Source organism: Pleurodeles waltl, chromosome 5, assembly GCF_031143425.1.
Source record: "Pleurodeles waltl isolate 20211129_DDA chromosome 5, aPleWal1.hap1.20221129, whole genome shotgun sequence".
Classification (NCBI taxonomy): domain Eukaryota; kingdom Metazoa; phylum Chordata; class Amphibia; order Caudata; family Salamandridae; genus Pleurodeles; species Pleurodeles waltl.
This window is the reverse complement of record NC_090444.1, coordinates 288,823,214-288,895,302: the sequence shown is the minus strand read 5'-3', so window position 1 is coordinate 288,895,302 and position 72,089 is coordinate 288,823,214. Positions and strand designations below refer to the sequence as shown.

Sequence of the window (72,089 nt, the reverse complement as noted above, 5' to 3'; positions counted from 1 at the left end):
GGTTTCACTGCAGCTGCTGCTGCTGCCAACCCCTAAGACAGGCAGCTGCCCTCCTGGGGTCCAGCCAGGCCTGGCCCAGGATGGCAGAACAAAGAACTTCCTCTGAGAGAGGGTGTGACACCCTCTCCCTTTGGAAAATGGTGTGAAGGCAGGGGAGGAGTAGCCTCCCCCAGCCTCTGGAAATGCTTTGTTGGGCACAGATGTGCCCAATTCTGCATAAGCCAGTCTACACCGGTTCAGGGACCCCTTAGCCCCTGCTCTGGCGCGAAACTGGACAAAGGAAAGGGGAGTGACCACTCCCCTGACCTGCACCTCCCCTGGGAGGTGTCCAGAGCTCCTCCAGTGTGCTCCAGACCTCTGCCATCTTGGAAACAGAGGTGCTGCTGGCACACTGGACTGCTCTGAGTGGCCAGTGCCACCAGGTGACGTCAGAGACTCCTGCTGATAGGCTCCTTCAGGTGTTAGTAGCCTTTCCTCTCTCCTAGGTAGCCAAACCCTCTTTTCTGGCTATTTAGGGTCTCTGTCTCTGGGGAAACTTTAGATAACGACTGCATGAGCTCAGCCGAGTTCCTCTGCATCTCCCTCTTCACCTTCTGATAAGGAATCGACCGCTGACCGCGCTGGAAGCCTGCAAACCTGCAACATAGTAGCAAAGACGACTACTGCAACTCTGTAACGCTGATCCTGCCGCCTTCTCGACTGTTTTCCTGCTTGTGCATGCTGTGGGGGTAGTCTGCCTCCTCTCTGCACCAGAAGCTCCGAAGAAATCTCCTGTGGGTCGACGGAATTTTCCCCCTGCAACCGCAGGCACCAAAAAGCTGCATTACCGGTCCCTTGGGTCTCCTCTCAACACGACGAGCGAGGTCCCTCGAATCCAGCGACGCTGTCCAAGTGACCCCCACAGTCCAGTGACTCTTCAGCCCAAGTTTGGTGGAGGTAAGTCCTTGCCTCACCTCGCTGGGCTGCATTGCTGGGAACCGCGACTTTGCAGCTACTCCGGCCCCTGTGCACTTCCGGCGGAAATCCTTCGTGCACAGCCAAGCCTGGGTCCACGGCACTCTAACCTGCATTGCACGACTTTCTAAGTTGGTCTCCGGCGACGTGGGACTCCTTTGTGCAACTTCGGCGAGCACCGTTTCACGCATCCTCGTAGTGCCTGTTTCTGGCACTTCTCCGGGTGCTACCTGCTTCAGTGAGGGCTCTTTGTCTTGCTCGACGTCCCCTCTCTCTGCAGGTCCAATTTGCGACCTCCTGGTCCCTCCTGGGCCCCAGCAGCGTCCAAAAACGCCAAACGCACGATTTGCGTGTAGCAAGGCTTGTTGGCGTCCTTCCGGCGGGAAAACACTTCTGCACGACTCTCCAAGGCGAGAGGGATCCGTCCACCAAAGGGGAAGTCTCTAGCCCTTTTCGTTCCTGCAGAAACCTCAGCTTCTTCTGTCCAGTCGAAGCTTCTTTGCACCCGCAGCTGGCATTTCCTGGGCATCTGCCCATCTCCGACTTGCTTGTGACTTTTGGACTTGGTCCCCTTGTTCCACAGGTACCCTAGATTGGAAATCCACAGTTGTTGCATTGCTGGTTTGTGTCTTTCCTGCATTATTCCTCTAACACGACTACTTTGTCCTTAGGGGAACTTTAGTGCACTTTGCACTCACTTTTCAGGGTCTTGGGGAGGGTTATTTTTCTAACTCTCACTATTTTCTAATAGTCCCAGCGACCCTCTACAAGGTCACATAGGTTTGGGGTCCATTCGTGGTTCGCATTCCACTTTTGGAGTATATGGTTTGTGTTGCCCCTATCCCTATGTTTCCCCATTGCATCCTATTGTAACTATACATTGTTTGCACTGTTTTCTAAGACTATACTGCATATGTTTGCTATTGTGTATATATATCTTGTGTATATTTCCTATCCTCTCACTGAGGGTACACTCTAAGATACTTTGGCATATTGTCATAAAAATAAAGTACCTTTATTTTTAGTATAACTGTGTATTGTGTTTTCTTATGATATTGTGCATATGACACTAAGTGGTACTGTAGTAGCTTCACACGTCTCCTAGTTCAGCCTAAGCTGCTCTGCTAAGCTACCATTATCTATCAGCCTAAGCTGCTAGACACCCTATACACTAATAAGGGATAACTGGGCCTGGTGCAAGGTGCAAGTACCCCTTGGTACTCACTACAAGCCAGTCCAGCCTCCTACATTGGTTGTGCAGTGGTGGGATAAGTGCTTGAGACTACTTACCACTCTTGTCATTGTACTTTTCATAAGAGAAAAATATACAAAACAAGGTCAGTGTATATACACATAGCCAAAAAGTTTTGCATTTCCTCTTTTCACTCTTTTCTAAGTGCTGAAAAGTACTTCTAAAACTTTCAAAAAGTTCTTAAAAGTTTAAAAAGTTTTTTTCTGTCTTTCCAAAAAGTTCTGAAAACTTTTTTCTCTTTTTCTATCACTTTAACTCTCTCTAAAAAATGTCCGGCACAGGCAAAAATGTTGAACTGTCCAAACTTGCATATGATCACCTTAGCTGGAAAGGAGCAAGGAGTCTCTGCATAGAGAGAGGTTTGAGTGTAGGGAAGAATCCTTCCTTAGAACTGTTAATTAATATGCTTAGAGTACAGGATAAGGCCATAAGTGCCCAATCTGGTGAAAAAGTAGCTAATGGTTCTCAATCTGATCCAGGGACTCCCCCAGGAAAAGGTTCAGGAAAGAAACTTCTCAGCCTGCCCATTACTAGACAGTCTAGCATAGTTGGTACAGAGGTTGAATCACACCATACTGATGGTGTGCTCTCACATTATACTGGTAGCCAAGCTGTTAGGGTGCCCTCTGTAAGGGACAGGTCTCCTTCTGTTCATTCCCATCATACCTCTGTATCTAGAAATGTCCCTCCCACCCACCCTGATGACAGATTGTTAGAAAGGGAGCTCAATAGATTGAGAGTGGAACAAACCAGACTGAAGCTCAAGAAGCAACAGCTGGATTTGGATAGACAGTCTTTAGAATTAGAGAAGGAAAGACAGAAGTTGGGTTTAGATACCCATGGTGGCAGCAGCAGTATTCCCCATAGTCATCCTGCAAAAGAGCATGATTCCAGGAATTTGCACAAGATAGTTCCCCCTTATAAGGAGGGGGATGACATTAACAAGTGGTTTGCTGCACTTGAGAGGGCCTGTGCTGTACAGGATGTCCCTCAAAAGCAGTGGGCTGCTATCCTATGGCTATCATTTAGTGGAAAAGGTAGGGATAGGCTCCTTACTGTAAAAGAAAATGATGCTAATAATTTCCAAGTTCTTAAGAATGCACTCCTGGATGGTTATGGCTTAACCACTGAACAGTACAGGATAAAGTTCAGAGAGACCAAAAAGGAGTCTTCACAAGACTGGGTTGATTTCATTGACCAGGCAGTGAAGGCCTTGGAGGGGTGGTTACATGGCAGTAAAGTTACTGATTATGACAGCCTGTATAACTTAATCCTGAGAGAGCATATTCTTAATAATTGTGTGTCTGATTTGTTGCACCAGTACTTGGTGGACTCTGATCTGACCTCTCCCCAAGAATTGGGAAAGAAGGCAGACAAATGGGTCAGAACAAGAGTGAACAGAAAAGTTCATACAGGGGGTGACAAAGATGGCAACAAAAAGAAGGATGGTAAGTCTTCTGACAAGGGTGGGGACAAATCTAAAAATGAGTCTTCATCAGGCCCACAAAAACACTCTGGTGGGGGTGGTGGGTCCAAATCCTCCTTTAATCAGAACAAGGAAAAGAAACCATGGTGCTATTTATGTAAAATAAAAGGCCATTGGACAACAGATCCCAGTTGTCCAAAGAAAGGCACCACAGCTCCTACCACTACAACCCCTACTGCTACACCTAGTGTCCCTACTAACAGCAGTGGTGGTGGGAGCAAACCTACTAATAGCCAATCCAAGGGAGTAGCTGGGCTCACTTTTGGTAATTTAGTTGGGGTTGGTCTGATTAGGGAGACCACAGAGGCTACTTTAGTCTCTGAAGGGGCTATTGATTTAGCCACTTTGGTTGTTTGCCCCCATAACTTGGAGAAGTACAAGCAACTAACCCTAATAAATGGTGTTGAGGTCCAGGCCTACAGGGACACAGGTGCCAGTGTCACAATGGTGATTGAGAAACTGGTGCACCCTGAACAACACATACTTGGACACCAGTACCAAGTAACCGATGCTCAGAACATAACACAAAGCCACCCCATGGCTGTTGTAAATCTCAACTGGGGGGGGGGGGTAACTGGTCCAAAGAAAGTTGTGGTAGCTTCAGATTTACCTGTAGACTGTCTATTAGGGAATGATTTGGAGACATCAGCTTGGTCAGATGTGGAGTTGGAGGCCCATGCAGCAATGCTGGGCATCCCAGGGCATATTTTTGCTTTGACAAGGGCTCAGGCCAAAAAGCAAAAAGGACAGGGAAGCTTGGATCCTGGAACAATGGACCAAGTGCTCCCTAAAGCTAGGGCTAGTAGAAGCAAACCACTTCCTACTATCCCTCCCTCTACAGTGGATTCTACTTCTGAGGAAGAAGAATTCCCTCCCTGTGCAGAACCTACACCAGAGGAGCTGGAAGCAGACACTGCTGAGCTTTTGGGTGAAGGGGGGCCTGCCAGAGAGGAGCTGAGTGTGGCACAGCAAACCTGTCCCACATTAGAGGGTCTCAGACAGCAAGCTGTCAAACAGGCTAATGGGGATGTCAGTGACTCTCACAGAGTTTACTGGGAGGACAACCTCTTGTACACTGAGCATAGGGATCCTAAACCTGGAGCTGCCAGGAGATTAGTGATTCCTCAGGAGTACAGAAAGTTCCTCCTAACACTGGCACATGACATTCCCCTAGCTGGGCACCTGGGTCAAATGAAAACTTGGGACAGATTGGTTCCATTGTTTCATTGGCCTAGGTTGTCTGAGGACACAAAGGAATTTTGTAAGTCCTGTGAAACCTGTCAAGCCAGTGGCAAGACAGGTGGCACTCCAAAGGCACCCCTTATCCCACTGCCTGTGGTTGGGGTTCCCTTTGAAAGGGTAGGGGTTGACATAGTTGGCCCCCTTGACCCTCCTACTGCTTCAGGCAATAGGTTTATCTTAGTGGTAGTGGACCATGCCACAAGATATCCTGAGGCTATTCCTTTAAGGACCACTAAAGCTCCTGCAGTGGCAAAGGCCCTCCTGGGAATATTTTCCAGGGTGGGCTTCCCAAAGGAAGTAGTATCAGACAGAGGAAGCAATTGCATGTCTGCATACTTAAAGGCCATGTGGAAGGAGTGTGGTGTAACTTACAAGTTCACAACACCCTATCATCCACAAACAAATGGACTGGTGGAGAGATTTAATAAAACTCTCAAAGGCATGATTATGGGACTCCCTGAAAAACTCCGCAGGAGATGGGATATCCTTCTACCATGCCTCCTTTTTGCCTACAGGGAGGTACCCCAGAAAGGAGTGGGCTTCAGCCCCTTTGAACTTCTTTTTGGACACCCTGTTAGGGGTCCACTCACACTTGTAAAGGAGGGTTGGGAACAACCTTTAAAAGCTCCTAAGCAGGATATTGTGGATTATGTACTTGGCCTCAGATCAAGGATGGCTGAGTACATGAAAAAGGCCAGTAAAAACCTTCAGGCCAGCCAAGAGCTCCAGAAGCAATGGCATGATCAGAAGGCTGTTTTGGTTCAGTACCAACCAGGGCAGAAAGTGTGGGTCTTGGAGCCTGTGGCCCCAAGAGCACTCCAAGATAAATGGAGTGGACCCCACACAATTGTTGAAAAGAAGGGTGAAGTCACCTACTTGGTTGACTTAGGCACTGCCAGGAGTCCCCTTAGGGTGCTCCATGTCAACCGCCTGAAACCCTACTATGACAGGGCTGATCTCACCCTGCTCATGGCAACAGATGAGGGACAGGAAGAAGACAGTGATCCTCTACCTGATCTCTTCTCTTCCACAGAACAAGATGCTCTTGTGGAAGGTGTAGTTTTGGCTGATTGTCTTACTGCTGAGCAGAAAGATAATTGCATAAATCTCCTAGGACAATTTTCAGAACTCTTCTCTACTGTGCCAGGCACCACTTCTTGGTGTGAGCACACTATAGATACTGGAGACAGTTTACCTGTCAAAAGTAAGATCTATAGGCAGCCTGACCATGTCAGGGACTGCATAAAGCAAGAAGTTCAGAAAATGTTGGAACTAGGAGTGGTTGAGCACTCTGACAGTCCATGGGCTTCTCCTGTGGTACTGGTACCAAAACCCAATTCTAAAGATGGAAAGAAGGAAATGAGGTTTTGTGTAGACTATAGAGGTCTCAACTTGGTAACCAAAACTGATGCTCACCCTATACCCAGGGCAGATGAGCTTATAGATACACTGGCATCTGCCAAGTATCTAAGCACTTTTGATTTGACTGCAGGGTATTGGCAGATCAAATTGTCAGAAGATGCGAAACCTAAGACTGCATTTTCTACCATTGGAGGACATTACCAGTTTACTGTAATGCCTTTTGGTTTGAAAAATGCACCTGCCACTTTTCAGAGGTTGGTGAACACAGTCCTGCAAGGGCTGGAAGCTTTCAGTGCAGCATATTTGGATGATATAGCTGTCTTTAGCTCCAGCTGGGATGATCACCTGGTCCACCTTTTGAAAGTTTTGGAGGCCCTGCAAAAGGCAGGCCTCACTATCAAGGCTTCAAAGTGCCAGATGGGGCAGGGTAAGGTGGTTTATCTGGGACACCTTGTTGGTGGGGAACAGATTGCACCACTTCAGGGGAAAATCCAAACTATTATTGATTGGGTTCCCCCTACCACTCAGACTCAGGTGAGAGCCTTCCTAGGCCTCACTGGGTATTACAGGAGGTTCATTAAGAACTATGGCTCCATTGCAGCCCCTCTTAATGACCTCACATCCAAGAAAATGCCTAAAAAGGTATTATGGACAGCAAACTGTCAGAAAGCTTTTGAGGAGCTGAAGCAGGCCATGTGCTCTGCGCCTGTCCTGAAAAGCCCTTGTTACTCTAAAAAATTCTATGTCCAAACTGATGCATCTGAATTAGGAGTAGGGGCAGTCCTATCACAACTTAATTCTGAGGGCCAGGATCAACCAGTTGCTTTTATTAGTAGAAGGTTGACCCCTAGAGAAAAGCGTTGGTCTGCCATTGAGAGGGAGGCCTTTGCTGTGGTCTGGGCTCTGAAGAAGTTGAGGCCATACCTGTTTGGCACTCACTTCATTGTTCAGACAGACCACAAACCTCTACTTTGGCTAAAACAAATGAAAGGTGAAAATCCTAAATTGTTGAGGTGGTCCATATCCCTACAGGGAATGGACTATACAGTGGAACATAGACCTGGGAGTAGCCACTCCAATGCAGATGGACTCTCCAGATATTTCCACTTAGACAATGAAGACTCATCAGGTAATGGCTAGTCTTATTGTCCTTCGTTTGGGGGGGGGTTGTGTAGGAAAGTACCATCTTGCCTGGCATGTTACCCCCATTTTTCACTGTATATATGTTGTTTTAGTTGTATGTGTCACTGGGACCCTGGTAACCCAGGGCCCCAGTGCTCATAAGTGTGCCTGAATGTGTTACCTGTGTAGTGACTAACTGTCTCACTGAGGCTCTGCTAATCAGAACCTCAGTGGTTATGCTCTCTCATTTCTTTCCAAATTGTCACTGACAGGCTAGTGACCATTTTTACCAATTTACATTGGCTTACTGGAACACCCTTATAATTCCCTAGTATATGGTACTGAGGTACCCAGGGTATTGGGGTTCCAGGAGATCCCTATGGGCTGCAGCATTTCTTTTGCCACCCATAGGGAGCTCTGACAATTCTTACACAGGCCTGCCACTGCAGCCTGAGTGAAATAACGTCCACGTTATTTCACAGCCATTTTACACTGCACTTAAGTAACTTATAAGTCACCTATATGTCTAACCTTTACCTGGTAAAGGTTAGGTGCAAAGTTACTTAGTGTGAGGGCACCCTGGCACTAGCCACGGTGCCCCCACATTGTTCAGAGCCAATTCACTGAACTTTGTGAGTGCGGGGACACCATTACACGCGTGCACTACATATAGGTCACTACCTATATGTAGCTTCACCATGGTAACTCCGAATATGGCCATGTAACATGTCTATGATCATGGAATTGCCCCCTCTATGCCATCCTGGCATTGTTGGTACAATTCCATGATCCCAGTGGTCTGTAACACAGACCCTGGTACTGCCAGACTGCCCTTCCTGGGGATTCACTGCAGCTGCTGCCAACCCCTAAGACAGGCAGCTGCCCTCCTGGGGTCCAGCCAGGCCTGGCCCAGGATGGCAGAACAAAGAACTTCCTCTGAGAGAGGGTGTGACACCCTCTCCCTTTGGAAAATGGTGTGAAGGCAGGGGAGGAGTAGCCTCCCCCAGCCTCTGGAAATGCTTTGTTGGGCACAGATGTGCCCAATTCTGCATAAGCCAGTCTACACCGGTTCAGGGACCCCTTAGCCCCTGCTCTGGCGCGAAACTGGACAAAGGAAAGGGGAGTGACCACTCCCCTGACCTGCACCTCCCCTGGGAGGTGTCCAGAGCTCCTCCAGTGTGCTCCAGACCTCTGCCATCTTGGAAACAGAGGTGCTGCTGGCACACTGGACTGCTCTGAGTGGCCAGTGCCACCAGGTGACGTCAGAGACTCCTGCTGATAGGCTCCTTCAGGTGTTAGTAGCCTTTCCTCTCTCCTAGGTAGCCAAACCCTCTTTTCTGGCTATTTAGGGTCTCTGTCTCTGGGGAAACTTTAGATAACGAATGCATGAGCTCAGCCGAGTTCCTCTGCATCTCCCTCTTCACCTTCTGATAAGGAATCGACCGCTGACCGCGCTGGAAGCCTGCAAACCTGCAACATAGTAGCAAAGACGACTACTGCAACTCTGTAACGCTGATCCTGCCGCCTTCTCGACTGTTTTCCTGCTTGTGCATGCTGTGGGGGTAGTCTGCCTCCTCTCTGCACCAGAAGCTCCGAAGAAATCTCCCGTGGGTCGACGGAATCTTCCCCCTGCAACCGCAGGCACCAAAAAGCTGCATTACCGGTCCCTTGGGTCTCCTCTCAACACGACGAGCGAGGTCCCTCGAATCCAGCGACGCTGTCCAAGAGACCCCCACAGTCCAGTGACTCTTCAGCCCAAGTTTGGTGGAGGTAAGTCCTTGCCTCACCTCGCTGGGCTGCATTGCTGGGAACCGCGACTTTGCAGCTACTCCGGCCCCTGTGCACTTCCGGCGGAAATCCTTCGTGCACAGCCAAGCCTGGGTCCACGGCACTCTAACCTGCATTGCACGACTTTCTAAGTTGGTCTCCGGCGACGTGGGACTCCTTTGTGCAACTTCGGCGAGCACCGTTTCACGCATCCTCGTAGTGCCTGTTTCTGGCACTTCTCCGGGTGCCTGCTTCAGTGAGGGCTCTTTGTCTTGCTCGACGTCCCCTCTCTCTGCAGGTCCAATTTGCAACCTCCTGGTCCCTCCTGGGCCCCAGCAGCGTCCAAAAACGCCAAACGCACGATTTGCGTGTAGCAAGGCTTGTTGGCGTCCTTCCGGCGGGAAAACACTTCTGCACGACTCTCCAAGGCGAGAGGGATCCGTCCACCAAAGGGGAAGTCTCTAGCCCTTTTCGTTCCTGCAGAAACCTCAGCTTCTTCTGTCCAGTCGAAGCTTCTTTGCACCCGCAGCTGGCATTTCCTGGGCATCTGCTCATCTCCGACTTGCTTGTGACTTTTGGACTTGGTCCCCTTGTTCCACAGGTACCCTAGATTGGAAATCCACAGTTGTTGCATTGCTGGTTTGTGTCTTTCCTGCATTATTCCTCTAACACGACTACTTTGTCCTTAGGGGAACTTTAGTGCACTTTGCACTCACTTTTCAGGGTCTTGGGGAGGGTTATTTTTCTAACTCTCACTATTTTCTAATAGTCCCAGCGACCCTCTACAAGGTCACATAGGTTTGGGGTCCATTCGTGGTTCGCATTCCACTTTTGGAGTATATGGTTTGTGTTGCCCCTATCCCTATGTTTCCCCATTGCATCCTATTGTAACTATACATTGTTTGCACTGTTTTCTAAGACTATACTGCATATTTTTGCTATTGTGTATATATATCTTGTGTATATTTCCTATCCTCTCACTGAGGGTACACTCTAAGATACTTTGGCATATTGTCATAAAAATAAAGTACCTTTATTTTTAGTATAACTGTGTACTGTGTTTTCTTATGATATTGTGCATATGACACTAAGTGGTACTGTAGTAGCTTCACACGTCTCCTAGTTCAGCCTAAGCTGCTCTGCTAAGCTACCATTATCTATCAGCCTAAGCTGCTAGACACCCTATACACTAATAAGGGATAACTGGGCCTGGTGCAAGGTGCAAGTACCCCTTGGTACTCACTACAAGCCAGTCCAGCCTCCTACACCTGCTAACCAGGCTCCAGCACCAGTGTTCTTTCCCTAACCTGTACTTTTGTTTCCACAATTGGCACACCCTGGTATCCAGGTAAGTCCCTTGTAACTGGTACCCCTGGTACCAAGGGCCCTGATGCCAGGGAAGGTCTCCAAGGGCTGCAGCATATCTTATGCCACCCTGGGGACCCCTCACTCAGCACAGACACACTGCTTGCCAGCTTGTGTGTGCTAGTGGGGATAAAACGACAAAGTCGGCATGAGCACTATGCCCCTACAGTGTCTAAGCAAAACCTTAGACATTGTAAGTGCAGGGTAGCCATAAGAGTATATGGTCTGGGAGTCTGTCATGCACGAACTCCTCAGCACCATAATGGCTACACTGAAAACTGTGAAGTTTGGTATCAAACTTCTCAGCACAATAAATGCACACTGATGCCAGTGTACATTTTATTGTAACATACACCCCAGAGGGCACCTTAGAGGTGCCCCCTGAAACCTTAACCGACTATCCGTGTAGGCTGACTAGTTTTAGCAGCCTGCCACACACCAGACATGTTGCTGGCCACATGGGGAGAGTGACTTTGTCACTCTGTGGCTAGTAACAAAGCCTGTACTGGGTGGAGGTGCTTCACACCTCCCCCTGCAGGAACTGTAACACCTGGCGGTGAGCCTCAAAGGCTCACCCCCTTTGTTACAGCACCCCAGGGCACTCCAGCTAGTGGAGTTGCCCGCCCCCTCCGGCCACGGACCCACTTTTGGCGGCAAGGCCGGAGGAGATAATGAGAAAAACAAGGAGGAGTCACTGGCCAGTCAGGACAGCCCCTAAGGTGTCCTGAGCTGAGGTGACTAACTTTTAGAAATCCTCCATCTTGCACATGGAGGATTCCCCCAATAGGATTAGGGATGTGCCCCCCTCCCCTCAGGGAGGAGGCACAAAGAGGGTGTAGCCACCGTCAGGGCTAGTAGCCATTGGCTACTAACCCCCCAGACCTAAACACGCCCTTAAATTTAGTATTTAAGGGCTCCCCAGAACCTAGGAACTCAGATTCCTGCAACCTAAGACGAAGAAGGACTGCTGAGCTGAAAAACCTGCAGAGAAGACGGAGACACCAACTGCTTTGGCCCCAGCTCTACCGGCCTGTTTCCCCACTTCTAAAGACAATGCTCCAGCGACGCGTTCCACAGGGTCCAGCAACCTCTGAAGCCTCAGAGGACTACCCTGCATCTAGAAGGACCAAGAACTCCTGAGGACAGCGGCTCTGTTCCACAAAGACTGCAACTTTGCAACAAAGAAGCAACTTTGAAACAACACACGTTTCCCGCCGGAAGCGTGAGACTTTACACTCTGCACCCGACACCCCCGGCTCGACTTGTGGAGAACAAACACCACAGGGAGGACTCCCCGGCGACTACGAGACCATGAGTAGCCAGAGCTGACCCCCCTGAGCCCCCACAGCGATGCCTGCAGAGGGAATCCCGAGGCTCCTCCTGACCGCGACTGCCTGCTTCAAAGACCCGACACCTGGTAAAGACACTGCACCCGCAGCCCCCAGGACCTGAAGGATCCGACCTCCAGTGCAGGAGCGACCCCCAGGTGGCCCTCTCCATTGCCCAGGTGGTGGCTACCCCGAGGAGCCCCCCCCTTGCCTGCCTGCATCGCTGAAGAGACCCCTTGGTCTCCCATTGAAACCCATTGCGAACCAGACGCTTGTTTGCACACTGCACCCGGCCACCCCCGTGCCGCTGAGGGTGTACTTTCTGTGCTGACTTGTGTGTCCCCCGGTGCCCTACAAAACCCCCCTGGTCTGCCCTCCGAAGACGCGGGTACTTACCTGCTGGCAGACTGGAACCGGGGCACCCCCTTCTCCATTGAAGCCTATGCGTTTTGGGCACCACTTTGACCTCTGCACCTGACCGGCCCTGAGCTGCTGGTGTGGTAACTTTGGGGTTGCCCTGAACCCCCAACGGTGGGCTACCTTGGACCCAACTTTGAACCCTGTAGGTGGTTTACTTACCTGCAAAAACTAACAAACACTTACCTGCCCCAGGAACTGTTGAAAATTGCACTAAGTGTCTAGTTTTAAAATAGCTATTTGCCATTTGTGTGAAAACTGTATATGCTATTTTGCTAATTCAAAGTTCCTAAGTGAAATACCTTTCATTTAAAGTATTATCTCTGAGTGTGTGTTCCTCATTTATTGCCTGTGTGTGTACAACAAATGCTTAACACTACCCTCTGATAAGCCTACTGCTCGACCACACTACCACAAAATAGAGCATTAGAATTATCTCTTTTTGCCACTATCTTACCTCTAAGGGGAGCCCTTGGACTCGGTGCATACTATCATTCTGCTTCCTGCAATGATTTTTTCTTGATTTCTCGCTGTATTGAGAGGTTAGGATCCAATATTTGGGCCAATTATTTTTCTGACCACTCTGTGGTCTCGGTCATGTTTATGGTCAAGGCACCAAGGAATTAGGGCCAACCTGTCTACTGGGGCAACGGGAATGCCAAAATTAAAAAATGTTCACAGATGAAGTTATTCTTTATTTAAAACCTAACACTGTGAATGTTCAGAGAGCTTTGGATGAGTTTGAACAGTTTCAAGAAATTTGAGGTTATAAAATTAATTCACAAAAAAATGAACTGCTTCTTTTTAATACCCCCATTAGTAGTCTTCCTTTTTCCCTCCAGCAACAAGCTCAGTCTCAGGCCCCCATCCTTTAACTTGGGATGTAAGTGACTAACAACTTCACTCAATTGTTTCAATTAAACTATGCCCCTATACTTCATAATATAAAGGGCCTTTTCGATAGATGGACACTCCTCTCATTGATGTTAATAGGCAGGGTGGCTCTTATCAAAATGTCTATTCTCCCACTATTACTTTTTTTATTTTCTAATATTCCCATTAAAATTATTAAGAGGTATTTTGGTGATTTGGATAGTATGTTTCGACTGTTTGTGTGAATCGTAAAACACCCAGGGTGAAGTATTCATTACTTCAGCTCGAGACTGCAAAGGGTGACTTGGCCCTCCCTAATACAAAGACGTACTATGACACAGCTCTTTTAGATATCCTGGCCAGATCATTGGACAAGAAAGCAGCTTTTAAATTATTCTTCTTAGATAAAATGATGCAGGGCACTGGCAATCAGCTTCCAGTTTTCATCAAGATTCTGAAATGCCCCTCAAAAAAACTAGATGTAAGTTCATACAGGGTTCTACCAGGCTACACACTCTAGAGTCTTTATGAGGCCAGGTATGTGGGTCTGTTACTTTCTCCTCTCCAGATTAGATAATGGTCCCATTCTGGATTTAAGAAATTAGAACAGTTTTTTACTCCACAGTAAATGTATCCCCTGGCAAGAGATTAGTGCACGGTGTGGTGAACTGTGCAAGCGCTTCTTTCTAAGTTATCAACAGAGCGCTCATTTTTTGAGGGCCCATTACTTGGACTTTGATTGAGAAATACAACATGTGCTGCAGGCTCTTTTTAGGTCTAGTCTTCTAGGTACTGGGAATTGATGCCAAAGCCTGTCTGCGCCTGTCCGCATCTGGACCACACCCAAGGTCACGGACTCTGGTCCCCGCACCATCCACTGGTACAACACCGGCACCCTGCACGCCCTCAACACCGGAGGTTCCACCGCTTGCCACTGCACCTCACCTAAGGACACATACAGCCCATTCTTTTGCCACAAATGCACCTTCACCTGTCCATGCACACTAAACCCCCCACAGCTGGACCATCTGGACACCTCAGATGCATACTACTCAACACTCGCTCCCTCATCAAGCACGGAAAGGAAGTTTGGGATCTCAACTACATCAACCCGACGTTGCCTTCTTCATGGAGACCTGGATCACCACCTCCTCAGCACTGGACATCCCCACTGCCATCCCTGATGGCTACAAAATCATATATCAAGACTGCGTCAATTGACCAGGAGAAGGCGTCCCCATCATTCACAAAAACTCACCCTCCTTCATGACCAGCATCAATGTCCAGTCCCCCGTTGCTGAACACCTGCACTTTCGGATCCAGACAAATCCAAACACCACCCCTGTGGCACCCTCATCTACAGCCCCACAGACCCCACCTGCCTTTCAGCAAAGCTCTGGCTGAATTCATCACTCTGCATGCCCTCCTCTCACCAGACTACATACTCCTCTGCGACCTCAACTTCCACTTGACACCACAGCAACCCGAACACCTCAACCCTCATGGAAAACCTCGCCACCCTTGGGCTCAAGCAACTAGTCAACCTCCCCATGCACTCAGCAGGACACACCCTCAACCCTGTCATCACCGCCGGAAACCACATCTCCTTCTCACACCTCTGAACTCCACTGGACTGATCACCACTGTATCCACTTCTTAACCAAAACAGTCGAACGTCACCATGCCCCCGCCCCCATCGCAGGAACTGGACCAAGGTTACCGAAGCCCAGCTCACCTCTACTCTCCACCACCCGCCACCACCAGACACCACAGAGGCCAATGCCTCGGCCCACAACCTCCACCAATGGATCACTAACTGTGCCAACATCCTGGCCCCCTTAAGGAAACTCACCAGTAATCAGCACCAAAGGAGACCCAGCTGGTTCTCCTTCATCATCCAAGAATCCAAGAGCACATGCAGACGGCTCGAGAGAAAGTGGAAAAGCAGTAAATGCCCAACAGATCACAAAGCGTTCAAAGACGATGTCACATCACACCACCGGCTCATCAGATCAGCTAGAAAATCAGCCATTCAGGAGCAAATCAACACCAACGCACACAACAGCAAAGACCTTTTCACCATAGTCAAGGAAGTCACAAAACCTGGCACGAACACCAAAGACATCCCCCTCTCCCAAGACCTCTGCGACAACCTTGCCACCTTCTTCCATCAAAAAAACAGGACATCTACGAAGGATTCGCAAGCAAATGCCCTTCCCCCCCAGTCCACCACGGACTCCAACCACCAACTGATTGTGGACCACTGAACCCTCCTCACCCCAGACAACACGCTGAAGCTCTTGAATACCACCCATTCTGGGGCACCCTCGGAACCATGCCCCCACCACATCTTCAATCAAGCTAGCACCACCATCGCACCTAAACTATGCCGCACCATCAACCACTCCATAGAGACCACAACCATCCCGGACGCCTGTAAACAAGCAGAGATAAACCCCCTACTGAAGAAGCCCTCCGCAGACCCAACTGAACAAAAAAACTACAGACCTATCTCACTGCTCCCTTTTACAGACAACGTAACTGAAAAAGCAATCAACACACAGCTCTCCGGCTTCATAGAGACAAACCACATCCTAGACCATCCCAATATGGATTCAGGAGGAATCACAGCACTGAAACTGCACTCCTAAGCAGCCACAGATGACATCCTTACACTACTGGACTGTGGCAAAACACCAGCCTTCTTCCTCCTCGACCTCTCAGCCGCCTTTGACACTGTCTCCCACACCACCTTGCAAACCAGATTACACGACGCCAGCATCTGTGGCAAAACACTAAAGTGGATCCGCTCCTTCCTCACCGGCTGAACCCAGAAAATCAGGCTCCCACCTTGAAGCCGACAGAAACCAGATGCAGAGTTCCCCAGGGCTCCTCCCTGAGCCCCAACCTCTTAAACGTGTACATGACCCCGCTCGCCGAGATCACACACCACGGGCTCAACATAATTTCATACGCCGATGAGACACAGCTCATTCCTGTCCCTCACTGAAGATCAATCAACAGCCAAAAAGAACTTTCACAACAGAATGAAAGCAGTCGCCGACTGGATGAGAGTCAGCTGCCTCAAGCTCAACTCAGACAAGATGGAGATCCTCACCCTGGGCCCTACCACGACTTCCTGGGACGACTCCTTGTGGCTCAGTGCCCTCAGAACTGCTCCATCTCCTACCGACCATGCATGCAAGCTCTGCAGCATCCTCGACTCGTTACTGTCCATGGCCCGCCAAGACAACACCATCTCATCCTCATGCTTCCACAATGTCCACCTGCTTCAGATCTTCAAGTGGATACCCACTGACGCAAGAAGGACAGTCATTCAGGCACTTGTCAGCAGTAAACTCGACTACGCCAACACACTATGTCGGAATTAATAAGAAACTCCAAACTAGACTCCGGAGAATACAGAATGCCCTGGCCAGATTGATCCTGGACACCCCTGCCACATGTCGGCCCACCTGAGAGACCTAAAGTGGCTCCCCTTCAAAAAACACATCATCACTTTAAAGCTCCTGACACACACGTACAAGGCCCTCCACAACATCAGACCTGCCTACCTCCACCACCACCTCTCCTTCTACACACCCTCAAGGCAACTCTGCTCTGCTCAACTGGCCCTCTTCTCCAGAAGAACAAGGCTGGAAGAAGATCCTCCTACCTCGCTGCGCAAACCTGGAACACGATGTCGCTCCAGCTCAGGAAGTCCCCTTTGCTGGCTCAGTTCAGGAAGGACCTCAAGACCTGGCTCTTCAAGTGACCTGAAACCCCCAGCGAGCACCTTGAGACCCCCCCACCCGGGTGATAAGTTGTGATTTATAATATTGATTGATTGATTGTATAGGCTGCTACGCAACTTAGGGGCACAGAGTCTTCTCACTGATTTCTTAACAAAAATTGGTGTAGCTATACGTCAGATATCCCTGTGCGATTGGTAAACAATCTCCTTGTTAGGCCACAAGTCCCTAAGGCAGATAATTACCAGAGAAAGTCGTTTCTATCACAGTGGGTGGCTTACTTTACATCAGTGGCCCTCAATAGAATGTCTCCATTGTGAGAAAATCAGGGTTAACAGCACTTTAGCACAGGCTCACTTTAGTAGCCTGGAGATTGACTCTTTTGGGTCAAGCAGTGGTTCCTTAATCTTCCTGGACTTCAGAATCACTAAGTAACTCATTTTGTTTGATAAGGTTTGGAGAGTCTATGTGATCCTCTGGTTTGGGGTCCGTAGGTTTATGTTTTTAGCAGTTTAGTACCTCTTTATTATCTATTCATGTATTTGTTTACATAGGCATGTGCTCACTTTACTATTCACTCATTTTACTCAATGTTGGATTGCGAGTATTACTTTCCTACTGTTTTGGTATCATTAGGTATATGCTGCTTGTAGGGTAGTAGCATTTAGTACCAGCCGCTCGAGCATTCGTGTATTTTATGAAATTTCTTATACATGCACATGTTCACTTTAGCACTTATTCAATTTTGGGATTACAAGATGCATTTTTTAGTGTCATAAATGTTGCACGGAAATAATTTGTCAATAGTAAAAACTGACCAGAGTTTTTGGAATGTTTTAGAGCAAATCTGGCTCTGTGTATTGGCTAATGCATATTGTATCAGCTTTCAAAAACTGTAAAAATGTATAATCCGAAAAGTACTCATCCAATTTTAGGTGATCTTGGTATCAAAATATATAGACGTATGTTATTTTTATAAACTGGTGTCCGATTTCTTTACTGAGTGTGTTTCGCTTACTGCCTTTGTATGTACAATACATGCTTAGTAGTACTCTCTGATATTCCTAACTGCTCACACTGCCACAAGAGAGAGCATTTGTGGTGTCATGTGTGGCCCTGTAATTCCTCTGGGGTTTTCTTGGACTCTTTACACAGTGTACCTCTTTTTGGTCCACTATATAAAAAGCCAGCTTGTCACATTGAATTATATTCTTTATCACTTTAATGCTCAATAGTAAGAGATATCTCTATGTAGATACTGGTAATCAAATCTATTTATATTGCATGAGTTAGGTTTTGAAGGATCCCCATGTAAGCATTTTTGTTATTTGGTCTACAGAAACATGCTATGGCGCAATTGCACAGAGTTATGAGGTTGGATCCCAGACATGATATTCCCTGAGCTGTCGCAAAATTTCTGGGGAAAGTTTGATCTATTAGAGCAGAGGCGATCAGGGAATGGGAAGGAAATGAATGATGGTTGTGCTGCTGATTCTCTTCTCTGCTGCTAGTGAACTTTATTATGCATTATGCTGGATGTTTTATAATTCTGAGTACTGCACAATGTATGGTCTATTTATTGGGCTGGTTTTAGTTGTTTGGTGGACTGTTTTATTGTGTGTCTGTTCTTTTTAATACTGTTCTTTAACTTGTAAAATGTACTGTGCATTTATGCCGTTTCCTTTGCCAAAAACAATATTTGACTGGGTGTTATTTGGTTGTGCTTTATAGTAAAAGCAACCAGGCAATTTGAACACCCCAAGTTAAGTCACAGAAGTCTCACAGGTGATGTATAAAAAATGTATCAGGTCTCTGAAGGGAAAGCCCAACAGCTATAAGAGCGCAGTTAGTCTGAGGCACTTAAGCAATTACTCATTCCTGCCCTGCTTACTTTCTGGTAATTACATTTATTTGCTTGTTTCCTGTTTGAATTATTCATACAACCCAAAGACACAACGGTGCCTCACATTTGCAGCTTAATCACCAATACAAGGGTGTATGGCATGAAGTTCTCCCTTACTCAGATAGGAGATTAAAATATATCCCTCACCCCAAAGCCTCTGTCACAAATGAATGGAATACTGCCAGTGAGAATTACATCACACGGTGTTTGTAAATGCTAACAGCTGCATTGCTGGGGCACAGGGTTGCATATTTCAGCTTTGGAGGAAGAGTAACAGTATCCGTTGTAAAAACAGTGGGTGGACTCCATACACCAGCAGGACGTGCCCTGGTTGCTGGTGCCTGTGATCCACAATTAAAGGGATCATTTAAATTTGAGATAAGCCTTCTACATAATCACCAACAGTTATAAAATCTTGTCAATCAACCAAAGGGGAAGATTTACCATATCTCTCCATTGAGCTTGCACCTTTTATTCTGAATTCCTGTGTAACTGTTTGCAGCATTAGGGCAGATGTTACTACACTGCAAAGAACAGAAGCAGATACACACGTGAAAGTCACATCAAGCATTGAACCGATGAAAACAACACTCTGCCACGGAACACAGTATAGTCGACTCAACTGCATGTTTTAATCAAACAAATCCTATATTTTTTTTATTTATAATAATAAATTAGATTGCAGTTTGAAGTAGTTTTCTTCTCATTTGTTGGCGCTGGCCTGAATACATGAACGTGCTATCGCTACCGTGCCCAACGATTCAACGTCTTTTCCATGGTACCACAAACTTAAATCAACCTCCATCTGGACATAACGGGGGCAAAAGTGGGGTGGTAGATCACAACACCGTTAACTTTCTAAGGACTCTTGCTAGGATTATAGTCACGCAGTCACTGGTTTATCAAACCACCTGGAATCTCGCGAACAATGACATGACTGCCACAACTAATGCCATAACAACCCGCCTACATGGTGAAAAGAAGCAACCGTTTTCAAATTGGGGTGAATTTAGCGTAGCATCAGGTCCACAAATCAACACAATCCGCTGCGACCCACGAACCTTTTATCACCACCGACAGTACTCCATTTGGGACTGCACTATGTAGTCTATGTCGCACCACCAGTGACAATAAAACACGCCTAGACCGTTGCACTGCAGCTCATGACATCCACACAGTTGAACAGCTTATCAGCACAAACTGCCACTCCCACTTAAACACCGCAATACGGCGGAAGCCCCGCCCCCTCCCATACCTCCCTCCTCTTCTATTACCAGCGTGGTCTCGTCTGGGGCACGTGTACTGGTGCGCCGAACAGAGTCTAGTGACGCATTGCAGCTACGAAGTCGCCAATCAGAGCTCTCAAATGAAAAGCTGGACATAGTTTCCTTCCGCAGCCCGCCCCCAAATTGTAAAGAAGTACCTTGTTGTAAAAGCCATTTATGAACCCTGGGGGCTTGATACGTCCAACCGCTGCTACCGGGTAAAAGGAGAAAACTTAAATATTATTTTTTTGACAAAACTTTTTATTGCCAAGTTGCGTGTCTGTACAATCCAAGTACATCGTCATTGCGACGTTGCTAGGGCGCGCAGCCTCGCTTGTGGGGCGGGGAAACCGGACACGCCGCGGAGTGATCTGGGGCGGAGATAGTCGTTTATGAAGAGCTGTTGGGAGCGCCTGCGTGCTAGTTGCGAGCTGAGCCTGCGAGTGGAGTAGTGGTGACATAAAATCTGAGGATTGACGCACACTCGCATCTTTGAAAATGGTGAGTTTTGGCGCCGGCAAATTTTTGTGTTGAGCGGCGAGCAAAGAAAATGTTTTCCAGCATATTCGTGCTTTAAATTTTATGGTATGGATTGGATTGTGCTACGGGCTCTTGGCGCGTGATGATTGCTAGCCGTTGGGGGCTGCATGCGAAGAATGGTTCACTTCGTAGCTGGACTGTCCAGGGGTTCTTGCGGTACGGGCGACGTTGTAGGATGCTATACTTAAAACGGCCATCGGGCGCGAGATGTCTGTGATATTATAGACTTGGTGGTCTCATTAGTTATTCTGCGTGTCGCCCGGTCCATGCATGTTAATGTTAGATGGCGATATGCCTATTAGCTGGTACTGAATGGCGTGCTAGTTGTACCACTGGTCTAGTTGGGTGAATATCTGAGAACCTGTTAAAAGCTGCCGCCGCACTGCGCTTGTCTTCAGGGCCCTAGGAAGGTGGGCCCGACGCATACCTGCCTGATGCTTGTTGGTACGCAGCTGTCTGATCTTGGACTGTCGCAAGACGCTAGTGTACCTTTATTTTCTTCGCAGTAGACTGTCTTTACAGTGAACTGGGTACCATGGGCAGATTCTCCTGTGTGCACCTCGCCTAACTGTAACAAGCCCTGGCACACCCTGTCAGATAACGGGCCGCCGCACTGCGGCTCCGGGATGCGCTCCCATTGGGGGAGCGCCGGTGGGAGGAGCGGAGCCGCCCCCTGCGCCTGAAAGGCTCCAGGGGCCGCCGTGTGCGCATCGCCGGGGGCATGGTTCGGTGAGGGCGGACTGGGAGCACTGGACTCGTCGCTGCGCGGCGCCGGAACCCCTTTCCTCCTCATTAGGACGCGAGCCAGGGGCCGCGCCCATTGCTTCTTAAGCGCTCGTGCGTCTGCTCGAAGCGAGTGATGACTCCTCTCAAGTAGAGGGGAGTGGCGGGGACTGTCACACGAAAATGTGAAGTATTGGGCTCAAGGCTACATGTGCTTGTATGATCAAGCAACTCCACCTAGCACCATATTTGGCATACTTGAGCAGAAGTCGGTTTCCATTAAAACTCAAAACTGGTCCTGTTTCATAAAACGAAAGTTTTCTTATGTGAACAGCTTTGTTCGTGCATTCTTTACTTTCGGTGAAGTTACCCGTGAGGGTCTCAAGGAGGTGGGGCGGCGGAAAGCAGACGGGCTGATCCGAAGAGCCACGTCTTGAGCTTCTTGAAGCTGGTGAGCTATGCGCTTTGTCTGAGGTGCAGGGGTAGGTTGTTCCAGCCCCTTGCTGCGAAGTATGTGAAGGACCTTATTCGGTGGTGGTTTTCTGGTGAAGGACCTTACGGCGGGCGTTTTTCATATGCATGTGATGGCGGTCAGTGCATTTGGAGGGGGTCTGGTAGGGTTGTGAAAGGAGACCCGGCCGTTTAGATAGGCGGGTCTGATGTTGTGAATGGGTTTGTAGGTGAGTAGCTTGAACATGTTTAAACCCTGTTCCTATTTTTCGGGACCGCTTGGGCTTGAAGACTAGTGTGGCGTGTCGTCGTTAAGAGACAGTCAAGTCTTGTACTTACAGCAATGAGTTCTACATAATTTAGGGGGATTATTCCCCCGATTACCCGTACGCTGGCCAGATCACTGCAACAATTCCACAATATAATCAATTAAGATGCCACAAATTGGGGCTCCCCGGGTTCGTTCTCGTGACATCAGCTGGGCTAAACTGTCTTGTGCAAGGAGCGTTGGATCTTTCAATGTTGCGCTCGGGGGATCGTTCCAGCCAATTCGCGCGAAATCTTAAGTCAGTGGGCTGTACCTCTCGGATTCTAAATGTGCGCTGCCGGTGGTGCGTGCACAAACGGCGGCGTGCTTGTCAGGCGGCTATGCTTTGTTTTTCTGTATATCGTTCATACGTGGCTACGTCGGGGGCTTTAGCTTTACCTTGGGTGGTCTAGTTATGCTGTCTTCTGATCGTGACTACAATAAAATGCGTTTACTTTAAAAAGTACGCCACCCGCAACATTTAAATTGAAAGGACATTCTGGGTCAGGGTGGTTGGATCAAGCCAGTTTAACTCCATTTGTAGTTTGTGCCTTCATTATGATATTGTGGGCTATTTCGTGTGTCTAGCGAGATACGTTTCTCAGAGCTCGAAGGTGGAGTGGCGTCTGTGAAAGGACCTGCGCCACCTTGGCTTCTGGTAACCCCGCCACAAAACACTTATTACGAGTCCATTTACCTCAAGCGCCCCCCCCTCATTGAAAAGCAGGGTTAACGTATGTGCTTGGGCAGGATGCCAATACTAACCGTAGATCTTTCTGTTCCTCGGTGAAGTTGTCTTCTCAACTAGAGGATTGACATTTAAAATGGTCGCCGTTCTAGTTGAATACTTGCGGTGTTCTTTTGGCACAGTAACATTTTTATTGGTTGAATATCGGCGCAATGTCACACACTTGGCTCAGCACAGTTTCTACTCAGTGATCCCGCCCCCCCCCTTCTGTATTTTAATTTAGATCGAAGTTTGTCAATCAATGATGGGTTCAAATAAGGGGGTGGCGAGGCTGAACAAAATGGAGTGCTGCCTTCACTAATCTTCACTCTGTTTGCGTTACAACACCAGTATATCCGCATTCCTTGAAACCCGAAATTGTTCTAGCTCTCCATGTGGCTAAAGAAAAACTGCGCGTCTGAGGCTTGTGGCACATGTCTAGGACGCCCGTATTTGAAGAGCGTTACTATCCTGCAGCTATACCATGCACGTTGGAGTGGTTGAATTTGTTTCTTCTCAATGCAGGTCTAGGTACTGCAGCAGGATGCATTCAATTTCCTTTGCGCCAATCCAGACTTGCGTTCTTTCACCTTTTTGCTTGCTTTATCTCTAACCGGATTCCTTGCTAGAGCTGGCTCAAGGCGTTATGACAGTGAATGGCTTTTCCATGGCAAATACCTGCTTCTTGGTGTAACATTGGATCGTGCGCTACTAGGTCTTAATCTTTGTCACTCCTTCCTGAAGTGACAAATGTAGTCGTCAATGGCTTACTTAGCACACCTCTACGTTCCAACTACGGCTTACGAGGGACTTTCAAATCTTTCCTCGGAATCAAGTCACTTAACATGATGGTGCATAACTATTCATGCCAGAATCTGCTAGCGATGGTGTACCTTCTTATTCTGCGTGTATTTAAGCATTGCTGTGCTTACCGTCTTAGGTGTAACATTCGCCTGGTTATAGTATTGTGGATGTGGTCAAGAAGCAGCAGGACGACATACATGCTTGAATTTAAAATGAAATCGCATGATCTAGTTTATGGAGTACAATGCTTTTTTGATTTTTCTAAGGATTTCAGGCCATGCTATCAAAATACTTTAAGCATATTGCCTGTGACACCACCTGATAAATGAGGGTGCTGGCAGGTCTAAATCCTTGGTAGGTCGTAGATCTAGTTACTATAACGCGCTTTTGTTTTGTAAAACTTACTGTACGCCTTGCACTGAAGTGATGGGGCAAGGACTGCAGTTTAACTGCACCTGCATTTAATGTACTACCAGATGTTAATACAAGCTTACCTGAACAGTTGGCCCTCCCCATGGTCTTCTCCATTGATTGCTCTATGACGTGACCGAATCATATTTATGTTTAAATAACCCCCACTTGCACCAAACATTTGGCTATTCTCTATGGCCCGCGATAGTTTCACTGTCCATTAGCAGCAGTAGTAGGCAGAGTGGTTGAGGTATGGCCACCATTGGCTTAGTTGCCATACATAGTAAAAGTTTCCTTAAGATGAGTCTACTCTAAAGGTTTAACGTGGATGGCGTAAGCATTCCGATGCAGTTTCTCTTTCAAATGAAGCAATTACTGGTAAATTACTATCTTCCACACTGGTGTTGATGGTATACGCCCAAGACTAGTGTTTAGCAAATAGTAAAGCCATACCGTGTCTTGTCACTAAGTAGTTACTAGATCAATTAGATTCTTGTGTTCTACAACGGGCTAATAGTTATTAGGCTGAAAGTCTAATGACGTAAAACAAGTTATTTGTGGAACTTTTAATAAATTACTATGCTTTGCTGTTCATGCTACTTAGAAGCCTCTTATTGTCCCATGGTTCTTGCACAAGAAATTGTGCAAGCTTGTGGTCCAATGCGTCGGAACCTCAAAAGAACACTATTTGGTGGCTAACATTTAATTCCTGGGACCCTGTTGAATTCCACCCACTTCTTTAAATACAAAGATTGGTCAGTTTCAGTGTCAGCCCAGTGACCATACTAATTTTGTAGAAGTCTGTGCCCGTTTCCTCCACAATTAATTCACTACTTGCGTTGTCTATAGTACTGCCAGCTAATCTCGAGTCTGTCACACAATGTAAACGCGAAATTGCCACAGAAAAATCATTTAACTTAACAATAACTACCATGTTCAGGGGCGATGCATCCATCCTACTTCATACAAGTCAAATATATTTCAAGGACCGCGAACGAGTCCTGAAGCAGTGAATACATATTTGCTATCACGTTATTGTAGAATTTGCAGTACAAACTAAATATAACTTTCAGACTTCATGTACAGAGAAGTGTTTACAGAAGTTAGCTCATCAGCAGGATTCTAAAACAAACTTACCCTATACCACAATACAAACCAACCAATGTAAAATCTGTCAAAGCTGTGTCCTGCTTTTTAGTTCATTAAGCTTGAAAGACTCATTGTTTTAATTTACAGCCGATTTGGTCCCATTACATTGACTTGTCATTCATTGACTTGTCATTCAATGTACACTATCTGTCTTGGTGCAATGTACGATCTTACCTAATATCGTCACTTATTCAAACACGTGGAATTCCCCCTATAGGCCAGACACAACACTTGGCAAATATATTAATCCCCAATGAATACCCCAAGTGCAGAAGATGCTAATCATGAAAAGCTAGGTTGTTTTAGGAAGGAAGGGGTAGGGTGTCGTGTACTGCTGATGGCAAGACACCTTTTACCCCAGGGCAGAGCTTTGACCGACTTCTCACATACGGAAGTTGAGTTGCTGAATATGTTGCGAAGCCCCCTCTCCACACACACACACAATGCAGATTATACCAGAATAACCATAACCTACATCCAATGTGTTTCTGATCAGTGTCTTCGGACTTTGAGAACCATTGCGTTTACATGGGAATTTCTCAATTTAGAAGACTAATCCTTATTATTTAAAATTATAACACATACACACACACACTCCTCAGACTAGGTTACGCTTTACTCTGGCAGCCGGTGTAGTTGGTTAACCCAACTGTCTCCTGCCTGTTACATTCAGGGCTCACTCTTGCATTTGTGAGACCCATGATCATGGGGTTGCAACTTCCATGTCTTTTGAGCTCTGGTGACGTGGCGCCATGTCAGTTATGCTTGGACTGTTAGCATTCATACTACTGTGGAAAAGAGGGAAGAGGAATCATGTCTGAATTAACCTCTTTCGTTGGCCGCGTGTGTGCTTGCCTTCAGCTTTGGCAGTAAACTTGCATTAGCCTACCCACCAGCAAAATTGGGGATCAGTTTTTGGATGAAAGGAGCGTTTATATTGTATTATCCCTTACATCCTTAAGGAGTAAACGCAGCATGGGCTTAGCCATTCTTTTAATGGCTTTCCAAAATGCCGATAGGCGTATCAAACTTCATTTTTCTCCTACTTGGATCTCCAACTCTTTTGGTAAATCCGTTTTGCACTGCTACGAAACTACTCGAGCTAGTTAGTCTGGTGATCATGTATGATAACGTGTTGCTTGCAAGTAAACTTTTAAGCCTAGTTAAAAGTCCAGTAACCACTAGGCCACTCAGCCACTTGTTTCATAATCACAGCCAGTAGTCCGTAGTCAAACTCCCTCTGGGCCTCTTCTCAGACTAATGGAGTCTCCAAGAGCAGAGACCTCTGCTGGACAAGTCATTTGGATCTCTTCTTAATGGAAACATTCTACAGTGGTTTCCAGCCTTTTATGTTTATAAGGGCTACGTTCAGCTGTACTCAGATCTAACTTTTAGTACAGTGACCACATCCCATCAGATTACATAAACAGCAGCCGTATGCAAGGTTACTACCAGTTATCTTGTTTGCCAGCAGTAATGTACAAAATGTCTGATGCCTCTATAGGTATACACTTTGTGAAGTCTCCCATATGTCACATAACTTAAGTCTGCAATATACACTCAATTCTGGTAAACGTGAATAAAAAGCTTATAAATTCAGTACGCTGCACTGCACATGGCAGGTTGCAGGAGAGGTAACAGTATATCACAAACTACTCACTGAAACCGGAGGGGCCCCATGTTCTTGGGGGAGGGGGATGTTCCCCCTCCAGTTATGCTACTGATTGCCACAGTAGTAGTTCCTGGCACGTTTAGGGGCTGTGCATAATTCCAACTCTTGCCCTCTCCCAACTTGGCCGTTTTTTGGATTGGTATGGGAGCTTCTAGTGTTGAGGATGTCAAACTCGTATAAACCTTGCATTGTTCAGAATGGTTGGCCTGGTTACATTGCCCAGCACTAGGTGTTGTGACACCATTGCATTTGAGTTTATTTGTGGATTATCACTGTAACCCGCCGTTGGCTCGGTCTAAAGTCTGTGGCCTGCAGTATAAACAAAGGTCATCCATAGTAAATCATAGACTCGCACCCTCCATAAAAGGTTCTCTGCTCGTATTTATTGGTCAGTTATATGGTGACTGACACTAAAACAATGAAAAATTGCTCTACAGGCACCTTTTGACATCAGCCATCCCATCACAATCTACCCACTCCAAAGCGAATACTCTCCTCAATTCCCTAGAGTGCCAGCTCATCTTGATTGAGCTTTCTTCTAGCTGCCCCTTTATTCATAATCCATGCCTCACCATTGGCAACCAAAAAAACGTACATTTCTATAAGTTACCTCTGATACTCCTTATAAGAACATTAAAGATATCATGACCTCAAACTAGTGGTTCTTCTACATAAAGATTCCTCCTTACCACAGTCAGCTTAGAAGACCACCAAGTTGGTCACTGGCAAGACTCCAATTGATGCTTAATTGTCACTCCTAATGCCAAAGTCAAAATTCCAGTGTAATAGCCTGAATCATCTCAACAAAACTCTGCCCCCGTTGCCCATATCTCAAGTAGAGAAATGCCTTTCTGGATAGAGTACAAGACATCCAGATGTTAGTTTGATAGTATTTGGTGTGTGCTCTGCGCATCATCCCCCTCAGGTGGGAAGCATGTTTTTACCTGTAATCTGTTAGTAATGTTCTGTGAATATTACTCTGTTGGGTTATGTTGCTATCCTGTTAGATTTTCAAGCTTGAGTGAGGTGTTAATTAAATCCCCACGAGAATCTGTACTGTGACCTTTGGGCTTACATCAGCAAGTTCATGTCAAAGCTAGGGCCATGGTTTAAAAAAAAAAAAAAGAGGGGAAAATGCGTTTAAAATACTGACTTCCATTTGAAATATTTCGTCACAGGGTAGTTTGAGGATTATGTATCCTTGGATATACTTTCCTTTAGCAGTACTATGTCTAAACATCTGTGCTCTATGATCATTGTAGTCCATGGAGCTGGGTCTTGCAAGACGGCTGCATTTCTTCCTGCCAAACCCAAGGCTCCGATGAAGCAAAAGCTGTGGCAGATTTAATTTGCCTTTATAGCTCATCGCCCCCTGGTTAGCTTCCTGTTATACTCTAGTACAGCAGTTTTGGACTTGTTTGGTGTCTGGACATATTTGTGCACAGTATTAGTTTCTGCCATCAAAACCTTAAAATTACTTTAGATTCATTTTTGAATATCCTTGCCACAAGATCTGCAACCTCTTCTGTCACTGTTTCGCCATACTGCCAGCTGGATGGTACCACTTTGTACCAGTAACGAGTTCCTGTTGCTAGATGTGACCGTGCAGGCTGTTTTTTATTCTTTGCATCCGATGTAGGTCTAAAGCTCTAAGGTGAAAATTTTGTATAGTTTCTCATGGTTGAGTATGTATTGAAACTCGAGGTGCTGGATTTGAAATCGGTGCCCTTGCTGGATCCCCACATGTCCTGTTCTTAGGTTCTCTGGACACTACCCTACAACCTGCATTATGTGCTCCATCGAGCCTGAAAGCCACTCGAGATGTGGGAGGGGCTAAGGTCTGGATCGCTGGTCAGTTCTTCCAATCCTTGGGTAAGTCTCCAGACAAGACTACCTCTAAGAATGTAGTCTCTGCAAGTGTTTCCACTCTTGCAACTGGTTGAAGGCTGTCAGTTTCACCCACTTTCATGATCTGGTCCTTGTCTTAGCAGCTGAGACTCCTTGGTTCAATTGGCTGACACTGCGAAGATGGTGGCTTTTCCAGTAGGTGATCCTTGACACATTTTGAGCTGCCCGAACTTTGTGGTGGGCTCTTCAACTGCTCCTAAGCGATTTCCCTCCCCTTGCAGCTGGGGCAACTACCTTAAACATATTTGTGTGGGATCTTTAAAGTCCTTAAGTGCTGCATTCATATACACTGTCTATATAGCACTGCATTACCACAGGGTGTTAGTTTGTACCTGCAAACTAGCCATTGGAGCACAGAACTTGCCTTACAAAAGATTGAATACCACAAAGAAGAAAAACAAGGACAGTAGTTCACGCACTGAACACGTGTAAAATCGGAATTGAATTTAAACTGCGCATAAATGTCAGGGCTACGAGATGAAAATTCCAAAGAATAATTCACAAGGCCTTAATTGTTAATATTGGTTGTGCTTATGGAGGCAGTTGCTTTTGTTGGAAAGGGTTTTTTTTATTTATTTTAAAACTATTGAGGGCCCTGAAGATTGCTCATACGGAGTTCATTGGCTCTACTCTGGGGCTTTTGCCAGAATTCAAATGCAGTGAAGGATGACTCTTAAGCCGCACACTCGGGCTGTTAGCCTGGATTCTCGGTGCAATAGCCTTAACATTTAAGTCAAATTTGTCGATCTGTCTTCCTCTCCTGGGGAATCTTTGAAGCATTGGCATATAAGGTTGCAGTGGTCTTGGAGTTCCAGTGCTGGTCTGGTGCTTCAGCCCCATGCTCCATGCTCCCCCTTAACAGTAGCTTCCCTTTCGTGAAGCTTGGGGTTTGGACCTGGTAGCCTGTGAGATGCCCTGGAGGATCACATGTTGATTGCATGCTACCACCGGACTGCTTCTGCTAAGGCAAAGGTTTAGCTTGCCAACACCTTACCAGGATCTAGTCGGACTTCTTCAGTCTTGTTGAGTCTAATACCTTCAGCCATGTTGGTTACCTAGATGTTGAAGGTGGCTGGTTGCGGATTGCAAGGTATGTGCCTTAGTCAGCCTTGTGTTGCATGCCTGACGTCTGCTTGCAGTGTATATATTTGGGGGAAATTGAAAAGTTTTTATGAACAGCCTTTTGGATCATTAGCTTCCTCTCTGAATGAGCAAGTGTTAACTTTTAAGGTAGATCTGAAGTGAGGTCTTAATTCATCTGACACAAAGCTAACTTATGGTGTGCAGGTGGTAATTTAAGGGCATGATTGTATTTGTTCCTCTGGATTTTCAGGAGAATGTTAGGATTTTCTTGAGGTTGTCCTTCAACAGGGTAACTGAATTCAGAGAGGAAGCCTATTCATTTTTGGTCTGCTTTTTGCAGAGCTACTGGGTGTTCTTTGGGGTAACATCCCCAGTAGTAAGGTCGTATCCCAAATGCATATATTTTGGGGTAGGGGAAGAAATCAAGCTCAGCCAACAACGCATTTGCAACTCTTTAAGAGTCACTGGATCCATTATTTATATACTTTTTTTCCACTGCTATAAAGGGGAGAAGGTGGGAATAACCGGGTCAGTCTTCCCAAGGCCCCTCCCTTGCTACCACCTCATAGCTGCAAATAACGGATTTGCTATTCTGCATTTGGTTGATGGAAGGCATGTCTTTGTAAATTGGGACTTCCACGGGGATAGTGGGCTCAGTGTTATGCCTTCTTTCTTGGTGCATTGCCAGAGATCCTGCATGCCGTCCCGCCCCCTTGTCAGGTGTAGCTGGTCTCATATTTGACGTGTTACATATTGTATTTGTAACTCTTAAAGGTGAGTAGCTCTTTGCTCGTCATGTTCCTTTGTCTGCTCGATCTAGCTTAGTAATTGTTTCTCTATTGAATATAGGGCAGCTGCAAATACTGTGACTGCAAGAAGCAGTCTACTGTAGCACCCTGTTTTGTCACTGACATTGTGTAAGCATCCTTCACATTGTATTTTCAGAACTTGTAGTTTGATCGTATGGGCTCTTTCTGGTATACTCCACTGCACCTAGAGACAAAAACCTTCTCCCACCGCTAGAGGGTGGTGGCGAACTCGCTGCTTTAAAGGCACTCTTGACTTTCTCTTGCCAGAGGGGGCATGCTTGGTCCTTGAACATAATCACCGGAATGATACAGATGTCAGCCTTGGCATGCCAATATGAAATAAAGTGTTATTTTCCCGAAACAGGACCTTACAGGCGTTATACTTCTATTTGACAGTGCCTTAAAGGTCAAAACACATCTGGTGCGAGGTCATGAACAAAGCTGGAAGCACTACTTTAAAGCGTCTTCAAATTAATCTTTAGTGGAGTCCTAACTAAATAGGTAGAATCTAACCAGTTGAGCATCGTGCGAGGTGAGATCTCGTCTGAAGTTTGAGATCACTGCATTTTGGTTGTCTCGAGTATACAATTTATCTAAGCATTGACTAAAGAGGGTTCCCCTTGTGACTGGGGATAACTTCAAGCAAATGGATACAAGATTATATGCTGAACAGCAGTCTATTTGAAACTGAGACAGTCATGACATAGGTAAAGTGTACCATTTGAGAAATCGGGATTAAGCAGGTGCATCTTCTAAAGATAAGTATTGAGATGAGTTGAAGTTCATGGTGGTGTGAATTGGAGACACCCACTGGAAGGGTTGGTTTTAACGGGTGCTATTCTTAGGACATAATGGTGGCTTAGAATAGGAATAACTTTCTTGACCAGTTTGTCCTTTAGTTAGCTGGTAGTACGATAATTTTGTAAACCAGTTCGGCTGCCAGTACAAACATTGCTTAGCCTGTATGAGTAGCTCAATACCAAACATGGTGCACGTTGTTTGATTGCAGTAGCTTTTCAATAATCTTGAAACAAAGTGGAGAGATGTACCTGCTACAGGGCACTGTGAGATAGAAAGGAGGGTTGGAAAATTGGTCTTGAGGTCTACCCTTTTAAACATTGTAACTGCTCTTTACTCCAATGCTCGCTATGGCTGCATTTGAGTTTTGGCTTTTACCATGAGACTCGGATATCAGCACTCAACTTTTTTTTGTGTATCTTTGGTTTTATATTACAATCATTAGTTAGTTATGTGGGTTGTATGTTGTGTATTTAATGAGTGCCTGACTCACAAGCGAGGGTATTATTGCACTGAAGCAGGTCCTGTATGGGCAGGGCCAAGTGAAGAGTAAGGCCTCCAGTTTCTTTTGGAATTAAAGAATTGAGGCGCTGGCCCTCATGTCAGGGGCCTGCTGTTCCAGGCTTTAGGAGAAAGGTATAAGGCATGACTTCCATCGGTGAGGAGTAAGTGTCTGGCTGAGTAGAAGTGTCTAAGATAGTGGAAGCGCATAGTTGAGGTATGTGGGGTCTGTTAGGCTTTGTATGTGTGCATGTGCAGTGCTAGTTTGAGGGTTTGGAGGCTGGGAGTGAGCCTTGCTGCTGAGTCCCATACCCCGCCCATGGTCTGGAAGTCTTCTGGTCAGTTTAGCATTGATTTCACCACAACACATTACTGTAGTCTAGCTTGCTGGTCATAAGAGCTTGGGTAACACTTCTGCAAGTGCTGGTGGAAAGCCATGGAATATGTGGTGGCAGGAGACAGACTGCTTTCACTTGGCTAGTCATGTGTTATGGCATCTTATTGGAGGGGGAGAATGAGATGGATATCAGCGTAGGATATGATGGTTCTGTGGGCATGGATAATGCTGAGTGGTGGTATGGGGGGTTTGAACAGGAGCTGAGTGAGGATCCTTGCAGAACTCCGAGGCGTTTGAGGGGACCAGGCTGACCAACTGAGTGCAGCCTGTATATAAGGAGCAAATCAGTTTAAGTACTGGTCCTTGAATTCTGGCTATGTTCATCTATTGGATAAGCATAGGGTGGGAAGTGGTTTCAAAAGCTGGGGAAAGATCCAGGAGGAGGCAGTGGTGTCACCTCTATCATTCAGATGTCGTCTGTGACTGGAATGCCAGTCTTTACATGATTGTGTCTGAATTCAGATTGAGTGGTGATTAGGAGGTGGTTGTCTATGTGCTAGGTGAATTAGCGGGGAAATGGGCCCAGCAGTGGGCTAGCCTCTTTAGGCTTGAGGGTTTCTTGAGTACTGCATTGTTTCCAGGCATCCATGTTGGTGTCTGAGATAGTTGTTCAGGATCGGTGTGAGGGATGCACTGGGTGCTCTGCCGTGTATGGAATGCACGGTCATTGCTGTTGAGTGGTGATGGAAGGCAAGGTGTTCATGTGGTCCTGCTGACATGACTGCACATTTTTAGCCATCATCTTGTGTTATTGAGTAACATTTTCTTGCTGGTGTCCATGTCTTGGAATGGAAATGCTTGAGTGCCACCTTCTGGTGTTGTGGTGGGTGGATGTAAGTCACTGTAGTGAGTTCAGTTAGTGACTGGGCTATCCTCGACCATCATTCCGCCATCCTGCGGTCTACCTTTCCGATTTAGGTGAGTAAACTGTTAATCACGATAGTAACTTAAGGATGCCTGCGACAGCTCATTGCTCTGTCGTATTCATCTTTCTTACTGCAGTGTGCAGATAATATAAATATTGTGGCTGAGTAGGATAGCGCTGAAGGTGGCAGGCATTTGTTCCACAACTCCATTTGCTGGCCACTTTAACAGTGTCCCATCAGTGGTACGTTTGCCCCAAATATTTTCTTTATTCGACAGTTAGCTATCGCACACGGTGCATCGTTATTAAAACCAGTTCAAAGCTTATAGAGCTGAATATCGTAAAACTACCTATGTATGCAGCCACCACTGTTGGCTTCATGTGGGGATTGATTGTACAGATTAGTATTTTGGCAAAACCTGCAGCTCGCTAGTTCTGAAAAAATAATTGAAGTGCCATTTCTTATTTGTTAGTAACCTGTAACTGTTTACATCTTTGTGCAGTGGCATTTCATTAAATGACTTAACGCGTTTTGCATTCTATACTGTAATATTTGCTACTCGGGCATGAAGAAATATAACCCTAAATGTGTGTGTTAGTACACGAGCCTACTAATCTCTTTTTTTTTTGTGTGCCTAAGCAGGCCGATCAACTGACAGAGGAACAGATTGCAGGTAAACCAACATTTTGAAAATTATTTAATATATACATTTCCGTAGTGAGTAACTGTAGATCGTCTTGCATTTGCCTAATGTACTGCCAGGTGTGCCAACACGTGTCCAGTTTAAATAACTTGATGCACGTAACACCTTTGCTGCATAACTCGGAGATTATAATTGTTTTTAGCTTATAGGTTTACTATTAAAACTGCTGCCCATGAAAGTGGGAAGTTACCTTGCACTTACAAATTCCAATTAACCACCTTTAAGGTGTCAGGTTTGTCTACGTAGTGTACCCATCCACCATACTGCTGAAACGTTAATGTGACTCCCAAGAAAGGTTTCCGTTTTATGCACTAGTGTCCTTTGCTGCTGAAGTGTTCGTATTGAATAAGCTTATGTTGTCAGTTACTGCGAGTAAGGCTAGTGCAATTTATCGGAGTCAACTAAACTTCACGTTTTGTTAATACGCTGCTTTACGGGTTAGAATTTTTATTCATAAAATTGCTACATTTACTTGCCCGTATGTATGATCGTGGTTTTCTCAATACCTCAAGCTTTGCTAACATGGCCTATTGATCTAACAGAATTCAAAGAAGCGTTTTCCTTGTTCGATAAAGACGGCGATGGTACGATAACAACAAAAGAATTGGGGACTGTAATGCGGTCACTTGGACAGAATCCAACGGAAGCAGAACTCCAGGATATGATCAATGAAGTAGATGCGGATGGTAAATAACTTAATGACAACTGTTCATTTTGGATGCAAATTATTAGCTGGAGAGTGCTCTTAACATTGAATGTTACCTTCTAGGCAATGGCACAATTGACTTTCCAGAGTTTCTTACAATGATGGCCAGGAAAATGAAAGATACAGACAGTGAAGAGGAAATAAGAGAAGCATTCCGTGTATTCGACAAGGTATGAAATCTTGTGTAATTAAGTGTTAATAAATGGTTCAGTCCACTTCCCTACTTAATTTCACTAGTTCGACTTAAATGTTCCTTTACTTGGTTAGTTCTTCACTTAATTTGAAGACTTCACTATTTCTAAACTGCGAAGTATGCAAAACCGTACCCAACTTGATATAGGTGATTACTTAGTATGTGCATTTTTACATCTTGTAGTGATGGTTTTGCAGTAGTAGACTACCCAAGTCGCTCCTCCATATCCTTTTGAACCAGGCCGGTTTTCCTAAATTGTAAAAAAGACAGCTGCAATTTATTATAATAGCAATTTAAGACAGGTTTGCTGATAAACTGCCTCCGCCATCTTGGAATGGTACTAAAAAAAAAGCCAGTGTCACCCTCTGCGCTCTGGTAGTATTTTGTAGTATGCTATACCAGACCTAGAAAAATCATAATGGTATTAGACCTGTATGTCTAGTAGCTTGAATAATCTACTCAACCTAACTAATACTTGACCCAGTAACTGGTTTCAAATTGTGTGATCCTAGGCAAATGTATTTTACAGTCTCCTTTCTTTGCTCTCACATGAGCACCTTCAGGTGAGAGTTCAGGGATTATGTGTAAAAATAAAAATAAACCTTGTTTGATTAAATACACTAAACGCTTGCTCCATGTATAATATAGCCCCCCCCCCCCCCCCTTAAAAAACGTACACATGATCCATGCATGACTTGCCTCTTACTTTAATAATCTCTTTGCCATCAGAGCAGGAGTGTTTCTTTGTTGGTTTAAACACTCACTTTTAATAAATGGATTACTGAAGCATGATGTGGTAGCTAGCGCACGGTCATTTACAAACAGTACATTTCCAAGAAATGTCAAAAAATCTTCCCACTAACTTGCAGCTTTACTAGTAAACCATATAGTGTATTAACAATCTGAACACTGCGTTTCAGAAGACATTTATCATTTGCACATCACTAAAGTGTTCCTGACTCAACACACATGTAGAAAAAATGGTCTTTCACAGCTGCTGAGATATATTTTGAAATGTTTGTAAAGTTGACTTGTATGAATGTTGTGTTAGGAAAAACCGGATACCAAAAGCCTTTCATTTCACATAGGTCAGACAGGTCGCCTTACAAAATCCTGGATCTCTGCAGTCACAAGGAAAAGTGTTTGCATTGCAAGAAGATTAACTTTTGACCTCTGGCTCTGAACACAGAGCAGATGTGACCAGAATAAAATTTAAAGGCGTCTTAATTGCTGAATCTTTTTGACTGAACAGAACACCACTTCTTTGTCCACCACCAGAAGGGCCATAGTGAGAGTAGCTTCCAGGCCTGTATACAGTAGTGTCTACTGTGCTTCATGGCTAGAACGAATTAAGCGGTGTGACACAGCCAGCATTATTTTACGTTAAAGCACCCGAGTAGTGTCATGGAACTCTTTATTCTTTGCTGTGTGGTCCCCATCTATCCCCTTTCGGGTGTTATCTCCTTTCCCTCCCTCTGTTGCCTTGTTCCAATCAAGTTTCCAGTTTATTTTATGACCGTTTTACATTGCACGAGTGCAATGTTTAACAAACTGGGGAGTGATTTGGGACAAGGCAACATAGATGGCAAGAAAAGAGAAGGGCAGAGAAAGAGGATAGGTGAAAGTGGTTATGGGGAACACTGACAACAGAAGGTGGAAAGGAGGGAACTGTGAAAGGGACACCAAGGGGAGAGAAGTACTCGAGGGAGACTGCTGAATATTGTAGTGTGAGGGAGGGGGGTTAATGTGCTGGAGGTGGCACAAACGCTCTAAGAATGCAATGAGTTTCCATGAAGGACACCATGATAACAGTGAGCGGCTTGCAAGGACACCCCCCCCCCCCCCCCAAAAAGAAACACATCCCATCAGGTAAAGGTCTCGGGTAAGACTGAGAAATAGCTGCTGCATCAGGTGCTCAGGTTAAAGAAAACTGAGGCCGATCAGGAGAAATCCTAAAAGCTGTGTCAAATGCACTCCATTATCCAATCTGATATTGAGACACTGGCCGTTGACCTGCTGTGACACTTGTTTTCCAGGATATTTCAATCCGCATGTTGGCAGTTTTCCACCCTGACTGCTGTTTTAACGTCACTTAAGAATACTGCCGCTCTATGTAGGAACAGATAAAAACTTCTGCATAGTTGAGATGAAAGCCGCTCATTGCGCCATGCGAGATCTGTCACTTCTTGCCCTCGTGCTGCAAGTGCTGGTACATGCAGCCTCTCGAGTAATAAACTATACACATCTGCTAAACTAACGGGGTGGAAATTTCACCCAAATTAATTCACTTCATCTTTTGAACTTAAGCCTTTTGAAGCTTCTAAAAGACTCCATGGCATAAGCATTTGACTAGTAGATGTTCAAGCAGCAACATAACTTTTTTGGAAACTTTTAAATACATGTTTATATCCAAGATATCTTTAGTATGTACTGCTTGCTGCACATCGGATAATGTCAACTGTAATTGCCTAATTTGATGTCCTATTTGTTTGAAGTTTTCCTTAAAATTCTTACGATTTGACCTCCTGAACCAGATTACACATTTCCAACCACCTCGCCTTTGCTGCCCCGCAACTTACGACTTAAAATTGTTATCTTATTGGGGGCACCTTTTTAATTATTCGGGTTGCATGGAAGATAGTATTTGTGGCTTTAGCTTCATTGTGCAGTAGGCTACAAGTAATACCAGTGGAAGGTAATGATGGTGGCTACTCACCTTCACTTTCTGTCAAATAGTCGTTACCTTCTATATTTTGAAACTGCCTATCTTTTGTTAATCAGGTGTTCACGAAACCAAGTTGAAGTGAATAAGAACTGCTTTAACCACTTTAAGCTCACCAGGACATGGTTGCTTTTGCAAAGTGTCAGCAAACATATCTAATTATTTAATGCAGTGACCCATCTTACTTGAAGAGGTAAGCTTGTGCACACAGAGGGTTATATTAACACCCTCAACAGTTCAGCCCCTTCGAACCCAGTACAGACCAGCTTACCAGCATCAGTACGGTTGGCCACCTTCAGTGGCTTATACCAAACAAGGCCCTCGCTGAAAGCCTCCCAGAGTAGATACAGGTTGTGAACTCTGATCTACACTGGGTGCTGGTTTACAGACGCCAACATCCTGTGGGTGTGACTAGCCCCGTTTTCACAGGGAATAGGCTTCCATGCCTGATTCCTCCTTGTATGAAAGAAAACTGGGGCATGGAGGCCATCCTGGGCTTGAGAAAACTGAACAAATTCCTACGCAAGCAATTATTTCAGATGGTCACCCTCTGATATCCTGCACTTCCTAAACCGATTTCGGGACTGCTCTACTTGCAAGATACAATTCGACATCCCAAACATAGAACGCTTCCTAGAGTCATTGTAGCTGATACCCATTACCAACTCAGTCCTCCCATGCGGACTCAAGTCGACACCTTGCATTTTCACCAAGTGCCTGGCACCAGGAGCAGCCACTCTCCGAAACCAAGGTCAAGTGTTTCCCTATTTGACGAACGGCTACCCAAAACCCCTGTTTCACAAACTGGGTCTCACTGTCTTTTCAGAAATCTGCAATTATTCCAAAACAAATGTTACTAGAATCTATACTAAATACAGAACAGGGCAGATTTCTCTCGGGACAGCCAACACAAGCTAAGAACTCTGGCAGTCAAAATAACGAAGGTCCACTTCAGTTCAACTGAACAAGTTGTTTCTAGGCATGTTGTCTTCTGCAATGAGTCTAGTACCTTTCACACAGTTGAAAATGAGACCATTGCAGAAGCAGTGGTTCCACACAAGGATCGTTTAACATAGTCACTCCAAACACGGAGACCCTAGCATGGTGGTCCCAGGCTTCTTGTCAAAGGTCCTCCCGTTAATGCCTCAGATTCCCACTTCTGTCATAACAGATGACTCTACAAGCCTGGGGTAGCCATCTGCATGACCTCTGGATTCTGGGAAAGTGGTCACCACAAACAAAAGCCATGCACATCAAGAGATTGGGGTTGAAAGATGTTTTGCTCACTCCACAGGCTTTTTCCCCCTGAGGATAGCAGGCTCCTCAGTGCTGTTTCATGCGGACAGCACAACCAGCATGCTTTACATTAAGGGTAGACGCTAATGCTCTCCCAAAAAGCCCAGTATCTGTGAAATTAGCTCACAATTCACCAGCTATTACTGATAGCCTAGCACTTCTCAAGTCAGCAACACTCTAGTGGACACGCTTAGCAGGGCAAAAGACAGTTGCCACAAGTGGGAACTAGATCAAATGAAGCTAAACAAGATATTTTCGCGCAGGGCCACACCAGTATTCTGTCTCATTGAGACAGACAAGGACACCAAATGCCAGTTTTATGCCAGTTGATATCTGCTCCCAGGGTTATTGGGGAATGCCCTTAATCAGATCTGGATTTGTGCACACTCCCCCTTTCCTCCTGTATCCAAGGTGCTCAGGGAAGTGAGAAGAGAACACTTGCCTAATCCTGATTGCACCCAGATGGCACTGGCAGCACTGGTTTATAGGGCTCCTGTTGTAGGAATGCAATCTTATTCACTTCCTGGCAATGCTGAAATTGTTGATCATGAACCAGGCTCTGCATCTGGAACCAGCCTCTCCCTTTGTGTGCCTGGCTTCTGAATTCAATGACTTCAAGGGCCTAGACATTACCCAGGAGTGTAGGGATATCCTTGTAAGAGCGGAATTGGCAAACCAAACATTCAGGGTAAAATGAAAATGATTCTGCGGTTGGTGTCCAGTCTAGCCTGCACCCTTTGAAAGTATCACCTGGGCAGATTACTGCCATATCTCCCCCAGCTGACTAAATCTGTATTAGTGCAATACTGTCAAGGTTCACCTTGCAGCATCTCAAGATAGACGTTCCTTTCTTTGCTCACCAAGGATAATAAAACAATTAATGAAGCCTATTCAAAGCTTTTCCTCTGATCTAGGCTCTTCCTCCAGAATGGCATCCCAATATCATTCTCTTCCAGCTAATGAAACCACCATTCAAATCCATTCCCAAAGCAATTAAGTTCCTAACATGGAAGGTGGTATTACTATTGCCTCACCTCAGCAAATATGAAATTCAGGCCATCACAATGCAGGAACCTTTTCGTGTTTCACTGACCATTATGTACTATTCAGAACAAACCCATAACTCTTAGACAAGGTCCCATCTCCGTTTCATATCAATGAGCCCATCACAATGTGCTCTTCCCCAAAACGATCAATTTCAGGTGCATAAATCTCTCCAGACGCTGGACGTCAAGCGGTGCCTCGTTTTATTTTGCATTGTACGCAGCAAAAACGTAAAACAAGCTCAATATGTATGGTCAAACTCAACAAGGTGCTTCAATCACAAAGGCAGCTATTGCAAGACCGATTTCTACTGTCGTCCAGTTTTGCCGTTCATAGGTGGGCAAACCACTCACAGCTAGGGCTAAAGCACACAAGGGCAGTGCCCACTTCGACTGCTTTTTGCAGGCATACCATTGGAGAAAACTTGCTGTGCTGCACCGTGGAAAAGCATTCACACGTTCATGCAGCAATGTTGCCTAGAATCGCTGCACTATAGTGATGCAGCAGTAGTTCAAGTATCGTTACATCACAAGTGCTCCATCGCAGTTATCTCTGTGGGCGTGTAACCACGCCCATGTTATGCCTGACTGGTTTGTGGGCCTGCCTTTTAAAATTCACTTGCTTTCATTAGTGAAAGGCATGCATATGTCGTGCCTTTTCTGGTGTCTAGCCCTCATCGAGTGCATCGGCCAACATCTGAAAACTTAGGTGGCTCGATGGTTTCAGCCTGGTTTATGCACTATTCTACGCAGCGTGATCGCGTGTTTTTTTTGTTTGTTTTTTTTTTCCTCAATTTCGGCGCAATTGCGCGGTTTTTACATAGTGCGAGCACGCTCTTATTTTCGTTTCCTTTCAATTTGTGTGGCAAAAGTCCGGTTAGAAGTTTATAAAGCTAATAGCTCTAACTCGAGCAGATGCGTTTTTTTTTGCCTTTACATTTTCTACTTCTGAGCAAAGCCTAGTTTTAAATCGCTTGGTATGTTTGCTTTGATCCCATTTATCTTTACAAGTTAGCACTGTTTCAAAAGCCACCGTAGCTAATCTTATACTGCCAACATCTGCATTCATTCACATATACCTTCTAAAAATAAAAAACTTCTATTTGATCTACCACAGTGGAACTGGAGAAAATGCTTTTTTTTTTTCTTTTTTCTTTTTTCCCTCAAGTGCAAGACTAACCCCAACAATGGGAGTAAAAAAAATCCTAGGTTCTGGAGTACCGTGCTGCCTGGTGTAAAGCACTGCGGGTAGTAAGTGCAATATCAATGCAAATACAGTACACTTTTTTTTTTTTATAACCCAACACTGTTAAACTCAGCAGTTGGGAAGTTGAACTATGGGTCACGTCCATCACTGTACTACTCCACAAAAAAAGTAAAATTAAACAATGGATAGGTAAGCTGGAAAGTAAAAAATGACTCACTGAACTGTGATGCGTGTAACAGCAGTACATTTAACGTTGCAGGTGACCTTTTCACTTGCTCCAACCCGTCTCAACAGGGTGTAGTGCGACCTAAAAATCAAGCTGTGGTCTTTGTGATTTTTTTTTTTGATTTTTTTTTTTTTGATTTTTTTTTTTTTGATTTTCCCTTCGTACCTTTCGCCCACCGGAACTGCTGTAGTTTGTGGTGCACGCTGAAGTTTGGTATAGTTTTAGAACAAAGTCTACATATTCCATAGCACAAGATGGTTAGAAAATGTAAACCCTTTTTAATCGTGCTACTTTGTCAGCCACGCCAATAAAGTACGATGGGACTCATTTAAATCGGATGTTCGTGCTGATGGAAACATGTTAAGCTGCAGCAGTTTGTTGCAAGCTTGTATTTTTTTTAGGGTTGCATGCGTTAGGAACGCAGAAGAGCACATGTCCACTTGGGAGAAAAGGATCTAATTTGAGGTGGCTCCGTGTCCTTGTGAATAGTTTAGAGGAACTTGATCACAAGGCATTTGCCCGCCTTAAACTGGAATATAAAGAGCAAGCACCCGATGGCAGGGGAAAGCACATCATTGACTAAAATTAATTTAAAGGTGTTCCCATTTAAAAGGGTCTTTCAAGCAGAACTAGCAACTTTATTTCCTACTCACGCAGAGGCTTCTCAGCAAAGATTATACATCAACAAACCGAAAATCGGTCAATTTTCTTAAACTGATGGTATACTAATCCTATCATGGTCGCTAGTGAAGGGCATTTCCTTTGTATATTTAAATGCTCGCGGTCTGGCTGTTGTGCAGTATACTGTGATTTGTGGTCTTTAATCCTTGTGCTTGGCTTATCAAACTTTCCATATTTAGTTATTGCTCTTGCACAGCTCTCCTAAACGACTTCAAGTGTAGACGCCTTTACTCACTATATGCACGTCCTAACATGCCAGGGACTACTGGCGTAAGCCTTTGCTACAAAAATGTTTCTCTTCTGACTTTGCAACGATTCAGCCTGACGTATTGGCTTTGCCATTCCTTACCAGATGTGTCTTACTAACTGTCCTAACTGAAAACAGTACTTTGTTTATAACGTCTCCTTGCAGACGTTGATTCTATTGTGCATTTTGCCAGCGTGTTCTGATTATTAAATATAAACTCCGTGTTCATCTGGCACTTTTCTCTTGTGTATATACAAATATGGGGTATCAGAGTTTGTCTTGCTGCTCTGTCGAATTTAGGAAATTCACAATGTATGGCTAACCCTGTCTAGCCTTGTGTAGCATCAGGGTGGCCTTGTCTGTTAAGCTCTGACTTGTTGGTGCTTACACATTTCTAATCTTAACTATATTTACCCCCCAATCAATATTTTAGGATGGAAATGGCTACATCAGTGCTGCAGAGCTTCGTCATGTGATGACCAACCTGGGGGAGAAGTTAACTGATGAAGAAGTTGATGAAATGATTAGGGAAGCAGATATTGATGGTGATGGGCAAGTAAATTATGAAGGTAATGTTTGTTTTAAACATTTTTTGTTATGACTTGCTATATAGTTAACCAATTTATTCTGTAACCAGGTGATGGAACTGCTGGATACGGTAAAGTTTAGTTTCCACGACCTGCAGTTTAGGTTTGCGTGTCATGTCGTCTCTTTGTTTGCCTAGCAGCTAATCGGGAGTGGCTTAAATATCAATCATTTACGCAAGTTTTGTCCCGTTGCATGTAACAAGTCAGATGTTAAACTGTTATGACCAGATGTAGTCATTCTCATTGGGCCACTTTTCGAGTCCTCTTGCACTGCCCTCTACATGACTAAAATGGGACGGGTGACTTGCACCTCGCCTTGAACAACATCGGAGTTCATCCAGTGTTACCGTCCAGGTTTTTTGTCATTTAAACAGTGTAATGCAGGTCGGTGTCCACTCTTTAAATAAAAAAAAGTGGTGGCATACTTAATCTTTGCTTCACCTCGTTTGTAGGAGGCTGTCTGGTTGTATCTTTAATACCTTCAGCACCGTGCAGGGGGAAACACAGCCTCCTGGGGGTGTGGAATACATCCACACCAAAATAAGCAGGTTTCTGTGGCCTGATCCGACCACATTTGAGTGTGCATCCATTTGAGTTGCATGGTAGAGCATGTTTCGAGGCGATTTGAAAATCTTAGCTTTGTGTTAAGGACGTTGCTGTTGTGGTGGTGGTCACCTGTCTACTATAAAGATCCAGTCTCAACCTAGCTATTTAGTACCGGAGCTCCCAGAGTTTGGTCTTCCTATACTCCCAGTATGCGCCTCTACACTTGGCTGTTACCCATACAGGGTGGGTTTATCTGCCTCGTGCAGTAAAGGATTTGACCACCAGTGCATCACAATATAGACCATCTCCGTACGAGGTATTTGCTAGCCTTTACGTAAGGCAGTTTTAGTAGACACATGTTTACACGTGACTCCCATTGTTTTGCAACAAAAGAACATATGTCACTTAAAATGCATGTGCTGAAAGCCTTCATGAAGGGGCCTAAGAGAAGAATTCTCAACCCCATGTGGAGTAACACCGTAGTTTCACAGGCCTCATTGGTCCACCCATTGAACCCATTCCACCCCTGTAACTTGCAATTTCTCCAGTATTTAATTTTTTCACAGATTTACATGCTTGAATCTTCACCATCGTTTAGGTGGCAGTCCCACAGTATTTATTTATAATTAAAATAAAAAGTGGCAAACCCCATCAGATTGTATACCAATCCACAGCATTAAGGAGAACAAACCCTTAATGAATAAGGGAGCAACCCTTGCCTCATTCTTCTCCAGAGCCACCACACCTCTAATTTCTAGCCATTCCTTCCGTGAAAAGGAATCTCCCTGAGCCCTTACTCAGTTCAGTTGAACTTTTTCAATCTATAGAATCTTAATCTGCTGGTATCTTATTCTGACAGAAATCCAGCATGTCGGGGTGATAAAGGTTAATTCAGGCCTTGTATGTCTTGTGGTAAGAAGGCTGTTTACTGAGTCAGGAGTGTCTGTATTGTTTATACCCTGATCACATACTCAGACTGCGTATATTGCAGGAATTGTGTTTTTTTTTTTTTTTTTTTTTTTGTCTACCGAAGCAGGGTTTCTCTTTAGGCTTAAAAAGAAACTACAGAAAGTAGTATCTGGAGAGGAAGTCTCACTTCTAGAGACAAACTAAGGAATTTAGTGTGGAGCCCCGTAAATTATCAAAAGGGACAGAGAAAAGACTGGGTAACAGGAGCTTGGATCAGGAGAAGTATGGTCACAACAGCAACTCCAGGGTCGTCTAAACAAAAGAAATCAAGGTCTGAACCTTAGAATACTTTTTGAAGCTGCTTGGATCTCTACAGATATCAAAAAGTCTATCTCAGATCCTCTTCACAGCTCACACAAGTTGATGGCGTGCTTGCTCTGGTGCATTGGCAAACTCCAGCAACCTTTCTTCGGGGTCCACCAGGATCAGATGGTCCTCAAAACAAATCCCCAAATTCTGCCACGGTGGTTTCACTTGTCTACATTAGACCATTAAGTTGCAATATAATATGTTTTGTTCATCAACCAACCCTGTAGCAGGAAGGGTGCGTGTGTAATGTATTGATGGGTGCATTCCCTTAAGCAAAAATATTTATTTTAGCCTTTACATAATCTGTCATTGTGCCGTGGATTAAGTGCATCCAGACGGGTTATGCCCAGGGCAGGTGTGCCCTTCCTGTGCACCCTCTAACATCCTGCTAGCCGGCATGTCCGTAACAAGTCCTCATGAGGACTGCTTGTGGTGCCAAAGCTCGGACCAGGACATGGAGGGGTATGTATGCTGCTAGCTGATGAACTTGAAGGAGAGAGACAAAGCTCTTGGCAAAAGCAAAAAGGAGCATAAGGGTAATTTAAGATCCAAGGTGAGGGGCTCTTCGCATAAGTCCTCGTTCGCATAAGCAGCACGATTGTCGACTAATCTTCCAGGTATTGGTCTGTCTCCTCTAAGATGGTGCCGTATGGCTTGGGAGGTCAGACCAGCAGTTGTGCCTCAGCTTCCACAGGCTTCTCCAGTGCCAACGTTGATAAAGGTCTTAGTCCCAGACGAGCCCTTGGTTCACTTTCCTCCTGTGTCAACCCATTGTAGGGAGTTGGGGGTGCAAGCTTCGGATTCGGTTCAAGCGCCTCAGGACGAGCAGAGTTTTCCTGCCTTTCCGTCTCCGGGAGCTGATCCATCAGCATTCCTTGAAGCTCTGTTCAGAATTTTCAATGTCACTGTGGCCCCCTGCTGGTGCACTGGCTGGTCCCATGTGTCCATTAGCTTTCACACTGGCGCTGTACACACAGGCCCAGTTTGTACCCTTCTATCCAGGTGAAGGTGCTGGTTCGGCACCGATTGAGTATGCAGGCGCTGGATGGCTCCTGATCTGGCCGCAGTCTCTCCACCCTCTCCTCCACTGGAGCGTCCATCTGCTTTGAAACTGGTTTTGTCGACGTATGCTAATTCTGTCGACCCTGTATTTGGAGGCCAGACTAAGGTCGAGAAAGAGGTCCTTGGGGCTCTTGGAGGAGCAGGAGTATCTGGAACAGCTGTTGGAGGAAGGAGAAATTCCTGAACCTATGGGTGAATTTCAGGCCCTGAACTCTGCAAGTATCCTAGATAATCCCTGGAGTGGGATCTTTCATCCCCTGGCGAGCTCACAGGAGGCAGCATCTTACCACAGCGTGATCAGGCTGAGTTTTTGGACCTTCCTATACCAGCATCTGAGCTGAAGACAAAGATTCTGACTGAGGTGTTGCATCCTTCCTCTAAGTCTTCTGAGCCCCTACACCCTTTTAATGATGCCCTTACTGAGACCATTCTAGACAGTTGGAGGAAGCCTGTAATGACTCCCAGTTTCCTGTGGCTAGGAGGTTGAGTTGCTCCAGGGATCAACATTTGTTGTCTCCACATCAAACACCTGAGCTTTGTAGTGTGGGCCTCTTGTTCTGCCAGGTCTACACCTGGTCCATTCCCTTCTACTCCATCAGCTAGAGTCTGCGAATGGAACAAACAGCAAAGAAGCGTTTCTCCTCGTGCAGTATGGCCTTGAAGTCTGTCAATGCTACCTGTGCGCAGGGGAGGTATATTAATTCCCTGATGGGCACAGCAAGAGCTGTTTGGTACAAGCTTGTCTCAGGATGTGCAGGGGCAGTTTGAACTCCTGTTGGACACTCGAGCAGCGGCCAAGCAGGTTATTCAGTCTGGTTTGGATATGGCAGATTCCATTGCCAGGGCAATGGGCACTTCGGTGGTGACCAGGAGGTATGCATGGCGTACGTCTTTTGGCTTTTCCACAGATGTTCAGACAACTTTGGACCTTCCGTTTGATGGTGAAGCTGTTTAAGTCCAAGGCCGACTAAGCTTTGGAACATTTTAAAGACCGCAGGGGTACTGCAAAGTCCTTAGGACTCCAGGCTTCAGCATCCACATCCTTTAGATCTTTTTGGAGGTTCAACTGTTTTGGCCATGGGTCCTCTTTTTGAGGGAGGCCAAAGTCCAGCATGAAGTAGCCTGCCAGCCCTCGCTATATGTCTTGTAGAGGGTGGGGGGTAGAGTTAGAATGCAAGGAGCCACTTATCCTCCTGTCATCTCCTTCCACTGGGGGAACCCATCAAGGAACACAGCCCTAGTTTTCTCAACATCTTGCATCATACTTCTCCCATAAGGGGGGGAGGCGATTTTATTTTCTCAACGGGTGGGAGTTAATCACATCTGATTCTTGGGTGCTGAATATTGTGGAGAAAGGCAATGCCCTTTTGAGTTTCCCGCCTCCCATCCCTCCCAGTCATTTGTCTTGTAGGGAAGATCATCTCCTGTTGCTTCAGGAGGAGGTTCAAGTTTTTTTAAACAGTGCAGTGGAATTCTTTCTAGAGCAGGAAAAGGGTCAGGGATGCTATTCAAGGTATTTCCTGATTTCCAAGAAGGATGGTCGATTTGAGGCCTAACCGGGACCTGAGGATTTTGAATTGGTTTCTCAAAGAGGAGAAATTCAAAATGCTGACCCTAGCACAGGTGCTTCTGGCCTTGAACAAGGAAGACTGGATGGTGTCAACTTTCAGGATGCTTATTTCCGGTTCGTGGTAGGGTTGCAACACCATACCAGTTTGCGGTCATTCCTTCTGCACCTTGAGTCTTCACAAAAGTGGTTGCAGCGGACCTCGGAAGGGAGTATCTGTATTCCCTTCCCTGGATGATTGGCTGATCAAAGCCAGGTCCCCTGAGCTTGTGCTGCATAAATTGCAAATGACAACAGTTGTTCAAACTGGGCTTCATGGTAAACTTACCCAAGTCTCACCTGGAGCCCTCAGCGCCTCCTGTTCATAGGGGCAGTACTGGACACAAAATTGAATCTAGGCCTTCCCTCCACCTCAGATTCAGGTGTTGATTCCAAGGTTTCCAAAGGGAGCAGCTGTTCGGTCCTACATCTGCTCGGTCTGTTTGCTTCTCGCATTCTGTTGCCCACTCACGCATGTTGGCACATGAGGGCTCTCCAGTGGTGCCTCTGCAAGCAGTGGTTGCAACACAAAGGGGAGCTCGCTGATTCAATAACCATCTCCAGAGAGGTGGCAGCAGATCTGATGGTGGGCTGTGGACAGCAACGTTTTCCCAAGGAAAGCTGTTTTGCCTACCACCTCCGGTGGCCAGTCACAACAGATGATTCCACTCTAGGGTGGGGAGCTCATCTGGGGGACCTGGCAATCAAAGGCCATTGGTCTCCTGTGGAGCAGATGTTTCACATTGATCTGTTAGAATTGCAGCCAATATGTCTGGCTCCTGAGGCCTTCCTCCGTCCCTTCACACTCCGTCAAGTCTTGAAGGAGAACACTACCGCAATCTAGTACGTTAATCAGGGAGGTGTAGGGTCGTACCTTCTCTGCCGAGAGGCTCTGCAGCTGTGGTGCTGGGCACAGGACCAACTATCCGGAGTTCTCAACATACATGCGAACAGTCTGCATTTCTTGGCTGATCAGGAGTAGCGTCTCCCTCCAGACCTTTTTCACATCTTTTGGATGTGGGGATTTCCACAGATAGACCTGTTTGCCACTCAGAACGCATACTGCCCATCATTCTGCATCCTCCAGTATCCGGTGCAGGGGGTATTTGGACACATTTTCAGATGTCTTGGTGTGACCAGTACGCGTCGTACCCCTACACCCCCCCCCCCACCCCCATACCGTTGATTTTTCTGGTTCTGACAAATTCACCGGGATCAAGCCATTTTAATGGCCCTGGATTGGCCAAGAAGTGTGTGGTACATAGACCTTCAACTCAGTTTCTACATTGAGAGGACAAGAGACTTTTGTGTTGATGATCAACTTTGTTGTATATGTGGGCAAGATGAGGGGCAAGGCCATCCACAAGAGAACCCTTTCCAAGTGGGTCATTCTTTGCACAAAGAAGGTTCCTCCTGAGAGTATTAGGGCCCATTGTACTAGGGCTAAGTCCGCCACTTCGGCCTTGGCTAGAGGTGTTCCAGTTGCTGAAATTTGTAACACTGGTACTTGGGCTTCATTCCACACTTTCACGGAGCATTATTGCTTATCCTCTGAAGTTAGGGATGGTCATTTTGGGCACTGTTTTGCAGGGTTTCTTGGTTTGACCGGTCAGGCACCCACCTGAGTGCGGGACTGCTTAGTTTGTTGTTACCTTTAACACTTTTTCTGGTGGATACAGTAGCTACCTGTAGATTTCAGTCCCACCTGCCTCCACTTGCCTGTCTGGTCATACCAAGACTTGTTCTATTATAAATGTATATACGTTTTTGATTTTATATAAACAAATGTGGTTTGTATTTGAATTGGTATATAGCTTGTTGTGATGTCTGTATTCACCTGTTTGCCTTTGGCATGTAAAAAAAACAAAAATGCTGAAACTGACGTCCGCACACTGGCGAGGACTTATCGCCGTGTCAGACAGTTGCGTGCTGAGCCGTGCAATTGTGACTTCCTTGTCGACGTGGGGAGCTAGGAAGAAAACTTCTTTTTAATGCTGGCGCTTTGGGAGAATTCAGAAGGTGAGGAATCCACAGGTAGCTAATGTATCCACCAGAAAAAGCGTTACCAAAGTCAAGTAACTTGTTCTACATGCTGGCCTTCAGAAACCAGACTACCTGCTTCAGAGCTCTTGCACAAGAGAACCTGGAAGCAAGCCAGGCAGACATGAAACTGTGGTATGGCCAGAATGCCACTCAGTGTAAGCCTGGGCAAAATGTGGGTAATGGTGCCAATGGAGCCCTGGACAAGTGGACTGGGCCACTTGAGGTGGTGGAGCGCAAAAGCAGTCACTTTCCTGGTGGACTCCCAGGAAGCCCTTAAGGGTCCTGCATGTGAACAGTCTCAAGCCACACTTTGAGCGGACTGAATTGTACATGCTCCTTGCAACCAATTGGGTGGAGGAAGAGTGAGCCTCGTCTGACCTCCTGTGTTCTGGAGAGGAAGATGGGTCTGGAGGGAGTGGACCTCTCACCCTCCCTGACCTGAATAGAGGGAATGTCGCCAGGTATTGGGTCAGTTTGCCTCCCTGATCCCAGGGAAGGTCACACACTTGTCCACATATGATTTGGACACTAATGAGTCACCCATTAAACAGAAGGTTTACAGGGTGACTGATAAGGTCAGGGCTAGTATCAAAGATGGGGTGTCTAAGATGCTAGCTAGGGGTGATTGAGTTTTCCAGCAGTCTTTGGCCAGCCCTGTCGTCTTGGTTCCAAAGTCTGCTGCTCCTGGTGCTACCCCATTACTCCAGTCTGTGTGGACTACTAGGGATCTCAATGTGGTCTCTAAAACTGATGCACATCCCATCCCTCAACCTGATGAGCTCCGATCGGTTGGTAGCTGCCAAATACCTCATTTGACATCTGAGAATTGGCAGATTGCCTTAACTGAGGGGACCAAGGAGGTAATTTTATACCCCAGATGGACTTTTCCAGTTTAAAGTGACCTTTGCGATGAAAAATGCCCCTGACACATTCAAGAGGTTGGTCAACCAGCTGTTGACTGGGCAACTTCAGTGCAGCATACCTGGATGACATTGCAGTGGTTAATTTCCTTTGGGAGGAACATTTGCTGCACCTCTGCAGAGTTGGAGGACCCCTAAAAGGCACGCCTCACTATTGAAGCAAGCAAGTGCCGAATAGGGCAGGGGTTAGTGGTGTATTTGGGATGCCAGATACAGAGTGGCTCGGTGGCACCCCCAAAAGCCAAAAATTGACCATTTTGGCCTGGCAGCCTCCCAAGACCCAGACTGAGTGAGGGCCTTTTTAGGCCTCACTAGCTATTACAGGAAGTTTGTCAAGGGATATGGCACCATTGTTGCCCTCTTGAACAAGTTTACTTGCAAGAAGCAACCCAAGAAGGTGATCTGGACAGAGGCTTGTCACACCTTTTTGATGCAATGAAGGCTGCCATGTGCACAACACCTGTGCTGAATGCACCGGATTACTCCAAGGAGTTTGTGCAAACATACCTCAGCATGGCATAGAAGTACTCGCAGCTTAATGAAGAGAGCCTAGATCAACCTGTAGCATTCATTAGCAGAGGGTTGCTTCTCGGGGAATGTAGGAGGAGTGCAATTGAGCCTGAAGCTTTAGCTGTGGTCTGGGCACTGAAGAAGCTAAGCCCCTACTTGTTTGCAATTCGCTTCTGGGTTCAGACCGACCACAGGCCCCCTTGGATGGCTAATGCAGATTTTGGGGGGGGATTCTAAATTGTTGAGGTGGGCCGTTTCCCTACAGGTGACTAACTGTGGTACACAGCCCTGGTACAGAACATGACAATGCTGATGGTCTGTCTAGAGTCTCCCGCCTTAGTGATGAGTGCCATGAGGTTGGGTAGTTGCTCCCCTCTTTTTGGTGGGGGCGGATGGGTTGGGGGGGCTGGGAGGAGGAGACGTGTTCGACTTGGCATCCTTGGCGTGGTCTTCCCTAACATTTTACCTTTTTCTCAGGTTGTGTGCTGATCTGTTTTTGGTACACTTACACCCGAAAGGGCTGTGCCTGCCCTCACACAATACAGCCCCCAACCCCTAGTGTCTGGGGCCTGGCCAGGGCAAGGCAGCATCTTAAACAGACTTCTCTTTGAAGTAGGCCTACGGCAAAGGGGCATAAGAGCACCCAAAAAAACCTGAAAATCAGATCACTTCTGGAATCCAGAGGAACCTCTGCCAAGAAGAGCTGAGAAGTACTGCCCCTGCCTGCGACTGGGCTTTGTTGGGCTATCCTGCAGTTTGCTGCTTTTGCCTGTTAAAGGGGACAGACTAGACTTTGTTTTGCATTCCTGCTTGAAGAATCTCCGCTTGAGTTGAGCTTGCCTCCTGTTGAAGTCTCGGGCCATCAGACTTCTCTCTGTTAGCACCTGGACCCTCCGACTCCTGCCCTGCCAAGTGGTGCCCCCATCCAGTCCTTGGGCCCTTGAAAGTTGAAGCTGGTGGATAAGGACTGAAATCCAGACTGCTGTGTGGGGAAACTTTCAATGCCCCGCCTGCAACACAGATGATAAACATGCCACCGGCCTCGCGGCTTAAATCGATGCTCCACCAGCATTGCGAATGAAGAAACAATGTGCATCGGCTGCTGTTAACGACATGCCCCACGCAGTGAGGCTTTCTAATACTGTGACCGGATTTCAACGCAGCATCACTGGGTGCAGAAAATCAACAGGGCCTACCTGGACCAGAGGTGCTGGTCTGGGATCGACTCCTCTCTAGCTGGAGAGAGGAAACGATGCACGGTCTCCCTTGCGAGTGAGATCGTTGGCATTTTTTTTCGATGCATGCTTGCCCATGCAGCTTTATTTTGATGTTACCCAGGTAATTTTGTGCAATAACAGCATTGTCACTAAGGATTGACTTTCTTTTTAAAAGTCATATCTTGACTTCTGTGTTGAATTTTTGTCGTTTTGGTCTTGTTTGGTGTAGATACCTATTTTTCTAAACTGTCATTTTGTAGTGTTTTCAGTGAGTTACTGTGTTGGTACAAATACTTTACACATTGCTTCTGAAGTTAAACCTGCCTGCGCCAAGCTACCAAGGGGGTGGGTGGGGTTTAACTTAGCGATTCTTCTTTATCCTGACTAGAGTGAGGGTCCTTTGGTTGGTAGTCAGATTTTAACAAAGACCCCATGTCTAACGCTTGTTATACAGTAAAGATTAATCCGCTGGTGTGGTTCATTTGGAAAATGTTATAAAACAAACCATCAATCTGATTACTGTTGGGTTAGGCACAACTTTGGCCAAGGACACAGTGGATTAGCTTCCATCATATGGGATAGTCTTTCTCTGGCATTGCAGTTTGTGTTTATCATCAACTGGCTGTGCCCTCCCCAAAGCAAAAGCTGACCTGGGAAACGGGGTTTGGGTAGTGTGCATCGGGGACCGATCTGCCACCAGTAACCCGAATGGAGTCCGCCTGGACTGCTTTCGGCTAGGAGGGCATGCCAGGGGCATGAAGGTTCCCAATAATCGGCCACTGGCCCTGGAAATTCAGGCTAAATCAGGACAAGTTGAAGGAGTGGCTCCATTGTGGGAGACATTGAGGTACCCCTGAAGTCTCGGCCACTTCTGGACCAGAGTGGTAGGAAGCAGTGTTTTGACTGCTTACACTTCTTAGACTGACTTTCATGATATGAAGCAGGACAGCTAACTTTCTCAAACAGTGTCTGGCCCTTGAATGTGTCTTAGACTTTGACTAAGACTTCGCTTTACAATCTTTCCAGTGGTGCTCAGCACTGGAGTTTTTGCCCTGTGGTATCAGCAACCACGAAGTTGATCTGATTGCAGTCATCACACAATTTTGCATCATGCAAGAACCTTTTGACAATGTCGGTAATATTTAGCCATTGCAGTGTTTAAATACTATAGCTCCTGTGATGGGGAGGAAGCATTTTGCGTATGGCTTTTCTTACTATCCTTGCCAGGGAGGGCATAGTGTGCTTTATTTATGATCCCTGTCAGAAGGTGGGGAAAATTGATGACTTTGTAGCTCAAATGTAGCAGTTAGGCATACCTGTCACTTTGGTGCTGGACAGACCAGATAAAGCCTCATGATGCAATTTGCTGAGGGAGGGAATCTACAGATCAAGTCTGGCACCCAGAAGATGAGGAATCTGTAGGTATAGTATTCCCCAGAACATTACTGTAAGTAATCTGATCCTTAAGCTCTTTTATAGGAGCGATTAGTGGAGAAGCAGCACATCTAAGCAGACCCTCAGCTGGGTAGGTTGTGCCCCTTATAGGTTTATAGCTCTTGATTGTCTTAAATTTAAATTTTTGAATAACTTTTTTTTTTTTTTTTTTGGACCTTCAACTCTTTTTAATAGAGGTCAGATTGACATAATGGGTGCAGGTGTTTAGTAGTAGCGGGCTTTTTTTTTTTTCCAGTAATTTTAGATAGTACCATTGAGGTCAGGCCGTCCAGTTTTCTTAGTCGGACTTGGAGCCTATCCAACTAGTGCATTCTTATGAGATGGTTAATCAGAATGAAGGCTGGTCTTGTGCAATGCTGATTTCCCAGGTGGGTGCCCTCAAATGAGGTCCCTCTTGTCTGATTTTATGGTCTGGTGATGAATATTGTTTTATTTCTTTTAAAATGCAGTTTAGCCTTCCAGAGGTTAGATTTCAAATACTTATGTATTAACTTCCATTTTGTGACATTGCTGAGTCTAGTATGATTTGACTGCAAGTAGTTGCGATGCATCTTTCTTTGAAACTTAATATCTTTACGCTGATGTGTTGCTGGATACCTAGTAAACCATTTTTTCTTTCTTTTACAGAGTTTGTACAAATGATGACAGCAAAGTGAAGATGTACAGAATGTGTTAATTTTCTTGTACAAAATTGTTTATTTGCCTTTGTTTGTAACTTATCTGTAAAATGTTCCCCTACTGTCAAGAAAATGCATGTCTAGTTAGAATTCATTTTCTTTTTTATCCCATCTTATTCACCACAAAAAGGAACTTAAGAGGTGATGAAGTGACTGTTGCATGTGGCTTTTCCTGGATATCACCAAAGCCCTTTTGCACATCTAAAACAATATTTGACTTCTCAGACCGTCCGAGTTGGTATCTCAAGTTGCATATAAGCTACTATCTGTTATACCTAAAGTTGGATTTCCTTAGGAAGTATCTGCATTGTTGAAATGTAGAGTTTAGCTCTACGTGGACTATGGACAGTCAACAATATGGAATGCAAGTTGCACTACTGCAAAAAAAAAAAACGGGTGTATCATCCAGCCACTAGAACACTTTTCTCATCTATTCTTTTGTACTGCTGTCTGTACCAGAAACCCAAATTCTAATGTACTATGCTTTTTAAACTTTGTTTAGCCACTTCTTTGCTTATGGCACAGTTTGCCTCAAATCCATTCCAAGTTGTACATTTGTTTTCCAATAAAACAATTTATCCATATTTGTATACAAATACTTGTTTCTGTAATGTGATTTACAGCTTTCACCCATTCAGTATGATCATTTGCTTGACAGCCAAGTTCAAGAAACACCACTTTCTCTTGTCCAGTGAACGACACAGCCTTCCGGTGTATAGTCCCTTTAACGGTTGCAGGTTAACTTTAATTGGTCCTGGGGCCCTCCTACCTCATTGCATTTTGTGCACGCACACCCAAGCAACACTTTTCTCAGTTAGTGTAGTTGTAAATTAAGTTTTAAGCAGTTTTTTCAGTCCTCACTGGACAATTTTCTTACAAAGGCAGGCTGAGACCAAAATGATTCCTGTTGGTGTTGGCTCCAGGTTAGCCTGGCTGCAAGTCACCTTGCAACTTCCTGTAATCAACCCAGGTGTCAGATTGGATCTGGAAAATATAAACCTCTGCAGGCTGGAAGGTGGCATTGCATCTCTGCATCTCGTGTCAATGTCAGAACGGACTTGTATGGGTCTATAGGCATCATATTGGTGTGCTGACCTTAATTACTTTGTGCCAACAGTGCAGATCCTGGAGCATTGTGGTTTCTTTAACCACTTTCTCAACACTTGATCAGCTTTATTGCACTTTGTTCCCGGTGTGCCCAGGACCTTTCCCCCACAAACCCATGTGGCTTAAACTGAATGTCAGACAGACTTCGGTCTCTGACCCATACTGGGTGTACCTGGGCTTGGAACACAACCCGGAGGCTTGTACTGACTATCTCATGCAGGTGAAGTTGCTGGTGGCTCAGCAGAAGGCTGAGCCAATCCGAAGTGCAGGGTGTTTAGGACTGGCGCACAGACTGGGGCAGGGAGAGAGCCTTATGTTGAACTCTTAAGGAGAAGCTACAACTTGGTGTCCTGGTGCAATGGCTCCTATAAAGCAAAGAAAAAGGTTGCTTCTTGTGGTCACCTCATAAATTAAGCTGTTCTAGAAGGTCCCCAAATTTGACATAATGGGAGGTCATGGATTGGGATTTAATTCCAACACCTGTATGAATTCCAGATTGCTTGATTGGACACTGTTCAAGGCTGGCATTTTGCCTTTTTCTAGTTTGAGCAGTTGGTGAACCCACCTATGGGGAGGTATTACTTGGGTATTTAGTCTGAGGAGGCTTATCAGAACAATTTGCCATCTGAAATGCATTTTCTAGTAGACTTATAAGAATAAGCACTGAAACACCCCCACGTGTGGGGATCTGGAGCAGTTCTTCACAATATAATCTCTCAAATGAAGTTGTTAGACTCATCAGTAAGGCCTGCCGAGTCACTTAAGTCATAATGCAGCTTGTGGGAGAAAGCTACAATGACACAATTTATCTTTAATTTGAAAAAGGGCCAGGAGACTGTGTAAAATTTGGTGTACTACAGAAACACCATAAATACCTCTCAAACCTTCTTTGGGGGGTAACGGAGATGAAGCAAGCCAGGATAGTGTGCCATTCTTAGTGAAAATAGAAGCACAAGACCCCACTATTCCATGATGCTGAGCAGGTGATGGTTGCTCCAGTTTTATTTTATTTTTCTTTCCCCTCCATAAAATCCTCATTTTGTGAACTTTCACTTGACTGTTCATTTCTCTCTGGCAGTTTCTTCATTTTTCTGATACAAAAATTTGGCACAATGCCATCCTTTTTTGACAAGTGCCCTGCTTGTGGGAGAAAGAAGGCCAAAACAGACCCTCACGAAGTATGTATAGTTTGCCTTCCCTCAAGTCATGTTCCCGAGTGTCAACACTGCAAGACTTTCCAGGTGAGCCACGAGAGAACAGGAGAAAATCTGGCTACATGGCACCGAGGAATGTTGCAGGCAGAAAGCTTCATATGAAGGTGGGACCTCGGGGTCAGGAGAGGGTCAGTCCTCTACAAGGGCCTTTCCAGCTGTCTTACTACCAGAAATAAGACTGCAGAAAAGACGTTGGTCCCAGTAAGTGTTGAGCGGATTGCCTACTTGTTTGCTACCATCCACAAGCTTTATGTTGAGGAAACTGATGGGCCCTGCGCAGACATTCTACAATGTCAACACATGTCTTGTTAGTCAAAATCCAACTGCACCATGATGACATAACTCACCGTCACGTGCAACATCAAACATTGACCTTGCCAATCACCATTAATGAGTGGATCAACGTTGAGACTTCAGGAGATCAAAGTTCGTCACCATCTGCAGCATTGCAGGAGGTGAGGAAAGAGGAAACACTTATTCCTCCCTTGATTCAGACTGTTCCAGTACATACTCCCTTAAAGGGTAGAGCCTTGTTCTCTGCCAGCCTCTTCTCCTATACCACTTCTGCATCCACGGGTAACTCCCAGATCGAAATCCAGGTCACTAGTCAAGTAGGCACAGACATAAGTCAAGACACTTGTCTAACTGCCCTGGGCTTCATTCTCACCACTCATTCTCACCATAGGAATCTCTGCCATCATCCACTTCAACAGGGAGATGTACACTGACTTCCCACTAGCATGAATTTCACTAGTGGATAGCTTCAAGTTTGAAGATGTGTTCGTGCGGGGAGCTGCAAAACTAAATATACCCCTGTCAAACTCCCTCCACTTCAACCTTTTTATTTTTGAGACGCTTTAACACAGAGCAGCATCTCTACCGCTGCTTCCATTAGTGGCAGGTCTCCTTGAACTAGCCATGGATCTTATCACTCTGGCCTGTTAAACTGGCACCATCCAGACTTCAGAAGTAGTATGGCCCTCTGAAGCAAGATCATGCTTTCCTCCAGACTGAGCCTACACCAGATTTGGTGATCATAATAGTGGCAAAGAAGTAACATGCCACTACTCTAATCCTCTACCACCAGATAAGGAGTCTCCAATTGGCTTCTGTATGCTGAAAAGTATGCAGTTCCACAGCAATCTCCATAAAAATAGCCAGTTCCACTGCCCTTCTAGGCAGATATGATGGGTCACTGTGGGAATCCATGCTACAGTTTACAGAGCATCTCAAAAAGGATTTAATGGAAATCCTAAATGAAGTCCTGATGGTATCTAACCAGGTTATCGGTGCTGCAGCACTCCTAGCCATTTTAGTGGCGCAGGAGTACTGCCACAGTTGCTCTCCCAGGATATTATTGGCCCAGTCTTACTAGTCTAAAACCAGAAGCCCAATGGGAAATCTTCCCTTCTCTGGTACTGCACTTTTTGAAAGAGTTACAGACGAAATGGCTAGGATGAAAACGTAGTTGGCTTATTGTCCCAGGGACAATCCTTCTGCCCCTACTAACGTTTCACCTAGTCCTAGAAGTTTCAAACCCCCCACTGGTATAGAGGACATCCAAGCAGTACACAACGGCAGCACCAATTACACAACTAGTCGTACCACATAAAGGAGTCATGGGGAAGATGTACCCAGTGACCTGGCCATGCAGACAAACAGCCAGCAGGGTCAAAACCCTGAATCTTCATTTTTCTCCAAGCCTCCACCCTCCAGTTGTGTGGGGTGGGGGGGGGGGGGGAGGAAGCATCCCCTGTTCTCTAACAGTGATAAAACATCACTCACGACACCTTTGGTCTAAATATTGTTTGCAGTGGATACTGGCTCAGATTCACCAGCTCGGTCGTCTATTCCACTGAAACCATCCAGATTCCAAATCTCCAAGCTATTCCAGGTTCTTTACTTTTTCAAGAAGGAAGAAGCGAACCAGTTCAGACCCATTCTTTACCTCAAAACAGCCAACAAGTGGATTCAGTGAAAAGTTCAGGATGCTGTCTATACCAAATTAATCCCCAGCTACAACAAGGGGTTTGGCTTTGTTCCATCAACCTTCAAGACAAATACTTAAACGTCCTATTTGCCAGAAATCATTGCAAGTTCTTGATGTTTGTAATTGGTCAAGACCACTACCAGTACAAAGTCCTTCCATTTGGTCTCAAGTCTGCATCCAGAACTTTCTTGAAGTGCAAGACAGTGGTGGCTGCTCATCATAGAAAAAAAACAAATATTAGTCTACCCCCATCTAGATGATTGGTTGATCGGTGTCCACGTTTCAAGAAGCTCAGCTTCATTATCACTGGACTTGCAATCTCCTCAAAAGATTAGGCCTTGAAGTAAACCTCATCAAATTAAATTCTGTCCTTGTTCAGACATTGCAGTACCTAGGAGCAACCATTGATACTTTACAAGCAAAAGTGTATCCTTCAGAGGAGAGACTTGATCCTTCTGAAATGTCACTTATAACAGCTTGCTGTCCAACAGTAAGAATAAGTCTCTTTCCTGGTTCAATGGCATCCTAAACCTTCCTCACGCAATGTTTGTCTTCACATGTGACCATTGCAGGGATGTCTTGGACCAGTGGGAGCAGCTGATGGGCAATTGGGAGGACAGGATTACTGTAGCTAATCATGTAAAGATTCCTGATGTGGTGGTGCTCCCCAAGGAACCTACTTTGGGGATGCTGTTATCAGGAGGCTCCTCCACAAACCATGGTAACAAATGCCTCATTTCTAGGTTGAGGGGCTCACATGGGCAGCCTCCAGATCCGCAGCACATGGTCAAAGTCCACATACATCATTCTCCTGGAGCTACAAGCAGTCTATCTGGTGTGAAAAGCGTTTCATCAGTGCTTCAAAAAGTACAAACTGACAATATGACTACCATGTACTATCGCAACAAGCAGGGATGAATGAGGCCCAGACTGCTTAAGTATTGAAGCCCAGGCAATATGGAAATTACTCTTAGGCAGGAATCTGACCAGCATAGCTACACATCTTCCAGGTTTACAATATGTTCAGGCACACTCAGCAGGATTCTGCAAGAAAATCAAAAGTGGGGTTTGCATGACATTGGTCACGACTTATTTAATCTGTGGGGCACACATTCTGTTGACCTGTTTGCCACTGCAGAAAACAAAAAATACAAACACTGTCATGAGATATTAACCAGGCATACCAGGGAAAGCCCTATGGGCCAGCTGGTCCAGCAAATTTCTTTTCCATCGTTGACATGCCCCCTCCTTGTATTACAGCAGTTCTCAGCAAGCTGCTTTACTCGAGCCAAGATGATCCTAACTGCTCGAATGGCCATGCCAATAGTGGCTCATGGACTTTCTTCAACAGTCCATTTGTCCACATCTCGGGCTGCCAGCAGGACAGACCTCCTGACAAAGTTCCAAGGGCAGATAATACATCCTAAGCACTCCTTGGATTTGGTGGCATGGCTTCTGAGAGAGTATGAACACTTGAATCTGCCAAAGGAGTGCATGGACATCCTCAAAGACGCTAAGTGGCCTTGCAACTATTCAGCATATGTCTTCAAGTGGAAGAGTTTCTGCATTTGATATTCCTCCAAGAACGTGGACCCCTTAATGCCAGGAGAGGACGTTGTACTGCCATACTTACTCCTGGCAAGATCTAGTTGCAGTTCTCTTAGTGTTCATTTGGCAGCCCTTACAGCAAATGCCCTTCACAAACTCTATCTCTCGCCCCCCCCCCCCTCCCCCCTTCCTCAGAATCCCAGTCATCCAGTATTTTCTAGAGGGTTTGAAAAAAGGTTTTCCCCTCCCATGGTGCCCTTCTCCTCCCTGGGAGCTTAATATCCTACTCTAGTTTAATATAGGATACTTTCATACCTATTCACAAAACATTCCTGCAGTACTGTTTATGGAAACCTGCTTTCTTTGTAACTATAACATCGGCTCACAGGGTTGGTGAAATCCAGGCACTCTGTTCTCATGATCCATATACAGTCTTCCACTCCAAAGTAATTATGAGAGCTCATCCAGTTTAAGGTTTTGTGTATTCATGTTAATTGGACTATATATCTTCCAGTTCGATGGCATGTGTAGCTGCAGATAAAACATGCTTTGCACATCCCGCCGTCTAGTGTTGGGCTTGGAGTGTTACAAGTTGTTTTTCTTCGAAGAAGTCTTTTCGAGTCATGATCGAGGGACTCCTCCCCTTTCAGCTCCATTGCGCATGGGTGTCGACTCCATCTTAGATTGTTTTCTTTCTGCCATTGGGTTCGGACGTGTTTCTTTTCGGGCCGCGCTTCGGTTCGGAAAGATAGTGGAAAACTCTGAAAATTTGACGGTATTGTTTGCGTTCAGTATCGAGTTCGTTACAACAGATTGACACCAAAATTTTAAGAGCTCCGGCGGCCCTTCGGGGTTTTCGATTCCCCAGTGGGGCCTGGTCGGCCTGACCGCGTGCGTCTTCAAGGCTAATGGAACGGACCCCATTCCGCTTCTGCCCTGAATGTCACAATAAGTATCCTTATACAGATCAGCGTTTGGTCTGTAATTTGTTTGTCGCCAGAACACAGAGGATACCTGTGTGAGGCCTGTCGGGCATTTCGGTCCAGAAAGACCTTAAGGGACCGAAGAGCAAGAAGACTACAGATGGCGTCTGTGCCGACAGGACAAAAACACATGGAGGAAGAAGAGGATGCCTTCTCCATCGAGGATTCAGACTCGGAAGAGGTCGATCCTGAACAGATGCCGAAAACCGTGAGTAAGATGTCGATACATGACTCACATAAAGACTAGTAAAGCCCAGGGGATGCCAACAGGCCATGGCTTAACCCGAAAAATAGGTGACCGGGCATCGGCACCGAAAAAAGGCATGCATGTGTCGAAGTCCGACTCCGGTTGAGATACCGGCACAGATCACACTCGACACCGGGTCAGAGCAGACTCGACAGCGGGTCAGAGCAATCTCGGCACTGAGAGCGGCACCGAGAAAGTACGCCGAAGAGCAAAACCGTGTCGTCGGAACCGAAAAAGGCATCCGAAAAGGTTTTGATACCGAAACATCCGTCCTTTGAACTGAAATCAAGTTCCTACACAGAGGAACAAGGCCTGTCCTCACAAATGAAAACACATAGATTTGGACAAGAACTGGAGACAATGGAGCCAGACTCCACCCAAAGAAGGCTCCACATCCAAAAAGAAATGGGGAAGATCAGTACTCTCCCTCCAGTTCGAATGAAACGAAAACTTGCCTTCCAAGAGAAAGACAAGCAGCCACAGGCGAAGGTGGCTAAACAAGTAACCCCGCCACCATCTCCACAACCATCACCGGTAGCCACTCCACCAATGATGCAATCCCCAATCATACAGGGATGAGTCAGGATGATCCAGATGCGTGGGATCTTTATAATGCGCCAGTGTTAAATAACAGTCCCGATTGTTATCCAGCTAGACCGTCACCACCAGAGGATAGTACAGCCTACGCACAGGTGGTGTCAAGGGCAGCGGCGTTTCATAATGTCAGCCTGCATGCTGAGCCAATTGAAGACGACTTTCTATTTAATACACCGTCGTCCACAAACAGCCAGTACCAGAGCCTCCCCCATGCTACCTGGAATGCTAAAACACTCCAAACAAGTGTTTGAGGAGCCTGTGAAAGGAAGGGCCATTACTCCAAAGGTGGAGAAAAAATATAAACCGCCACCAACAGACCCGGTGTCCATCACACAACAGTTGACACCAGACTCGGTGGTAGTAGGGGTAGCTCGCAAGAGGGTGAACTCAAACACTTCAGGAGATGCACCACCTCCAGACAAAGAGTCGCAAGTTCGACGCGGCAGGGAAAAGAGTGGAGGCACAGGCAGCAAACCAGTGGCGTATTGCCAACTCACAGGCTTTGTTGGCCAGATATGATGGGGCTCATTGGGATGAAATGCAACAATTTTTATAGAACATTTGCCCAAGGAGTTCCAAAAAAGAGCACAGCAAGTAGTGGAAGGACAGAGTATCTCGAACAATCAGATAAGGTCAGCAATGGATGCAGCAGACAGCTGCTAGGACTAAACACAGCAGTGACAATATGGAGACATGCATGGCTGCGTACATCAGGATTCAAGCCGGAAATACAACAAGCCGTGCTGAATATGCCATTTAACGGACAGCAGTTGTTTGGGCCGGAGGTGGACACTGCTATCAAAACTTAAAAAGGACACTGATACCGCCAAAGCCATGGGCGCGCACTACTCCCCACAGAGCAGAGGCACATTTCGTAAAACAGTTTCAAGGGGGGTTTCAAGGACAAAGCACGGAAACCACAACGTTATAAACCAGGCCCACTTATCAGAGCCAATATCAGTGGGGAAGTTTTCGGGGACAATATTAGAGGGGGACAATTCCCAAAAAGTAGAGGGAAGTTCCAAACTCCACAAAACAAGCAGTGGCTTCAACATCACAAATCCCCAACACATAACAGCAGTGGGGGGGAGATTAATCAAGTTCTACAAACAATGGGAGGAAATAACAACAGACACTTGGGTTCTAGAAATTATCCAGCATGGTTATTGCATAGACTTTCTAAAATTCCCCTCAATATCCCACCGAAAACACACAATGTCAAAACACATGGATCTTCTGTCGTAGTTTGGACTCTTGCTCTGAGCAAGACTGCTGGTCTCAGGATGACAGTACTTTCGTTTGTAGGTGACTAAGTCTCTTCCTACAACTATTTGTAACTGTTGTCCAAACCTTACCGGCTTACTAGCAGTACCTCACCAAAAACACAATAGTAAAAGGTGATTTGTAGCAGTCGCTTATGCATGGACTCAAAATACAATATCTCAGGGTTGTCGTGGTTAAACGGAAATTACCCTTTTCTCACAGATTTATAATGTCTCATACAAACAAAGGCAATAACACAGATGCAGTAAAGTTATAATAGTTTTTATTCAACATAACTGCAATTTGTGATAAGTTGCATGAACTGCAATGATTAGGATAATGAATATACCAAGCAACAGTATTGTAAAGAGGAGAGTCATTGTTATAAAGACCCCCACCATTATGCAATATATGAAAGAAATATATGTATATGTAAAAGATGGAATAAGCCCTAATACTTTAAGGAGAGTAGGTCTAACCTCCTACCTAAAAAGGAAGAGCTGGGTTTGTTAAACCTAATCTGCCAAAACCGTGTCCATGAGAGGAGCCCCCAACCCTCGTTACCTTGGAATGAGGTCTCTATCTCAGATTCCGCAGGGACACGAAGACTGGATCAGTGTCAAGATGACTGCAGCATCGGTATCAGCGATGGTGGCGATGCCCTCTGGTCGGAATCCCTCTGATTATCTGTCTAAAAGTGTGTTGTATTTATACAGATCTACAAGGTCCCCTGACATAAGTGTTATTCATAACAATAGATAACAGGCATGCTTGGGACGACAATTAATATCAACAATCCCTCGAAAGTATAGAGAGGGAAAATCCCTAAGTGTGAATGCCTACTGTATGTTTGTCTTTCGTGCTTGATCTTGACGCCTTGGTGCAATGACACTGATAGTAGAGCCCATAACAAGTGGCCTAACTATAAACAAGGCCGCCATTTTAAAGGAAATAAATAATTAAATGGACTATGACAGAGCAAGCTAAGTAGGTTAAAAGTCACTGGGTGACGGGGGCATGAGTTTACAAGCCTACGGCTAAGCTAACTCCTGTTATCCTGCTAAAACAAACTAGGATTCACTACACCCTCCCCATTGCCGTAACAGGTATGATGAAGGTAAGGAAACCCAAGCGCTAAAAAAGCTGCTACTGAACCAAAAAGCTAAAAAAAAAACGAAAATGAAAACTCAAGCTAAAAAAAAAATGTACGTAATGACAAAAATAAATGCTGTGTTAAAATACGTTTTTATTTTTTTTTAAACATTCAGAGATGTTAATATCAACCATGACAAGTATCGCAAACTTTCAGTTAAATTGCAATTTTTTAGAACCGGGAACTGGCAAGCGAATTCACCAAATTATGTGCTATATGCAGGATCTTGAAGAATGTCATCGAAGTCACCATTCAAGGATCTTAAAAATGAGTCCACATCGTCTGAAGTGAAATTGAGAGCTGGCCGGACAAACTGATCCACAGAGCAGAAGTGAGCCATATTCTCTGGTGTATCGACACTCGCTGCAGCGTCCTCATCCATGTTAGTTTGTATAACCGAAGGCTCATAGGTGGCCTCGCGGAGCAACCTCAGTCTCAAGGGGCATGACCGTGTATGAACCCTCATCGGGGACATCAGCAGTTCGTGGTCCACAGGAGATGTTGGTGCAACAGCTAGACAGACCATAGGCAGATGTTCAAAGAGACCCCATATGCAGCGGAACACCGGTTGTACACACCAAAGTAGAGGCCGGAATGACAATGACCAGTCAAACTCTAGTTCCACCAGCAAAGGTGTACCGAAGATCCGAACCATGCGTTCACGGCACAGCGGGGTTGACGGGAGCGGCTCCATTGCTCTGTGTCGCTGGAAAAAAACAACCACCGCGAATCAGAAAAAATAGCAGTAGTAGTCCGCCAATTAAAGCCAAAATAATTGGAAAGCCACCAAACACACTGGAAAAGAGAGAATGGATGGCTGATGGGATGACTCCGAAGACAGTCTGGAAGATGGACACGAAACCAGACCCCACAGCCTTAAAGAAATGAACAATCCCAGTGGTGCTTGAAGCATTGAATATTCTCGATACCAACTCTCCAAAGTGTATGGGAAAATCGGTATTTAAAAGGGATTGTATCTCGGCTGATGATCTCGCAACCTGGAGAGCATACGTCTCTTTTGCGGATGTCAAGGCGACCTGTTTTTGAAACGATAGCGCCTTCAGTCTACTCAACTTGTCATAGTTCACATTAATAGTATCAATGTGGGGCCACATTTCAGATACTTGTATCTCTCGTGTGGGGGGAAACAAAACATGGCCACAACACGTAACGACCTTCGTGACTGAGATTGCGTAGGCAATTCCAGGTCGCAAGCCGCAACAGCTGTCATCGCTCAGAAGAACATAACTCCCATTAGAAAGAACATAAAACACTGAACGAATCAAGGGGACGGGAGTACCCTTCAGAAAACAGGCCAAATTGGCGACCCCCGCATTGCAAAGACCGTGAAGAGACACCTGTTTGCATATCATGGAATGACGAACAGTAGTCTCACATTCACTTCCGCTAAGAAAGACCTCTTGTTCGCCGTTCAGACATCGATACTCAAAGGGCAACTCCCACTCTTCCTTAATAAAGCTATCTCCTGGCCGTTCATATCGTCCCACTGCAAGATATTTCAGGCAGCTTGAGAAACGAAACGTTGAAAACGGTAAATTAATAATACTGTGTAAGAGACAGATAGTTGAAGGACTCTCTGCTACCGTGAAGGGCAACTTATCTAATTTTTCTACTTGAAGCAAGGTGAAACGAGCCTCTCTTTTAGCCATTGTCACTTGTTCCCTGGAAAAATTAAAAGCAGCGAATAGTTCACTCCCATTAAGGTATTTCCATGGAATGTGGCCACTTTTCAGCGTCTGCAATGCCCAACTCAGCTGCATGATGGAACACAGCTGTGTTTGCCCATGATATAACCGAGACAAATCAGTCTGAGTGATATCAATAGCAGATGACACTATATTCGACAGGGAATAAATCCTGTTGCATAGCGTGTTCATGCCATTGTCGACAACAGCCAATGTGTTTTCCAAATTCTCTTTATCAAGTTGCCGTAAACGTGCAGCAGCCTTAATTTGAGAAAGTTTCCAAATTTCATTATACATGGCATATAAAAACTGTTTTGAGCGTTGTTTTCTAGGACCTAATAGGAAATCTTGTAGGTCTATACTGTCAGAAAGAGTATTCAGGTGTTGTTTCACCGCTGTTAAGGTGTTCGTTTGTACCCATTGTTGGCACAGCTTGCCCACACTGTAAGTTGTAATTATACCAGCATGCTGACCTGACAAAAAGCGAGGGTCTGGTCTATGAATGGAAAAAAAACCCTGAAGAGTTCAAAAAACGCCTTTGACACTCATCAGTATTGGTGGGCCATACCAACCATCCCCCGGGACTGGAAAGTGAAGAATTATAGTCACCAGCCTTAACCAATGCATCTAGCCATTCCTCAGAAACATTTAGAAAGTGTTGCCAATCTTTAAATTTTGTCGGTGTAGGGATACTGGGCGTATTTAGATCCTTTATTTTAGCTAATCCCAGACATGATGTCTGCTCAACAGTGTCATTTAAAAAAATCATTTGCACAGGAATTAAGCAAGCTCGAAACAAAGCCTCCCTACCCTGTATCTGCCAATCTTGCGTCCCCCATACACTCTTCAAATCGATAGTGTTCTTCCAATATTCATAACCCTCAATCGAAAGTCGGGAAACAAAGGGATCTGAATAAATCAGTTTCGTATCTGTTAGCAACAGTTTTCTAATGCGTGTCTTAGGTAATTTAAAATAATAAGATTCAGCTTTCATTGTATCATGCCCAGAAAAGTATGTGAATTTGTCACTGTAATACTTTGGACTCCCCACCCGTGGTGTTGAACAATGTTCCCATTGTGTGTAGTTAAAAAGAGGCCTGTATCTAGTTGCATGGTGCAGGTAGTGATGTCCCCAATTATTATAGCAGAACATTTCACCATAATTCATTGTAAAATCATATACATCATCACTTCCAAAAGCGGAGTAGTCCTTCATTTCAGTTAGCATGGAATCCACTGTTTGGACATCCCAATCATCAGAGACAACATTAGGTGTAATAACATCAGACATAGAAATTTTGAACACGTATGGTATTTGAATTATCTCTGTAGGCCCGTATATATCGAACAGAACTTTGTCCCAAACAATCCCATCAGAAATTGGAATAGCTGTAATATTGACAGGGGACAAATCACGTCGGACCTTATGTGATGAAAGATGCGGTGTTAAAATTACATCAACAGGCTCCACTGAGGAGCGATCAGCAATATAGTGACCATTAATTAGTAAAAAGAAAACAGTCACAAAACTAATCCATAAAAACAATGCAATAATCGTCAAACAGAACCAGAGATAGTTCCATGGCTATATCAAATAGTTCTTTTTAAGCCATTGATAGAACTTGCTACCTCTGGAAAGTTTGTCAGTCTCAGTTGAGGATGAATCTGAAGAAAAATCATCAATGTCCACAAAATAGCCAGAGGAAGTCTCCGCAAACACAGGACTTATCGAATTCCCATCCACTGTTCGTGGAGGTTCATGATAGATGACGTTACCAGTCGTGGAAGTGTTCGTGTAAAATACAGCCAAATCCTGTAGCGGTGTGGTCTCCGAAGTTGTTACAGGAACCAACAAAAGTTCATTTTACGCCCTCCCCATGGTCGAGGAAGTGTCTGGAACAGCAGCTGACATAGTTGCATAGTCAGTAGTAGCGATGGTCATCCTACTATGTAGAGGGATGTCCTGTTGGGTAGTGAGAGGGGATCGGGAACCACCCAAGGGACCTCCTGGTCTACTGTGAAGAATCGGCCACATGGTGTAATTTGATGTCATCAATGGAGATTAATCTGTTTGATTTGGAACCAGACAATGGCGGAAGGATGACGGTCCTGGTGCCTTTTATCCCCAAGACCGGTACAGGTGCTCTGTATGCTGGACCAAATTCTTTTCTCACAGCGATCTTCTCACAAACCAGATCCCCAACGTTAGGAATCCAGCCAGTCGAAGTTTTTTTTCGCCATATCCCTTATTCCCAAGGTGGCAGCGCTTGCAGATGATTTATCATCACGGAATTGTTGAAGCTCCTGTAAAACAGCGAGACGTTCTTTTATGTCAAATGGTGTTTCTGCTGCCACCATACCAGGGGCATCAAGATCGGGAACATACATAGTTGTCCCAAAGAGAACCTCATATGGAGACTTTCCTCCCAAGGACCGTCTTGGCAGATTATTCAGTGCTCTCTGGACCCCATATAGGTGATGTAACCAACTGCGGCCTGAACCTAATACTCGAGCTGTTAAGGACTGCTTCAGATCACGATTCCGCCTCTCCACGACCGAATTTCCCTCGGGATGGTATGGTGAGGAGTAATGGAGTTCAACACCCATCGTCCTCATGGTGTCCCTGAAAGCCTTAGAGGCAAATGCAGGGCCCTGGTCCGAGTGGAATGCTGCAACCGCATATGTACCGATAAAGATCAGCAAATCTTTTATAACAGTCCGGGCGTCAGCCGACCGCTGTGGCCATACCCACAGGAATCTAGAACAGGAATCTACAGCCACTAAAATGTATCTGTATGCACCATCTGGTTGCAAAGGACCACAATGGTCCAGGTACACACAATGGAGTGGTTTGTCTGACACTAAGAGAGATGTCTGCGGAGGGCGTCTGATATTCGAGCCCTTAATCTGCTGACAAATGTCACAGCAAAGGACATACTGTTTAGTCCGTCTGCATACACCAGGCCACCAGTACCGTTGTTGTAGAATGGTGATAGTGGCCTGCATACCAGCATGTGCAGAAGCGACACCCTCATGTGCAGCTGTAATCAGTTCCAATCTTTGATCTTCATTTGGGATCACTCGATCACCAACATCTGGAATTGTTGCAAAAGCAACATTCTGTGCACTGATATGATATGTATAGTTCGTAGGGTATCCTTTCGGAAGGCTTGCCTGTAGCCGAGGCTTTAACGGCATTTAGTATTTCACTATCCAACCTCGTCCGAGAACGAGTCACTGCAGCCACAGAAGCCGTAGCTACTGAAGCTTTGGCTGCTTCGTCAGCCAATGTATTACCGGCAACATGTATTCCTACATGTTGGTGCCCCAATGTATGAACTACATGGACACATGGCAGCTTATCCTTAAGATCAGCCACCCTTCCCCACAATATTTTGTGTTTAATGGTGTTCCCTTTAGAATCTCTAAACCCGTTCAGTATCCAATGATTAAGATATTCATTGTATGACTGGACGCAGTAATACGAATCACAGACGATCAAAGTCTGTGTTCCTGGCTCTGAATGTTCGAGCGCTAGAATAAGAGCCTTAAGTTCGGCCAACTGGGCTGTGCAGTCCCCTAAGGTCTGAGTGTACGTATTATGAGGATGAAAAAGTCCGTCTTCCATTACTCCGCACACAGCTGCGCAAGCTGCCGAGTATTGATGTTTAGTACCCACAGCCGGTTGTGCCGATCCGTCAGTGTAAATGATGGTATCATAACTGTCTATTGGCAATATGTGTAAGGGAGCGGGGTACTCCTGTTCATACTGGAGAAATTCTTGTGTCTGAAGTCTTGGGTCAAACACATAATCAACATCAGTGGCGGTCAGAGATGTTGCCCATTGAATCCAGCGTGGATGCAATGCCTTAGCGTTAGGCACGCTCGCTTTAGTGACAGTCTCTAAGGCCGGAACCGGGGAGACAACAACAATGCGTTTCCCCTGGGCAAGCGGTCTCTCCTTTATGACGGCAATCTGAACTGCCGTCAGAATTTTTTCAGTAGGAGCAAAACGTTTTTCTGCATTGGAGTACAAATGGGATTTGTATGCTATTGGCACTGTGTCACCCTCATTAAAGGTGACATAGGTAAATCCTAGGGCACCAGCTATTATTCTGATGACCAAATTCGTTTTATTGTCCCGTGTGTACAAGTGTCTAGCTTCTAGCATGTCTCGTTGTATGTCCCTTAGGATGTGTGTGTTCAATTGTCCATCGCCTGCTAGAATAATTGGGCTGAATTAAGTCATATAGTGGCTTTACGCGTTCAGCATAATCTGGAATATATGTTCTGCCAAAATTAAAGAAACCCAGTAATGACTGCAATTTCTTAAGCGTGTTCGGAGGCTGTAGCTGAGCACACTTCTCTAGGAAGTGCGGGGCCAGGCTCTTCCCCTCGTTTGATAGTTCATATCCTAGGAACAATACACTAAGAAAGGCTATCTTGCTTTTCTTAAAATTAAATTTATATCCGAAGGCGGCAAATCCCAAAATTATCCGATCGACCCTGGCAAGATGAATGTCAAGGGTGCCATCAGTGAGATAGATATCATCCACATATGATAATGCCTCGGAATCAAGCTCCTGTAATATTGATGTGACACGGGCCGAAAACAGTCCTGGGCTGTTTTTATAGCCTTGTGGTAAACGACAAAAGCGTTTCTGAGAACCATAGGAAAATGCACTCAGGTCTCTACTTTCATGTGCTAAATTCTGGCTGAAAAAAACCATTAGATATATCCAATGTAGTTTTGTATTTTTTACGCACTATATTATTAATTAGCGCTGTGCTGTGTGAATTTTGTATAGCATAAGTGCGTGCATGACTATTCAAGTGCCTATAGTCAACCACTATTCTATATGAATGATCAGGTTTCGCAACGGGAAATAGCGGATTATTCATTGCCGATGTACAGGGCTCAATTACTCCCTGGTATTCAAGTTGGGACAGTATCTCCGTCACTGGAGCTTTTGCTTCATGTTTAACAGGGTATTGTGGCTGCGGGTGTGGTGTAGACCGAACGGGAATAACATGACAAGGAGAGTCCTTGTCCCATCCTACATGATTACGGTATAATGCAGGTGCCTGTGCTAAAGCCCATTCAGCAGCATAGGCTTGTTTGTCTGTCTCCGGAACAAGATCGGAGAAAGAAGGCAAAATGACATCTTCCCCATGTGGGAGCATGCAGACATGTTCAGGTGGCCAGTCGCTCTCGGCCAACAGGATATCACTAGTAAGTTCATCCCAAAATATTACACTAATAATGCGTTCCACGTCTCCCTCTATCTGAATTGTTAAATCAAAAACCCGATCGGGTGGAAGTACGCGGCCATCCGCTGTTTCAACTGCGATGTAATCGCTAGTTGCTGTCGCATCCAGATGATCTTTCAGATCCTGGCGACATATCGTGACCTCTGCCGCGCTGTCCAACAGAGTCACTGCCCACTTCTTGTTCCTCAACAGTGTTCTCAATACTACTGGCATTTTTAACTGTCAGTGCTGCCAGTTTTTTCTTTTTAAACTGTGGCTTTTGTTGAGGAGTCTTTTCTTCTTTTTTAACAGTAGACTGTGGCGAGTCTTTCTTTTCTTTCACGTATTCCGGACGTCGGTCTTGACGGCCCCCTCTCTCGCTACGTCTATCCGGTGCGTCCTGAAAGGAACGAGAAGGACGTAAATCAGTATATCTGTCTGGAGTTCTAATGTTATCCCTATTTCTGAGATTATATCTCCTTTCGGAGTATTCTGGATGAGGAGAATCAGCTCTTTTATTTCTCCTATCCTTGAAATCCTTTTGTTTGTCCCAGCGCTTTTTAGACCCCTCTAGTGCTTGCCTTGTACCTTCCTTATGGGTGGTACTTGGTATGTCCAATTTTTTAGGTTTGGCTCCCAGCCCATCCCGTCCTATACTAGTATAGGTATCAGAGATTATTTTCGGTATATTCGGTATATTACTTTCTGATGGATACAACTACCTGTGGATTCCTCACCTCATGAATACTCCCATGGCGCCAGCATTCAACGGAAATCTTCTTACTAGTCTCTGCACGTCGACGAGGACGTCACTGTCGCCCACGCGACGCCGTCTGACGTCATACAGGCAATAAGAGGTCCTCGACGACGTGC

General features: G+C 45.6%; 1 protein-coding gene across 2 annotated transcripts; it reads left to right on the top strand.

The window, feature by feature from the left end:
• The first annotated feature begins 20,452 nt into the window (after positions 1 to 20,452).
• On the top strand, positions 20,453 to 54,754 carry CALM2 (calmodulin 2). 2 transcript variants are annotated; one of them, XM_069234034.1, is made up of 6 exons: positions 20,453 to 20,589; positions 33,876 to 33,906; positions 34,479 to 34,622; positions 34,706 to 34,812; positions 42,691 to 42,826; positions 54,109 to 54,754. In XM_069234034.1, the coding sequence occupies exons 1-6, from the start codon at positions 20,587 to 20,589 to the stop codon at positions 54,135 to 54,137; spliced, it is 450 nt and encodes a 149-aa protein (XP_069090135.1). In that variant the 5' UTR covers positions 20,453 to 20,586; the 3' UTR covers positions 54,138 to 54,754. The 2 variants fall into 2 exon arrangements, with proteins under 2 accessions (XP_069090135.1, XP_069090134.1); XM_069234033.1 differs by having other exon boundaries at positions 20,459 to 20,589; positions 33,873 to 33,906.
• The last annotated feature ends 17,335 nt before the right edge of the window (positions 54,755 to 72,089 follow it).

Coding starts and splice junctions, on each gene's coding strand:
- CALM2 (XM_069234033.1), top strand. Junction 34,813..42,690: donor CATTCCGTGTATTCGACAAG/GTATGAAATCTT, acceptor TCAATATTTTAG/GATGGAAATGGCTACATCAG. Junction 42,827..54,108: donor TGGGCAAGTAAATTATGAAG/GTAATGTTTGTT, acceptor TTTCTTTTACAG/AGTTTGTACAAATGATGACA.